Source organism: Varroa jacobsoni, unplaced genomic scaffold (genome assembly GCF_002532875.2).
Source record: "Varroa jacobsoni isolate VJ856 unplaced genomic scaffold, vjacob_1.0 scaffold_1129, whole genome shotgun sequence".
NCBI lineage: Eukaryota > Metazoa > Arthropoda > Arachnida > Mesostigmata > Varroidae > Varroa > Varroa jacobsoni.
The window spans coordinates 1-72,089 of record NW_019214031.1 but is presented as its reverse complement, the minus strand read 5'-3'; the positions used below and the strand labels follow the sequence as shown (position 1 = coordinate 72,089).

At 40.6% G+C, this 72,089-nt stretch overlaps 4 protein-coding genes across 7 annotated transcripts; 1 reads left to right on the top strand and 3 right to left on the bottom strand.

Moving 5' to 3' along the window:
• Nucleotides 1–7,586: 7,586 nt before the first annotated feature.
• Nucleotides 7,587–8,443, bottom strand: mRpL23 (mitochondrial ribosomal protein L23). The gene has a single exon (XM_022844806.2). It carries the CDS (start codon nucleotides 8,256–8,258, stop codon nucleotides 7,800–7,802), a length of 459 nt encoding a protein of 152 aa, XP_022700541.1. The 5' UTR covers nucleotides 8,259–8,443; the 3' UTR covers nucleotides 7,587–7,799.
• A 3,747-nt stretch (nucleotides 8,444–12,190) lies between these two features.
• Nucleotides 12,191–23,562, bottom strand: LOC111266923 (uncharacterized). Of its 2 annotated transcripts, none has more exons than XM_022844776.2 (6): nucleotides 22,961–23,562; nucleotides 17,157–17,357; nucleotides 16,536–16,725; nucleotides 15,240–15,408; nucleotides 14,455–14,786; nucleotides 12,191–14,266 (listed from the first exon to the last, which is right to left on the bottom strand). In XM_022844776.2, the coding sequence occupies exons 1-6, from the start codon at nucleotides 23,208–23,210 to the stop codon at nucleotides 14,053–14,055; spliced, it is 1,356 nt and encodes a 451-aa protein (XP_022700511.1). In that variant the 5' UTR covers nucleotides 23,211–23,562; the 3' UTR covers nucleotides 12,191–14,052. The 2 variants fall into 2 exon arrangements, with proteins under 2 accessions (XP_022700511.1, XP_022700510.1); XM_022844775.2 differs by having other exon boundaries at nucleotides 15,174–15,408; nucleotides 22,961–23,556.
• Nucleotides 23,563–24,172: 610 nt separating this feature from the next.
• Nucleotides 24,173–32,079, bottom strand: LOC111266922 (alpha-aspartyl dipeptidase). Of its 3 annotated transcripts, none has more exons than XM_022844774.1 (7): nucleotides 31,872–32,079; nucleotides 30,398–30,466; nucleotides 30,079–30,211; nucleotides 28,991–29,156; nucleotides 28,513–28,600; nucleotides 24,706–24,826; nucleotides 24,173–24,421 (listed from the first exon to the last, which is right to left on the bottom strand). In XM_022844774.1, exons 2-7 carry the CDS (start codon nucleotides 30,464–30,466, stop codon nucleotides 24,276–24,278), a joined length of 723 nt encoding a protein of 240 aa, XP_022700509.1. In that variant the 5' UTR covers nucleotides 31,872–32,079; the 3' UTR covers nucleotides 24,173–24,275. The 3 variants fall into 3 exon arrangements, with proteins under 3 accessions (XP_022700509.1, XP_022700508.1, XP_022700507.1); XM_022844773.2 differs by lacking the exon at nucleotides 31,872–32,079 and adding an exon at nucleotides 31,739–31,762; XM_022844772.2 differs by lacking the exon at nucleotides 31,872–32,079 and adding an exon at nucleotides 30,946–31,089.
• A 7,445-nt stretch (nucleotides 32,080–39,524) lies between these two features.
• LOC111266921 (uncharacterized) lies at nucleotides 39,525–72,081 on the top strand. The gene is made up of 5 exons (XM_022844768.2): nucleotides 39,525–41,202; nucleotides 50,726–50,813; nucleotides 51,218–51,293; nucleotides 51,558–51,736; nucleotides 70,727–72,081. The coding sequence occupies exons 1-5, from the start codon at nucleotides 40,460–40,462 to the stop codon at nucleotides 70,781–70,783; spliced, it is 1,143 nt and encodes a 380-aa protein (XP_022700503.1). The 5' UTR covers nucleotides 39,525–40,459; the 3' UTR covers nucleotides 70,784–72,081.
• The last annotated feature ends 8 nt before the right edge of the window (nucleotides 72,082–72,089 follow it).

Here is a 72,089-nt window from a genome sequence, read left to right as displayed (position 1 = left end):
CATCTTAAAGTACTCCGTGTCGTGAACAAAGCTCCAATGGCATTCGTTGTCGTCTTATATCCAGGACGTGGCCGAATGATCGCTGATCTGTGCGCCTAATAAAATTTCTCCAACGATATATATCCAGTAAGCACTGCTCAATCAAGCATCCGTAACTAAGAGAATCGACACTGTGCTCAGCATAATGAATATCCGTAACCCTTATTCACCACTAATGGTATACGCTCGACTACACGTTTGTATATGTGATTAGATACGGTTGACACTAAAGGTTAAACAGATCTTCTTTTTGCAAAGGACAATTGTGCCGTTCCCCGGTGACGACCTAAACATTTTCGCTAATAGTTTGTTTGCGGCTATATCTATGAAAAAGACTTTGTTAACGAAGATTGGGATCTGCCCAGTCACTCGGAAGGGAGCAGCAGCATAGATCCGCGACATTGTTTTGGTTCATGAACACTGTAGTCTTCTGAATAAACAAAGAGTGTCCGCTGTCGTTAGTCATGACTGCATACATGAAGAAGAAAAACGTCTCCTTCGACGAGGATTAACCCAAAATTAGATGATAACGCTAATGAAGTGATGATATTTGACGACTCCACGAGGAAAGGAGAACTGCAATCTGGAGTTTTAAAAAAATATTCAATAAAATGTAATAGTCAAGAAAAGATGAGGCAAATCATATTTAATTACTAAACGAGTTTTTAAATGGGGCCACGAAAAGAAGTGTAATTAAATTATGTCGGACCCAAAAACAGAAGTTACCGAGGTCCGAGTGTCACTTGAAGACTAAGTTGACGACAGCTGAACAGCTGATGCAAAGTCTAAAGTGCAAAAGAAGCTAAAAGTGTACTTTGCGACTAAGCATAAATCTGAGCTAAATTTAAGAAGGTTAGGAAAAGCCGAGTACTAGATGTAGGTCTAAGCTTACCGTTCGACGCGTACATTGTTACCACTCAAGATCAACAGGGAAGACAATATTACGCGACATCGAATTCGATTATCTATAGACTGTTCTAGATATTACAGAGTGCTCTGTCGAATTTCGAACAAACTTTGATAGAACATCAATCTGCTTAAAAGAAGCCAGTTGTCTGTATAACAAAGCTACAAACACATAATGGCGAAAAAGTATGCGTCGTTGTTTGCCCCTTAAGCGAAGATGAGCTATTATTCAATCTTTTCGCGTTGGATGAAGCACCAACAAAATAATACCTCTTAGGTAGGCCCAAATCTATAAACTAGCGCATTGCAAACGCATATGTTTTTGTAAAATATAGCAGAGTTAATCGCGAAATCCATATCAGAGAGAAAGCACTGCAGACTCCAGTGTTAATTGTTGCCCTTTACATATATATGCATTCCTGACGATCGTGCCGTTTCTATTAGGTCAATTATGCGGTGAAAGCAATTTTTCGGTCAATGCTTGTGTTTTGAGTGTAATGTTCAATGAAGAAAACCTCGTACTAACATAGTTCTTCCAGAAAAGTAAACGCGTCGACACGAAGTTTATCTGCGTGGTTTGCAAACTATTATGCAACTATGGATAGGTGATGTGCCTAAAAAAAGGCTTTGTCATAGCTTGTACATTAGTTTTTACCCCCCACTTAGCAGAGAAGTCTGAAAATTTAACAAGTTAAATGAAACACGTTTGCTTTCAGTCAAGAATTCATTAACCTTTGACAATTCAAATAATCAGAACATTGCCATTGAAAAACATTTGGAAGATATTTTATCCCTTTTATAAAAAGAAAAAAAAAACTTGTTACTATCGATTTTGTATAATCGGCCATTTGCTAGATTTTTTTTAAATTACTCATTAATCTAGCTGCACAAGAAGTCTCCTTGGTATCTGTATCAATAGTATAAGAATAAGTACCAAGTTCTTTTGCAAACAAGAAACTAAGCATGTGACCTGAGCACATCAAACCTCCCATAGCCCTGGTTTAACATAGGTTTTCCCTTTTTTAATACTCGTTCATCGAGGACAGTTATTTTTGCGTCTAAAACGACATTTTCTAAAAGAAATCGCTTTCTAGATGCGCCAACCTTTAAAATCTTTTTCCTCCATACCCAATGGGGCGTTCCTTTTAGGTCCCAAAGCCTGCTGGCCAACTTGGCTTCACAAACAAATGAAGACTCGACAGGGATTCTACAAGTGTCTCCTCCCTTTAGGATCCAGCTTAATAAAATCTGCTGTACAAGCACCCGGGTGAATGTAATGCTAAAGCTAAAGAGCTTAACTCACTATTTTTAGCATCGTCCTAGTATCACTGCAGCATTCCTCTCTTGTGTAACCGTTACTAAGTTGAGTAAAATGTTTATTCGACTGTGAGAAAGAAACCTGCCAAAGGAACCTCAATATGGTACAAAATGCTGTCAGTTTTTCAAGTGACAAATAAAATCTTCAGCTTCGTTCCCATATACGATAATGGCAGAAACGACAGCGCAACTTTAATATTCGCTCTTTTTGTTAAGAAGATAAGTCTCGTGCAAAAATTGTATGTGATGATCTTAATGGTGGGCACGTGGCGATACAAAATATCAAAACGAACAGAATCAGAAAGCCGTCCGAATAGAATGGCGGATCACTTAGACAAGAAAAAACTCGGTTTTTCCGGTACATAAAAGCAAGATATGAGGGTTCTCTTCGGCCAAGCCCTAGCAACTAATTTTTACTACACACGTTTCGAAACAATAGCTTTTATCCATTTGCGCAAAGGAAACAACTTCCAGTATGAGTAGCTTTTTATATATCTTTTATGTCTTACAAAACATGTAAGAAAATCTTCACGGCTATTCTGCTTTACAAAAACTAATCCGAATGTGTCTAGAGGCAAAAGTGTTTACTTCTTTTGTCATATCGATTTGCTGATAAAGGGTATCCTAGCCATTTTTGGCAAATGAGCCACAAACACCACCGATAAATATTTTTGACAGAAAGGTAAGTACAGTCGTCGCTAAGACAATTTTAAGGTTCCTAAAATTTTAGGGCAGTGATATGGAATGAGCTGAGATGAGCAACAACTTTGCGCTACTCTCAAAGGGAAAGCCTTCAGGGATAGTTGAATTGTTCATGCCCTAAGTATATAATTTAGATTTTAGCATGGGTATATGTGAGTAGGATTAACAGACAAATGAGAAAGTAGTAGAAAGCTATTGAAGCTAAAAAGATCAAGAAAACGACGTAAAGTTGGCCTAAATGATACTATTTGTTATGTTAAAGCAAAATGAGCGTTTTTTTACATTACTACATAGACTTTACCCACGTTCATAGCGAAGCTCTGAACAACCAAATTAGCCGATGAATCCCAAGTTAAGTATAACACGCATGTTATCGTCCCAACTGGTATAACTTACAATTGGTCCTTGCACAATAGCTTCTCGGCAAGATAGGAACAGTGTGTGATTAGAAAAATTTGTAGAAATTTTTAATACTGAAAATGCAAAAGTGTTACAAGGAATGCGATTATGCAGATTGGTGTACGAACGTCAAGCATTGTTTACCGTGTTTAAATAGAAATTGGGACAACCTTTACTGCCTACAATAAAACGGCTAGTTACTGGCTGCTTCTGTAGTCGGTAAAATGGGTCAAACGTCAAAAGCGGCTTTTGCAAATTTGTTTTCACAAACTTTAAATCCTACATAGACAATTCATCTTGCCCGAACAAGTAACGCCCACTACGCCATTAGCTGCCTGAGCCGCATGTAGATAATACAGTGCCAAACCTTACAAAAAGAGTACTGCGCAACACGAGACGTAAACGCATTTACTGCGAACTTATATAAAAAAGAAGTGGACTTCTTTCTGTAGAGCTAACTCTCAGCAAATCGCTCCACCAACAACTGTCTAGTACAATATAATAACTTTATCATTGCCCTCTATTGTAAGACGAAGTAAAGGATAAATTAAACATTAGGACACGTTTGTGTCTCAAAGTTTTCACTGCTTTTGCACTAAGCCTTTAATACAGAATACCTGAATATATAATCAAGGATCAAACATTTGGACAGAACATTCTCCGTTTTGCCGGCGGTTCTAAGCAATTCAATTTTAAAACGTTTAATAGGCTTTCGTCATCTTACACGCAGGTGCAGGTACGTGTCGCATGGCGGAATTCGACAGGTCCTGGGTTTTCTACAAGCCGTTTAGCCGCCCGCAAATGCTAAATTGTTTAATGTATGGAATGACACTAGACCCATTCAAATTGGATCTTTGAGGAAAACCAATCTTTCAGAGGAGATTCTAGTGGACATTACGTAATAACCTCATTTAAAGCGAGTTTCTTAGCTCTCTCCAGGTCTGAACTGTGTATGTTAAGTTGTGTTTTTTTAGTTGCCTTGTAGTTTTTAAAATGTGTTTCTTAATAGAATTTTGCGGTTTCCCAGATATTTTTTTGAAGGTGTTCGGTCGGGCCGATGGTACATCCGTCATACATAAAAGAGTCAATAACACTTGCTTTACCTGTTGGTTGGTACTATATGAGATGTAAGTGCTATGCACTACTCGATTTCTGCATAAAATCTAACCTAGCTAAAATATCATGAAACCGACATCGCATTATGTTGCTGCAGTAGTCGTTATCGAGAAACCGGCTGTTGGAAAAGGCATGAAGTTTGAACAACATCCAGATCCATTGTACTCGGGGAAGACTTACGGTTCATGCTGAACTTATTTAATTTATATTATAGTTATATATAAGAATCTATATAGTCACTTTCGTTATCGAATACAAAAAGTATTTTTTCAGATGAAAGGATTACAGAGCGGATAAATAGTATTACGCTAAATAAAGTTAACAAAGCACATAATATTAGTTTTTTCGGAGCTATTTAGCGTCTCGAAAAATTTTAATAACTTTAAAACTACACGCTCATAGCAGACAAAACTTTGTAAACATTCACATGAAGCGTTTGGGTACCGACAACTGGAAGCTTATTTAGTGGTACCAGAATGGTGATTCTACAAGCTGATTTACTGTTTAGCGCTGAAAATCAACACCGACTAACGACGACTATGTTTTTGACAGGCGTGGACGCTCGTGGTCTCCATTGAATACTAGTGAAAACAGTGAGCAAGGAAACCTATAGCAGGATGACAGTATCTTACTAGTGCAAACATCTTAAGAACGAAAATTGAAAAGTTGTATCTATCTAGTGTCCTGGACTTCATTGCACATCTTTTGTTGACGATTGATCCCATCAATAATGCATTACTGATTAACGTTAAAAAGGACTCTGATTATAAAGCCTTATTGCTTAATATATTACTGAACTACTCCAACTAAGGGTTCAAAAAAATAACTAAAGGACTATAGGTTTAAACTAAATTTTAAAAAAATGATCGCAACGTATTGCGTTCGATGTACCTGCAACTGACAGAAGTGCATTTTTCGACACATACGAAAATGAATCAGATAAGCAAAACGTTGGTTGACTGTTGTCTGTGTTTTATAAACCAGTTTACGCCAGGCTAGATAACCTTACTTCCTCTTTTCAATTTCCTAGCTTGACTATTCGGTTTCTTGTTTGTTTCTCTGATATGTCAGCTCTCGATTAGCATGAAGCACCTTCATTTCTATAATCTGTATAACTAAGCTAATATGTGAGCCATTTATTTTGCCCCGTTGAATTTTCAGCCGATTATCTCAGCACATTCGGTTGACATCAATAACAACAAGCATCATTTTAGGATACACTGATTGACCTTTCTGAACCCTATATATTTCTGTTTCAATTTAAAGCAAAAGCTAATTTCACAGCCGACAATTCTCCTTTATATCACAACATCACTGCCACCCTTCTTAGTGAAATTCTGAGTCTTCTCTTCCCCAAATTATATTATATAATAAACGTCTAAATTGACTTCTTTCGCTGAAATAACGTCACACTCCTATTCAGATTAAATTGTAGGATATATATAGAAGACCACTACTCCGTTCCCTAATGTTCAGTTGGTTACAGCTAGCGGAAATTTTAGCGCGCCACATTTCATGTTTTCTTCCCAATAATTAACTATTTGATTCACCCTAGCACGTCTTCATCGTTGTTTTAAATTCTTCAGGATTAAGTCATATATATATATATATATATATATATAAAGAGAAGTAAACGATTTCACTTCAAGTAGTTTCAATGAAAAAATGTTTTCAACAGCGTAGATCGCGGAACCCTACTTCAGAAATTGCGTGGTCTAAATATGCACCTTTCTACTCCATGATGGTTTGCGGGTTACCTAGCAATAAGGTCGTAGCGCTTCAAGGTTAATGATGTTCTTGCTGTTTGGCTCTCACTAGCGGCTTTCTGGAATCTCGTAAGGAAGCTGCATTGCCCGTACATTGTATGCAACTTTTGTACTAAGCATAAATACACCTTACTAAAAGTCAAATATCACGATTCGAAGATCTAGCGCCCTCAGGATATTATATGTCCACGCGACGCCTTTTAAAATGCAGTTGACAGTGCAGTACATTGGTGCAAAAAATACAGTAAAAAACAATCTCGATTTTCATCTGAAAATACGAAAACGGCATAACAATAAATCGAAAAAGACGCAAGTAATAATGTACCGTGATATTTATAGACCTCAGAAAACTCGTGATAAATTAGCTTAATCATTATTTTAAATTTTTCTTTTTTTTTTATTAATAAAATAATGTCTAGCTGGGGTTACGTACGCCTTGTGGTCAACACTGGTCCATCCGACCGACAGTGCGAATATCGCATTGATTCATAAATAAAAACTGAAATTTTATTTTCACATCAATACATGATACTGCACGTAATTATAAATTGAATAATTTTTGCAGAACACGACTGTAGTTTTATCATAGTCTCAAAGACATCAATGCTATCTACGTCGAAACCACAGATATAATATAAACAGATTTTTACATTTTAATCCTACTACCACAAAATCTTTGGTACGCATTTTTTAAACATTTAAATTTACGGGGATGTCAAAAAAATTTAATTACAGTCAAGTAAAACTTGGTACGATATACGTTTGCTCTCGTTTGAGGTCCAAGAGAATTTAGAAGAGGAAATCTGTTAAAAAGGACCCACGCTTACGAATGTCAACAGTTTGCGTACGAGTTTGCTTTCTATAAAGCGAATTATAAAAAAAAAAACTATCATAGAAGGTTAAATGCCAGTTTGACAGATAAATTCGCGTGAAAACATATGGCATTTCATGTGTGCCCGAAAGTTTGCTTACACATTAGCGCGAAATTATTTTTAAAATTTATATTAAATAAATAGATAGGACCTTTCATACGATAGAATGATATTCTTGGCAAGACGTGCCCATTGATATTATATGCCAGAAGTGGTCAACGTGATAACATACATAATTTTTTGTCCTTCTGTAAGGTGACCATTAAAAAATAAGCCCTACACATCTATAAATGCACAAAGACACCTCATAAAAGACGAACGCGTTGTTCGGAGGTTGACAATAGGCTAATGCTTTCATACCCTAATAGCATCAGGACTAATAACTGTTTATTGCTAACATCCTTGACCATCACAGTATCTATGAATAAAAATACGCACTTACCTCAATATAAGCAATACTACCCGTCAATTTACTTACTGTATGGTCACAGCACCATTTCTTTATTCAGCGCCTTTATCTATAAATATTGAACCTTTCTTTCCCACAGAATTTTTTTTACTTCATGATTATAGTTCAAGCTACTGATTATTACATGACCCCTCTCCAATATAAAATAGATTAACTGAATATACACGAATCGATCGTAGAAGTTACTAACAGAGGTTGAAGAATCGGTGCATCCTATAGCGCGAACCAACTTGGCACATGTTGTCTGTTTGGATCTTCCCGCTGATAAGTGCGTTCATGTTCGTCGACTTGCTGTTGATGTTTCCTCATATCCTCGGTCGCTTTCCTAATCTTATCTGGGGGGAACAGCGTAGGAAATTTGAAGGTACAGCCCTCAGGTAGGGTAACGGTGGCCAGTCGATAATCATCGTCCTTGATCATATATCTTTTAGTTTTCTCTGCTTTGAAGTCACCGAGAACTATCTTGGTTTCCACTTGAGCTACTGGAACCCTGTAGATCTTCTCGAGATAATTTTTAACGTCAAACTGTGTCATTTGTACCGGGACGACAAAGTGCACAATATTTGGAGGATGATCGACTTTGCTGCGAACCAGCTTCATAAAGAAATTCGGCAAAAATACGCGCAGCTGCGGATTACCTCGACGGTAGATTGGGTAGTAACGACTCGACATATTGTCAATGGCGAAAGTGTCTCCGTACTTGTTTTTCGATTTTAACCTTTTTCTAGGGTATAAGTTTATGTAAGATTAATAGATAACAACTAGTAAATATGTTAAAATATCTCGTTTTAAAGAACTCGCATACGCTCGAACACAGGCGTTCGATACGCTGATGTGTTGTGAAAAAGTAAACACAGATCCGAGCGTTAAACAGCTACAACCAGGATACAACACTATCTGTTTAGACTATGTCTGGTTTACGTAAAATTCTAGAGTCTCTGCCTTTTAGTGTTTCACGTTTGGTATTTAAACCGTTAGACATTACCTCACACAGCTGGATGTTTCCAACTCGAAACGAAGTGTGGCTACGCCCGGATTCGAACCTAGACCACCACATGTCCCTGACCTTAGCAGGAATACATGTTACCTAGTTCGTTATTATGGGAATTCCACAGAGCACCAAAGACTGCTAAAGCCGAGTAGACGCGGAAAGATTTACCATATTTTATTAAAAACGTAATAGACCCCTGTAGATTTTGAAATAGTTCAAGTTAGGCAGGAGAACCAGAATAAAACGAAGAATACATAGCCGAAGTGGCACCGATTCTAAAAAATGTGTTGGGATATGTAGCTTATTTTCTTTAAAATTGGTGGAAAAATTTAAATACTCACATTTTGTATGTAATTGCAGTGAGTCTTATAATTTAGTCCCTAAAAATGTCTATATGGTATGAAAAATCTGATGAACGCTATCTTCGAAGGCGTTAAAATTTCACCAGTTTTTTTCTTGGGTTATGTTGTTTAACTTGTTAAGTATCCTATCGATTCCATATGAATTCTATTTTTATTTCTAGTACATTGAATACTAAATTACGTTGCAAGATTTTTTTTTCTTTGACCAACCTTCAGCCAGGAGCGCCTCACAACTTCCGGCTCTCTAGGCTCTAAAAACAAATTCACTTCTCATAACTACATGTTCAGCAGCTTCAGGGCGGCGGGTATAGGTCTTATTTAAGAAATGTTTTAAAAATTATAACTGATCTTTCCCGAAAAAGGTGTAGCTGTATACGTGATCTTATCATTTACACTGATTTAATGTAGGATGCCAAGTTACACGTCAGAGAAGCTAGCTTGTCAAATTCAGTCTGCTTATTCTAACGAAGACTCCTGTGCATAACAAATATTTTCCAGATAAGACAACGCTACATTTGTTTGTATGGGTACGAATAATTCATGTATAGCAAGCACGGAACTTGATACTCAACTTTTTAGAAGGTCCAGAGATACAGTAGCCATCCAGTTAAGGCCATTTACCAATCTTCGAATATGAACAGGCTGTCATACGCTGTTACTGATGTCATACGGTGGGTAGAAGTAATCAAGCTGACATTATCGTTCTAAACGTTTTCTTAAACGTCGAATGAAAATAACGTTTTAATACACAAAATAGAGTAGAGCATCAAAACGATAGACATATTTTCCTATGTTAGACGCCCAGTTCACATCTGAGGCTGAAAATCCGTCCCAACTATGTGTAAAATAACTTTAGCATATTATTAAGTCAACAACGATGATAATAAAAAAGAACACAAAAGATGTTCAAATTTAACCAAAATTGCCCGTGACTTAGCTTTTTACATAGTTTTCAAGCATACAACGAACCGTTTATTAGATATGTGTCGGCATATCCCATACTTTAGTCGATGAATCCGGTGGTCATAAATTGCTAAGTTCCTATCATTGGCGGTTACTAGCCCGCCAATGGGGCTAGTAAAAAAATAGACTATACTTTTCCGACTATAGTTTAGTCGCGCACTGTCAGTGAGATCCTCTTTAAATGATACCCATATGTTGCTACTGTAGGAAGCGTGGGTACGAGAGTCTACTTGTCGTTATTTACTCCCGTAGGTGGTCTTTTACTAGATTCAATTTCGAATTCGAAATTCTCTCATCGATTTTTTGAACCAACGACTCATGGTTTCCCTCGTGATATAGCCTTTACCGAATACAGGGTTTATGCGACGAGCTGTAAAATGGAACTTACATCGTAAACAAACTACTCGAATTTTTTCATTATCCATACCTCAATGCAGCTCGCCTGCTAAAAGCCCGAGAGGTTCTATCTGAGTGAACCGTCTCAGACTTCAAAAGTACAAGTGCGTCTCGAACAAAAGGAAAAAGTATTGCAAAATATCCATAGTGAAGTAACCTCATGTCGAGAGGTGAGAAGAGTTTGTCGCGACGGCCTGACCGTATGCCTTACATTATAAAAGATAATGACAGAGGCAATTCAGTAGTAGATGCTTGCAGCACTCGGTTGGCCGCAATCACCGCGATGCACTGAACGTCTACAGGCAATTTACTAACACTGATGTCAAATTGAGGAAAGCTCGACTCCTGTCTTTTCTGTCGTTGAAGCCACGATTAGGAGCACACTATGCATTCTGTAGGCGAGTTCAACCAGATAGCCGTCCCCAATAACTTACGGCCATATTGCCTTAGCCCAAAATGTTGATTTCTATGCGAAGGTGGAGAGACAAACGAATTTACAAAGCCCTCGACGATTGTCTAACCTAGCAAAGCTTTCTGAGCAATATTATAATGAATTGGGCTTCCATAGCGTGATAACTATTTCATCGTAATTAGACCATAGAGTGTTAAAATCAGATAAAGCCGAAGTATCGTACGAGCATTGAAGTCACAATTTGAAAAATACATAAGCGGTATGTTTACATTAGGTCTCAGACATCCTATTGGATTTGGCAAATATGTCATGGAACTTCTCCCCAGTGCGAGCAACTCTTTTTGTTTCTATATTATGAAAGACTACTTGACCTTTCGTAGCTGAGTGATAAAGGTGTGTATGGTGTTTCGCCCAGCGGGCGCAGTTATTAATCTTTCTATACTACATAATACGCCGTAGTGGCATTAGTTAAGATCGGGAAATGCACCAGTTTTGCCCTGTTGATAAAATCGCTCGATGAATTAACACAGGTTACTTGATTGGCTAAAAAGACCAGCTCATTATAACCGAGCAACCGATTTAGCTATATCGTACACCAAACTAGTCAGTGAAGCGAGAAGAGTGGCTTTAAAATATCGTATAAGGTCTCAAAAAGCATCATTTTTACTGGTCGATTAGAGGTGAAGGTAGACAATAAAGACTCAGTGGGAACGATTTAACTATGTATTTTCTGACGATATTGACGTAGTTCTACGACTGTATAGCTGTAACATGGCAATTACGGATTTTGCGATCCACTGCGAGTGTTGAGGGGTTACTGCTTCGAAGCTACGATGCTAATGTGGTCGCCGATATTTCTTGCAAACTATCGACTTTAGACCGCTGAACCGAATATATATCTACCTGCCAAGGTATCCCAGGTACGGAACCCTGACTTCATTGCAGTGCAAACGCTGTTCGAGCTTATTACTGCTGCCCACAGAAACTGGGCTACTTTGAGACGTTAGATACAGATAGACAATTTAACTAAATCACCCGGAATGTTTATGATGAGGAAACGCCTATGGATAGAGATATTGTATTGCAATTTTGATCGCTTAAAATACAATTTTTTACGTATGCGTTCAATCGTTTGCCGACAATAGATTCATTTACGTAAAAAGGCAAATCGTTTCCTATGGAACAATATAAAGTATATTGGACTAGTGTTCGACGATAGCTGTTGGAGATCACTAAATACGCACTGCCCTAGTTTGCCAAATGACGGCGTATGGTGCTATTTTACCTTGAAGTATATTATTAAATTATTATTTAATTAATCAATTAATAAATTAGCAAAGGTGTTGTTTATAATATGCAATAGATCTTCCCCGGGCCAATTTACTGTTTCCTTTTAGTGGACATTTCATTTGAAAATCATACAGATTTGAGGTGTTGTCAGTAACTGGTTCAGCTGCTAAACGAAAGCACAGTTCACACGATCTGTTTGACAAGAGGCTTTATTGGCAGTATATTAACAAAATGAAAAAATATAAAGCAGCACGACTGGCTTATGACAGTGAAAAATCTATTAAAAATCTGAATTATTAATATATCACTGAATCATGCACAACATGCATGGCAGATATTAGTCTAATAAGGGGCTTCGACCTGTAGCAGTTTGTTTCAAGTTACCTCATACTTTAACCCAATAACGATCGATTCATTTTCATAACGCACTGTCTCATTGAGAGACGTATGAACTAGCTGGTGCCTTTTGTCAAACTAAAACCCTGATTAGCTATGAATTCAACACGTAGTGATTGCTCCTTTGCCGTAACACCACCGGAGCTGACGCTGTTCAGACGAAAAATGTTGAAATCGAGCCCATTAACATACATACAAGTACTTTAGCTATAGATTGTACGACATCATGTTGACAGGTAGTGTGGGATCCTCGATCATAGCGTAACACTCCAGACACTTGATGTAAATAGAGAAAAATACTCGGAAATATATAGTATACAACTGTGTAATGCTACAGTATTTGAACTACATTTGTATTTTTGCTATAGTCTTCTCGTAACTGAAGGGACTGCCTAAGAGGGAAGAGTAGCTCGTAACTTTTAAACTATCTCATTTACGATTCTCTATCGCGAACAGCCTCGTCAAACGTTTCGTTAGAGTTACTGCTTAGAAGTTCGGTCAGATTAGTTTTTATAAATAGAATATTTACGGTTAAGTTGTATCAGACAAACAGTATTCAATTTACTGGAATAACTAACTAATCTATGAACTTGTAGACGTTTCACATCTGAAGAACTCATGATGAAAAAAGCATGGATGCAAGTATAATAATAATAATAAATAGGCAAATTTATCCGGTCAAACTAAACATATTTAATAAACACATAATACCCGCTGGTGCGTCGAGTGTAAACTTATCCTAAGTGTATATGAAAGTCTTAAGTAGCAATAATGATAAATAAAAAAGCAATAAAAGCAATAAAGCAATCATCTAAACAATAGTAATATCGAATCACTTATTACGAACGGGCGTTCATTCTCGACCCAGGTTTTTACGCTGGACGTCGCATACTTTGTACTGAAGGTGATTGTACAATATCTGTATACTGTATCTTATATCGGTTTGTATATAATCGGACCCATTATGTTCAGTTGTATGTAGGTGTGTGACGATACCATTTTCATTTAATTAATGGGTCGACATTCTTTTCTGTTACCTCTTAAGTAATATCTGTTTTCGTATTATAGAATTTTAATATGTTCATTATCACTCGCCACGGGATAGACTTTTTGACAAATGGGGAAGCTCTCTATGGCGAAAATATGATTCCGATTAAATGATTATTAAAATAAAGAGCGCAGCTTTGAGCCGCGGCTCGAGCTTAAGCCGATCTGTATAGTGCCCTATGATTCCATACAGGGCACGTAAGGCTGCTATCATATATTCATTATATCCCTTATGTTCCTGGAGAAATCTATTCGGGCTCTCTGATAGATCGCTGCTTAAAGCAATACGAAACAACAAACTCTTTAAAAGCATATACCTTCAGTTCCTGCCTAGCCTGAAGATTCAATGAACACCAACATATATTTCGTAAAAAGGGTTTCTCACACCCGAATATATTAACGCTATATTGTAGAAAAAATTTAATTCTGTATATGGCGAGCCACAGGTCGGGCCACATATATAAGTGAGAATTCCCGGAGAGCACGCGGCCCTTGTTGGTCCTGTAGAGATCGTCCCATTGCAAACACCATGGGCCCATTGTCCATCAGGTGGTTTCTAAGGGCATCTTGTGTTTTTTTTTAACTGCAGATTGGCCTTGATAAGCAGAGCTATTTGTCGTCCATCTCAAGTAGAAACTGGTCTTCCTTTACGTGTAGAGCATGTCCACGTTCCTTGGACTGAGCAATCACCGATGTTCTTAAGGTTAGGCCCTCCCTGAGATCACCACAGATAGAATCGGTCTCTTCTGACTCGTCCGGATCCGATGAATCTGATAGCGATCTGGTGCGCTGAGTTCGTCGTTTTATTGATATTCCTTCAGGTCTTAAAGAACACAAAATGCTATCGGTAAGACAAGGCTCAGGTTTCCGAATCCTATCGCACGGCACACACGTTTTCGATAGCGTGTTGCATTGATTTTTCTATAATAATCCGAAGTCGAAATTAGTATTGTAGTATAATTGGTTCACTAACACTCATTTTAAAATGCTGAACGTACACCTTTTACTAACCTATACTTGGTCTCTAGAACCTTGTTATTGAATGTGACTCTTTTAACGTCATCGATGTGCATTGTCGAGGTCGACGAACTTCGTAGACTTTCAGAAATATCCCATGAGCTGAATTCTAGTGACCTTGAACATTCGCTTAGCGTTCGCGAGCATAATCGACGGTTTTTGAGAATTCCCCTACCCAAGACTCGATCTGGAGATGGAGGACATAGGGATAGAGGTTCACAGGGTGCGCTAAATCGCCTTTCTAACGTAGGCCTCGCTATTTCCGAATCGCCACTGCTTCCTTCACTCATACTTCGAGCAGGGTGTGTTGTGCATGTATCACAAATCTGCCATTAAGACGCAAAATCGAACGGTAAGTGTACGACTAAAACCATTAAGTCATGTAATAAAATTCCAAATTAGCGATAATATTCGGCGGCACAACGCTATCGATACAGCCTAAATTCACTTTATTTTGAAAAATCTTAAACCAGATATATCTAACAAACAAAACCTCTATTCCTCAACAAACAACTACATCAACAAAAACACTTCTTTCAGAAAGTTTCTTCTTTTTAGTTAGAAGATAATCTTTTGAAAGTGAGTATATTTACTAATTTAATTGAGACCTTGAGAGAAATAGATGGGAGTTCTACAGTTAAGCAAAAAAAAAAACATGAAATAGAGCAAAATAACGTATCGAGGAGCTAAGAATGATCGAGAGCGCAATTAACCTTATCATCAACGTTATCATCGACAAGAGAGTAGTGGTTAAGGGTCGATGTGCCGCCAGCCCCTACCAGCATTTCCGTCCACAGCACATGCTCGCCTTCAGCCTTGTCTATATACAGAATGAACGCAGAATCACGGTGCACCTCAGCCCGGACGCTCTGCGGAAACATGAGTGCGTTTTCAAGCGACGGATGGCCGAGAACAACACGGTATGTCGTGTGGAACTCACTGTCTAAGCTGAAGTAGACAAACAGAAATGTTATACTGGTCTGAATCAGTTGGCTTCCCTTTATAGCAAGGTTTATTTTATCGCCAATTTGCAAATATTTCACAGAGAGCATAATTCAGCGTTTGCGCTAATTAAATCTAGATCGTCCCCAGATAGAGGAAAACATGTATAATAATGAAGCTGTTGCAAGCGCGCTCGGCGGAATCTGAAAGTCAGTAACTTTTGAACTATGTGTCACTAGCAGACAAACATTTTCTGGTACATGCTCCAGTACGAAAATGGTACAAACGTGCGAGACGAGCGACGATGTGACTAAATGTCAGGACCCGAAGATAAGAACAGAGCAGTGTTTGGACTCTGAGAGCTCTATCGGCTAAAACTGGCCTTTCAATTCTGATGTTATACAGAAATATAGTCAACCGATCAACAAACTTTACCCACATTCGAAAAGGGGCCAAGTGAAAGAATGGCATCAAATTTGCTAGCCCTATCAAAGAAGTTTGGACATAAGGTGATGGCAAGACGTCGATGAAATCAGAGGCGTAAGATGCTCATCTAAACAATGTATGCAGCCTGTTGTCTCGAATTCCTCAAAGAAACTCATAGATCGCTGGCATTACAATCTGGTCACTTGATGATAATGCCAGAACTTATCGCCACGCCTCAATTATTTACTGGATTTGTGCCCAGAGTTAACTTGAACCCGCTTATTTACCAGATCTACAATTACAAGGTTTTACATACTCTAGAAAGGACAACTAAAAAGGCAAGCATATTTCAGTGTCGATTGATTTCGGAAAACTGTAGATACACTTTTTATGAAAGCGCAAATGGTAGATGTATGGCTGGCCGGGCGCCGTATAAAAAATAAAGGATAGTACCACCTACACACAATAAAAAATTACCATTCTAGTCCAGCTGGTTGAAAAGTTTCTCAATTCCAAAGTCCGCCGAAGTGTTTTGCGTCAGCCTAATAAATCTAATAATAAACGAATTAACAAGTAAGACATAAGCAATAGAGAATACTTGACAGGGCGCTTATTTACTAGGTAACTTATCGCACAAACGCTAATGGAGTATGTAGTGCAGATAGCTGCGTTCATATTCAGCCATGGATTTGTATCAAAGTACTTACCAAAACTCGATACGTAACAACGAGTTGCAATTGCAAAATGTAACGGCTAGAGAGTTTCTATCAAAGTTCTGAACATAGAAAACCAACGTGAGGGTCGCCATCGTCTGATGGACCGCGAAACGTGGAAGGCGGCATTTTTTCAGTGGAACGGCTTCTTGGAGCGACAGCGCCCCGTTATGATCACTATGATCTGAAACAAAATAGCAGAACACGGTGTACGTTATATTGCACCTCCTCAAACGAATATAGGGTAACTATGCACTTTTTGTGTTGTGTTTTCATTAACTGTCTGTCTCGGAAAGCAGCCATTGTGTAGTATAGTTTCATATATATTCTGAAGAAGTGCTTATCTTGGTAGACAACCGCGAATTTCGCCAATAACCTTGTGTTTCTTTGATAAAACATATTGAAAGTTAACTGTGACTATATTACATATTACAATAGTAGTTCCGATATAAAAATTTTTCGATAAACATTCTTCCGGTAGCACATAGGTTATAAATCAATGTTTAATTTGACATGAGCCAAATGCGAAGTACAGGTCATAAGATGAAGCGACATTGTGGTCAGCCTGTCAATTGCCATCGGGCTTAGTTATAACAGCTTCATCCATTTGCTAACCTCCATCGGTGCTCAGATCTGCTACAAGGCAAGGTCTACCATCTTCAGGTAGAAGTATGGCGTGCCTCCCGCTAATTAGCCAGGGAACAGCATGCAAAGCTTCACGCGGCGTCGGCGGGTTTCGTTCGCTGGCGTCCGATGTCGCATCTTGGACACCAAATAGCAGATGCAGCAATGAAGACGAAACCGACTCGACCAGCTCTGTAACAACAAAGTGTAATGATGGTACGAATAAGAAACCAAACGAGTCAAATTGGCAATGGACCCACAAATGGATAAACTGAAAACAGTTTTAGAAATACACAATCTATTAAGCGCTGTAGACTAATTATGATTCACCTAAAACTAGGTTATCATAAGCCTGTCCTGCAATGAGCCAAACTCGCAGCCGGAAAGGTCACGTACTGATAGGGATCGTCCTGATCAATAGCTTTGATATTCATATGGGCAAATGTCAAATCTTAAATCAGTATTATAATCTACAGGGTTCCACTTTAAACAGTAGATTGTATATCCATTCTTTGCTACATGCTATCACGAGACTCTTTTTAGTCTCATGTTGCGAGCAATAACTGTACTATTGTGTATAAGCACTATAGAAAACTTTGAACTGCGAGCTCATTATGCATTTGTCTTTACGTTACGTATACGGGAGCGTCCTTAGTAATTGGACCCTGCGGTTAGTGCCACTGTCAGTTCAACACGGCAGCTTCAAGACTGGACTAATACACTGGGGCAATGGAAGTGAACTGAGATGCAATGTCTCCTAGTAAGCCATACTACAGGGTTGACTGCCCCAGAAATGCCGAAATGAATTACGTTGTGCCCATTCTCTGTTACGGCTTACGGTACGGTTACAGCTGAATATCACTTGCGTTGTTTGGCGATTACCATTGTATAGCACATAATAGGTTCTATTAGGATATTTTTTTGTAATTCAGAGCGTTCGCTCAGCCTTTAATCCAATCCATTCAGCACACTCGTTTTGTGTCACCTGTCAATAGATAGCATATTTAATTACCAATGTACTCAACGAAACGTTCCATAGGACAGGATTTGAGTAGGTGACCGTTAACTACTATAATTTGAAAATAAATTGCAAATAACAAAAGGTAGATATTCTGTAAATCGAGTTCTCAAATTAAAATTAGAATCTACAATACTCTCTAAACGATATACATCGACTGGTACGAGGTGCGACTCGCAGCTGGGTTTTTCGTCAACGTTAGTCTTTTCGGCTATATTTAACTCGTTTTTTCTCGTCTGATCATTCACACAACAGGCGAATCCGGCTACCTATGTATCGTAAATGAAATTAATGTGGCCAACGCCATAATTTGTCGTCAGTCGGTCATCCGAGATCATCTTTTTATTATTTAGCTAATATTCCAGTTTAGAATACGATCAGCAAACAAAAGCGCGCTGTATAGCTATGTCTCAGTAGACGGACCTGCGGGGTTCGCCTCGCGCATATATTTTGCCATTAATCTAAATAATTTGACCTTGTATTACACCCAACCTAACATACCCTAAAAAGTAAATCAACAATTATCTCGTTACAATTACCCTGTCTGATCCAATGCGTTACTATTTTGGAATTATTCAAAGGTCTGTTCTAATATGTTCGCCAGAAAACCCAGCCAACCCCAGGTCTATTTGGTTCTTGGTATGATGGTTTTTGGTGTTTTCAGATTTAACTTTTGTTTCTACTAACTGATCATGTGTCCAGGAGGCACATAATAGCACAGTCAATGATGTCCGGTCTGCATAATGCATTTGCCGTTAACCTCCAAAAAAAAAAAGGATATGTGTGAATCAAGTCGCCCGTCTGCAGACTTCCAACAGACGTTTACGATTACCAACATGTCGATTCCATTTTAAGTTTTGTTTAATATTTATTTGAATCTTTTTGATTATCTTTACCAGAGTTCTTTACACATACCATATAGATAAACATCGGAATCTTTTTTATAATGTTAAGATAAGGAATATATCTAAATCCATATATTTTGATTGGAGTTTTATACTTATCTTTTTACAATAACTGGTATCTATTATACAAAATGAACAAAAAAGAAAAAATATAGTATACATATATATAATGTTTCGTCCTGTGTATATAATGACTTTGTCTCAAAGGCATCTCAAAAGCTAATCTGTAACAATTTTTTGTTAACAAATATTTCTTCGATATTTTGGCAGTTTTTCCCGGAAAATAAACTGCTTCAATTCTTCAGTTGACATTTCTTAGAAATCAAAACACATTCTTATCCAATAGGGTTTCTTTTTTTTTCACTGTTTTTACTGAAAAATATATTTTCGATATTTTGGTATTTTTCAGGAACTTTTTTAAAAGATACTTCTGCAAAAATATCAATAGCTAAAATATTCGCCGCGTCAACCGCTAGAATTGACACTTCAACTCAAAACGTTCTCTTATCCTACTGTCACGTGAGCGAGACGATCCCTTCTATAGGTTTTTGACAATTTCTACAATGGAATATTTATTTTACGTGTACCAATATGTACTACTTTTTTACTCAGCTTGCCGATATCTATTGATTAATATCAATAATTCCCTCCCCGCATAGAGCACCAAGTTTTCGCCCGTTTGAGGGCCCTTCAAAAATCCTTGATTCAACTTTGTCAGAGCTTTTGACTAATATTTAAAATGGCTCCTCTGTATACAGATCTCCATGTAAACGTTTAGCTATCCATTTATTAGAAGAAACCATATTTTGACGGAAGTTTCTCCAAAATATAGCCTATCGCAGCCCCTGGATAACCTAGATATGTATAAAAGATTCCGACAAAAAATTGTCCTAAAAAAGCAAAAATCAAAAACACTGACGGACATTTTCTAACCGACAGACAGACACCACTGGCTGTAACAAATATATTGGGAGGATCACATTAGCATTTGCCTCCTATAAGACAAAGAAATAATCGGGAAAAAATATTCCTAGACTCAAATAATATCTACCGTGGCAATTCATGTTGCATTCACTATGAACTATCCAGGTAAGCGTAAAATTGAAAAGTAAAAAGTTAACTAAAAATCAGCCCCTAAAGCCCACACTGCTTGAAGGAACAAATAAATCTTCGATACAAATATGTCGCGAATACTTAATAGTTGTACAGCAAATCGCAGGAGAGCTTAAGCTATATAAATTAACATTACGTTTTATAGAACAAAAAAAAACCCTCCTTTATATATAATAATAGTGTAATAAGACGAGCTCATATGGAACATAAATTGCCTTAGATTTTTCACAAACGAACCGAGGCATTAAATAAACCCCATGATGGGAAAGGGAAGCTGCCCCAGGAAAAAAGCATTCGCACACTTGACAACAATGAACTTATATAGTTAATATTTTATCAGTTATGAATTATTTATATGAACATCAACTTAGCACTACATAACGGCAAAAAGTCCACAGTTTGTACAATGTTTTTAGTGTTGCGCCGGTTTTATAGAGTTTAAAAAGGAAACAACATTCCAATATACAATTTTTGGAAGTTCTAAACAATTGTTGAGCAATTCGCCAAAAATAGTCAACTAGCCCAAATCAACATTACTACCAATGAGGAAAAGAAAGTAGGCCCGGAAAAGTATTCGTCCGGCCAACTTTCCACCTTATACGCTGCTCTTTCTAGGGCTCCTTTCTCGCGACCCAAATGAGATCAGCGTAAATCGGCACTTTAAACGGGCCAATCCGGTTGTTGTATATAGATAGATTTATACATCAGTATTACATCTGGAATAATCGTTTAGTGCAGTGGTATTTCCAAATCCGATAAGCCAGAACCATCTGCCTGCGCGCACTAACGGTTCTCGTCGCTGTTTCTGACGAGAAACCCGTTAAATCGAAACACGCCAAATGCCTGCCACAAGTTGAGCATATTAATGACTAATCACCTGTAAGTTTTGATAGTAAGTTGACGAAAGACATCCCAATTTGTAGAGTCCTAACTCTACTTTTAAAGCAATCTATAGTTGGCAGCTTACAGGCTAAAAGATTCTCGAATAATAGCTGGGTGAACTTAAACAGTTTTAACTCTGTTGACTGTTGCGGTATAAAGTTATGCTTATTCCGATTTTTAATACTTTGGTTTTTTTTTTTATTATATTTTAATTGGTGATCATATCCTCAAGGTGAGTTGTTACCGACGCGGAATTAAGAAGCTTAGTATGTTCCGATGTACTATTAAAACCGTACTCATATTGTATTCACCAGTGAGACGTCTACTGGATTCAGATTCAATAGGCATGTGGCTGCTAGAGCAGTAGAGTCAACAGCCAGTTAGTAAGAAGTTTTCTGTGACAATCGACCATTACTACTTTACTAGATCGCTGTACCGAGGTAAACCAGTGATTTCGAAGGCTTATTTTCTGCTCCAGAAACACAGAGAGTTCATTCAGCTTGAGTACTTTGCCCTTTTACTAGCTAAGTTACTATGTCCGGCCCAAAAGTAACTCGACGATCGATACCCTCTGCTTGAATAAGCTAGGCATAGCCATCACGGCCGATATCAGATCCTAGCCTCCTATTAGCTCTGCTATCTACCCGTATTTATCTGTCAACAGATTCGAATCAAGCTCGTTTAGTTACTATTTTGTTCTTAGACCTGCATGTCACACCACAGCTACGCCGATAGGACTGATCTGGACCAAAAGACTATTGTCACCTATACGATGCCGCACTTCGCTTGTTTGGCCTATTCAAAACCTTTTTACCTACAATGACTACAAGTATTATCAGCGTCGTGATGTTCATGGGCCGAGATCGGTATGGTAATTAGCTACCGTCTTACGCTGGCATGTTAGTTGCGTGACACACACTATTGTATGTATCTGTTTTTTACTGTGTTCCATATCGACAACAATGAAGTAAAGCAACATTTAGAAACACTACCGATGTCCTTTCACTCTCACTCTGCCTTTATCGGTGCGTGTACTTTGCGATCCTCTGGCTCTGACTGCGCACAGGGCAATGTTACAGAAGGGCAACAGCGGCGGCAGCAGGAGCAGCAGTAACTGTATCAGCTGCCGAAGTACTGCGATTCCGCTCAAGCTTGAACGACGCTGTTTGTTTTATGATAGACGTCGACCGAACCACGAAATTCCCGGCCATTGCTAAGGGCTAAATGGACGCACTCTCTATTAGCTGCCGCGTACGTAATCATTGAAGTTTTGTTAAATAAAACCCATTATACATTTTACTCGACGGAAAAGCATCAACTCTTATAGCATCATCTCCTTTATAGACTTTCACCTATGCAAGCAGCAGTGTATCAATCCATTAAAATTTTTAGGACACAAAGCACTATTGAGCAACTGCCCGAAACAGTTTGTGCCTGCCATCAGAAAGACAACATCGACAGCTAGTTTTTTTGGCGAGTTTACAGTCACAACCCATTGTCACAATAAAGCAGAAGAGGCATTTACAGATACAGAACAATAATAATGGGCCTACCGCCAAACGCTTCAAAGACCTTAGCTGGTTACAATATTTAGAAACGAAAAATACGTCTTCAAAGCAGTAACTTCGTCGCACATTAATGGTAATTATAACACGAAACATACTGAAACCTACCATTAAAATGTAGCGGCCATTTAACCGGCGTCCGAGGAGGAGGGTAACTAACGACTGATCTTATTTTGAGCCTGTTATTGCACGGCAGGCTCTAGCCGCCGGTGCAATCAGTGGTTACTAATAGACTTTTGGCTGTCCGCTAGCTATCTTTTATTGGATTTGCAATCGATTTTCCTGCTTTTTTTCTCATCGCAGATAACCTACCATTGTCCCAGAGTTCTCTGGGTAGGCAAATCCGTGAAGAGGTTGCATCGAAAATTAGGTCACAGAGGGTGAAATCTGGATGGTCCGGGCTTTCACCGCATAACCGAGTCGCTTGTAACTTTTCCGACGATCGAATTTCTATTGATTGTCCACTGCTCAATGCAAACCTCAATAGTTGCTCGTCACCTTTTGGATTACATGGTGAAGTTTTACGTTTGCTATTTTTACGGGCGTTACGATTTTTCGTCATTTGTTTATGCTGAATGAAAGCAGTGCTACCTGGTGTCTGCGGTCGCTAGCCACTATCAGCACTAGGAAAGTCCATAGCAGAGAAGCAGCAGAACTCAATGCGCGATACCGACCCGCAGACGGTGGGTAAGCACCAAGCAAAACAAGCTTGAACGCATCCTATGGGAACTGAGCGGAGGGTGGCGGAAGGACGAGCGGTCGGGCGTCCGCCTATGCCGCTAGACCAGCATGCAAACAAATATGGATTTCCTTCCAAGGATGAAGTGAGAGCGTCTTACAAAGACTTACAGCGTTCAGGTACCGTGATATATTCGGGCCAAGTCAACATTTACATTTGAGCAGGAATTGATTGGTGGTCGGCCTGTAAGGCGACGAATCAGCGAATGAAAGAACTAAAGGAAGCGATGTTAGTACTCTAATCTCAAAACTAGCGGGTCTCTTTTAAACTTCTGTAAATTTAAATAGAGCTACATCTATTCTATTCGAAAGATACGATCGAAAAATATGGATATGATGATGAGCGTGCTGAACATCTATTTAGTCGATTTCTATAGCATTCACTGTACGCCAATCCACGTATCATCACTTTATTTTTTGACTTTACCACTGTAGCCTCTTGAACATAATCCACTTATTCTTAGCAAGGTGACGCAACGTCGAGGCGTGGCATTAATTTTCGCAAAGTTACTCTATAAAAAGGTCGCTTATTAAAATATGCGCTGATTTTTTAGATCCATGACAAATATTCAACTAAATTGTGGTAACTTAGAGGGGCAACCCTCAGGTTGATATTCAGCTATGATAGAAGGATAAGAATTTCTACTTTAGATGTCGCTAACTAATGTTTGCATGCAAGCTTGTCTGCCTGTGTGCCTAAATCGTCGTGCGAAACGCTACGAAATTTTACCTATCGGTCTTCATAAAATTTTCGCTTAACAGATGTCAGAATGAATAGTACATGTCTTAGGAAACAGTTATTTTTATTTCCGCGGCGAAACTTAGTAATAGTAGTAATTAACAGTCAAGCCCGATGCGTCTATGGGCACATTGATTGCCATTAGAATCGTTAATTCTTGAGCAAAAAGCTGATATCCGAATTTCCTTGGATAGCATCGGGTTCCGCTTTACACTTAACAAAAAGTTTTCCACCTCGCTCGCCTCTGAGGGTCGCTCGATCACCCTCCACTTCTATAAGGACACCCTCATAGATGCCTGTAAAAAAACAATTCAAGTCAAAATATTGTTTGAACATATCTACTAAGTTAAAACTCATCAACTGCGTAGCGTAACATGACAGAAATATGAATAGATCGTATTGTACGTGAATGCAAGTGTTCCATATTCAGTTTTTTTTAATTTTAACTTGGTGCTTTGTTATTGAGAGCTATTTATGAGTAATCGACTTTTGGCTGAAAACATCTTTAAGCATATGTTACAAATATGCTATATACAGTGTAAAAGGTAACTGACCTAAATTCCTTCACTAACAAACTAACCTAACACTTTTCTTCCGGAACCTTGTTCAAGATACTCCTGGATGCGTTTTTCCCGAGATTCGCTCATATGCTTGCTTGACGGATCAGCATCAACGTAATGAGGATTGATGTTGAATGGAATCTAAAAGAACATCGTTTATAAACACACTGGTATGATTCATTCATGTTCGGTTTCAAATAAACGACCAATCATTGCGGCTCTTGCAAGTTCCGGATCTCCAGATTTATCCTCTATTTGTAATTTTTCGATTTATATGATGGTGAATCGACGATGGGATATGTTTGCCGGCACCGGTTCTACTACTATTCAGTTCAGCTGCGCCACTGGCATTGCTCTATTTCCTTCACCCAGTCAGCGTCCTTCAGTAATTCCGTTAGTAGCTATACGTTACGATCCTGTCAAAATAATTGATCATATCCGACAACTCGCAGTTTCATGTCTATAATTATCCCATGAAAATAATCCCATGCCTCTATGGAAATGTGTCCCGTCTTTTTTTTATTGATCTTCAGTTTTCAACAATTTTGGCAAATCTACAATTACACTAGAAAGTGGAAAAATTACATTTTTTTTTTTCAGTAAAATTTTGTGCTTACGCTGTAGCGCTTGACCTGTTTTGACTACAGGAAAAACTATGGTTACCTGTCACAAGCCCGATGGAGATAACTCTAAAGACAATGACTGAAACATGTGGAGTGAACACAAAGCCGAATTGTGGAAGGCAACCTTGTTGTACCATTAAAACGTTCTTGTAATCTTTATCCTGTGAAATGTCGGTACTTTTTTTGCTCTTTTTTTTACGCCTATTGCCCCGTTGTCCAATTTCCACTGCAATGTAAAAGAGCATTCCTCAAAAATTTCAGTATAGAACCCATTTAAGGCTTTCATCGTGAAAAAGGTACACACCTTTCCCCAAATTTCGATGCTAATTTATCATCTAAAGCTTTTTAATGTAACCATTTCAGACATTATCAGCAATTACCGAACGAAGCGTCCCTTCTCAGTCTAGAATTACGCTGAATGAGAGAACGAAACTACGTTCCCGACAAAAGCGTCCAGTAAATCGACTCAAATTCACTCATATCCCATCTCAAGACGAACGTTTAGCCGCATGCAAAAAAAATCAACTCAAAGTGACCATTACACAGGGGGGAGGGTTTGCACCCGGCAGACAGACGCTCAGTTTCAATTAGTATTATAGATATTTTCTGAATTCACTTAATTCACCTTGGGTAGTCACACAACGTCTCTCGAAGATTTGGCTAAAAGGACGTTGGCAGGTTTAGAGCTCCCCCTAAAGACTCTAAATCCTATGCTATATATATAAATCAATATCTGGTCTAAAAATGCTGTTGAGGTCTACTAGTAATTTCACCACAAGGAAGACTAATTAACTGTAGAATTTATGCTATAACTGAAGAAATAATTGGACCTAGGCTTTGTTTCTTATATTTTATTTCTATCCTTACATTTGTTTACACGTCATCTGCTATCTAACTAAAGTTATATTCCTTCGCGTAAAACGTGTCCAATACAGAAGTCTATAACAGCACCCGCGTCAGATGAAGCATATACTTATACTCGAGATTACGTGTAACACAAATAAGATATTAAAACAGACTGAATAAATAACTGCAAAATCGCAGGATTTTTTGCAACGTTCTAACAGGATGCATGGGTAAATGCAGCTCGTAGAATCACTGAACGAGGGAATCAAAATCACTGCAACAGAATAAGAGAGTTGGCGTTGCAGAGTACTTTACAAGAATCGCAACTAAATTATTGTAAATATATACAATCGCATTTGAACGATGATTTAGGCCAGGTTAGGTATAATGCAAATCCAATCTGTCTGTATCTGAACAAGCCGATGAAATAACTGCCAAAACGCAGCTTTCTATAAACTGATAGTTAGGTAAGATAAACGGTCCGCGTGGTAGCTTAGTGAGTAACTTAGTAAAAAGTATTTGGCCGCTAATTGTAGGGACACGCTGTGCTCTAGGTTCGAGCCCGGGCAGTGTACGTTTTGTGCCGGGAGCCAGCCGTCTGTCTGATGGAATGGCCAACAGCGGCAGCGGACGTTAAACTTGAAACACCAAGGCAGGCCAGAACAATCAATGACTGTTGCTGTATACACTAATTTAGATTAGTCTAGGTAGAAGGCTATTTAATTAAATTATTTTGTCCTGTCACAGGACCAGCGTCAGCGGACAAACCACATCTACCAGTTTGCCTGCTCGTGCGTATTTATCCGCATCGCAAAGCGGCAATATTAAGCTAATTTTATAGAGATGCTAGTCTTATTCTGGGATAAAGAAGGAAAAAAAAGCAATGCGTAAAACGCAGTCAAGCCAATTAGGTGAGGAGACTTTTGCGACTTTCTTGACAACTATTAAGAGCTCGTGAAAGGTTATGCTGCGAAATTGTTTAGAGTGATAATCCGTTAACCTATATTAAACAGTTGTTCCTCTTTTTCAGCTTTACAAATAGATACATGCTATTTGCCGATATAGGTGGACATTAATGAAATATAAATTTTGTTACCGTCATATGAATCATATTCTTTGGTTAAATGCACAATTCTTCTGACGAGCGTTTTTTTGCCATATAAAAAAGTGTAATGTTTATTATTATTATTATTTTATTCGCAAAGTGCTTGTGAAACGTCTCGACATCTTATTTGTCTTTTTGCAAGGGTAGAAAGACTTGAAAGGAAGAAGCGGCTTAAAATGTGACAGGCTGTCAATGTTACAATAGGGGAACGGGTATAACTGTAGAGGCGTATGGGGTGTAAGCTGCGTGACGCCTTCGAGTGGGGCCACGAGGTAAACTTTTCATGTATAAGTGAAGTAAATTCGTTATGCAATTTCGAAGTCGAGCTCAATTGTTTCTTCAGGTTGCGGGATTAATTGTAACAAAGAAAAAAGGTTACTGGGATATTTTAAAATAAAGGCGGAGTTAACTAATCATACCCTAATCACCAACCTATTAATAGGACGACTACACCAAGGTTAGGGGGAAGGGAATCACAGGCTGAGCATTAGAAAATCACTAAGCGAAAAACCTGATTCAGTGAGCTTCTATGGTAGCTATAATCAAATAATTGCAACAAAATAACAGTAATAATAATAATAATAATTAGTTAATTAGGTGAATCGAAAGCAACGACTATAGCGTGTCAATCTTCAATCGAGCGATACTTTCTTCGGTCGGATATAGTTCAAATTACGCCCCTGGAGCAGGCTAATCGTGACAGCGGACCAACGGCAATAGGAGGCCGACAAACTCTACACATGAAAAATGAAGGAATCACTAGAATAGTTCAATAGAGTCATAAGATTATTGCCAGAGTGTAACTGTGATGCAGGCGAAGGTTATGCTGACTGTGACCGATCATGCAGACAAGGTAATAGAATGACTGCATCAATGCAACAGAGTCGCTGAAGCAAGATTGTTTGAATCATGTCTTTGCTATTTAATTACTTCATATCAGAACGGGATGAAGAAAGCAGTGAAAAGATAACGCTTTAGGCAGGACAGGCTAATTGTAGCAGGATGCCTGTCGCCATGTGCTATATTTTACGTAACTGGGTCTAATACTAACGAATCTGGTTATTTAAATCAATCAACAATAGCTTAGACGCAATACTAAGTTCGCAGATCTCAATAGTGTTACAGGGAGACACGGATTTAATCCCTAGCCTGTTTTATGACTAATTCATTTAATTGATATATATATATATATATATAACATATAATTTTACTCGCAATAAATTATGGGATATAGTATCCATCGAAGTACATACCAGATTCAAGGCTTCAAAGGTTGGTGGGTAGACGATTGGCATGTCGTTTGTGGTGTTAATAGACGGCGTAGATACATTTGTACCGGCGCTAAAAAGATTGGAAAGAATACTGATTATAATTATGATTGATATTTGTAGATGCGGTATGAGGATGCTCTCCAAATGACCCTATAATATTCATAGTGTTGAGGTACTTAAAATATCTTTTAATAGAATTGTTTAAAATTTATTACGGGAAGGGTAGGTGGTCCATGTGGGTAAAGTCGTTTGAACCACGCATCAGTGGCGGTAGTAATGCTAGCATTGAGTCTCAATTTATAATAAATAACACATCCTTATCAAAGCTGATCATTCACAAGCCACTGTCAACTTTTTTCCGTTGACATATAAATTGCAAGGGTAGTAAAAATAAAGGAGAATATGCGATTCAATAAAACAATCAGGAAGTCCTGTGATTATTTTGCAGTGTACTGCTTACCTTGATCCTATATAAACAAGATTTCCTTCTAATACTCGTTTGCGAATAGGTTCAACTAACTGATTCTCATACAAGGTTTTTAGAAGAAGGAAAGTATTTCCTCCGCCGATAAAGATGCACTGGGCCTTATTTACAGCTTCGACCGGTGAAGGGAACGTATGAATACCTTCAGCGATAGATTAGGCATCATAAAAAATAAATTAGACAAAGACATCATTAATTAAAAAATATATATACGAAAAATGTCTGTAACAAAAACTTCCGATTCAAGAATGATGTAACAATTACCCAATGTGTAATCCGTTGAATAAAGCCAAAACAATCCGTTTTTTAATATAAAACTATAATACTTTATTAAAAATTAAGATTTTCATCACTGCTATAATATCGTAGCCTCTTATTGTAAACTTTATTTCATCTAAAATTCCATATCAAAATTCGATTGTGGAACTATTCGCAGGTGAACGTCAATTACGCATTATAGAAATGTAATAAAACAGAACTTTAGAGAAAGGTTACACAGAAGCGTTGATTATGGTTCAAATAGTTTTTTTTTAGATTTATTTTATTTACGTTTGCTGCAACATATGCATGCAGTAAATGTGAGCAAATCTTGACATCTTGACTGACTATTGAGTTCAAAATGACCAATGTAACCTTGGTATAGCATCATGAATCATAGCCAGGGAAGCATGTTTACAATCAGCGCGTCGATTGAGCTACCGATCTTTTCGCTCGCTATGATCATCTAGTTCAATAGCGAACCGTCCAGCTTAGAGTCTTCTACCTACATACAATAATAATTCGAAGTGTAAAGACTAGCAACTTTCACGCTGTTACACCCAAAAAAATGTGAGAAACGGCTTCTTCATTCAATCCCTCAGCGTGGCCTTTTTCGGTGGACATTCCTTCGCCCCGAGATGCCGAACACTTATACCAAAAATGTGATTATACTCACCTAGTTTCAAATAGAAGTACAAAGAAAAACCGGAGACAGAAACTTGAAATACATCGCTATTATGTAAAATAACGAAAAGTTGGCAATTTACAAAGTTAAAAAGAAAAGTTATTTATCTATGTGCATGTACCTTTAACCGAGAATCCCATCGGCTCAACCGCTTCCCGAACCGTTGTTGTATAATCCTCATAGTCACATCGGGCATATGGAACAAAAAGTATCTCTGATACTTCATGCTTCCCTAAGAATGCCTTTATCATATCCTGCATTAGGTAGTTGAAATCGTCAGTTTTAGATCAAAGACATGAATGTAAGGTCCGAAAAATAAAAGTAAATAACTATGAAGTGGTCAGTGATGAATCATTAAAAGATCTCTTTAAAGTTAATGTATCTTTATGTAAAGTTGTTTGTTCAGAACTATTGTTTGATTATAAAATCATAATACCAGCCTTAGCATAACTGAGGTATGATGTCCCATATGTTGTCGAGTTCGAGAGAAGAAGAAGTTTACGGTTCATCTGGAAAAATTTAATTGGTTATGAGCTAAATAGAAATTTGAATAAAAAGTTTCAAAAACATTTTTAAGACGACCGTGGCGGACGTTAGGGCGCGGTAAAAACTGTCGAATAATCCCAGTGCAACTCCGGAATGAACAATAAACGCAGGCTTTTGTGGTTGTGTTTATCCGTACGTTAGTAGCCAGCCCAGAGTGTTTAATCTATAAAATTTCCACATAAGTTTTCCACAAAGACACATAACTCAGTGTTAATTCAACAAATCATTTCACAGCAGGTATTGTGTTTCAGGTTGCAGACTGTTGTCGGAGTTGTTTTTAGGGCCTTGTGTTTTACATAGGTCCGTAGGAAAAAGATCAAGAAGGAGTCAAACGTCAAAACCTGGCCGGCCACTCAAATGCACTGCCGCGCGTCGGGATCAGTTGGCACATGAATCAAGCAAAATGATTGTTTACTTTGTGTTCCGCTTTGTGGAGACGTACCCCCACTTCGTTGAAACCAAAAATTATTTTCATCCAGTATCTTCACTTTAAACCACAAAAAGTATGCAGCGTATCACAGTAGAGTTCATAATTGATTATTGCTGCCGTCTCATAAACGTTTTCCAAGTACAAAATGTTTCGTACAATCGTCTGCTCAGAAATTCGTACCACACAGTAATTTCTGAAATTGTAAATTGGTTGTTCACTCGTAAATGTCTTGCGAATATTTTATTTATTTATAGCCGCATCTAGCTAAAAATAAGCTTTATTAAAAAATATGATGTAATCAAAGAAACCGCTGGCACATGCATTACTCTTCAACACGTGATCAGCGAATAAATATTATGACGATGGACTTTTGATGGTTTGTTTGAAACCGTTTAGACGCTTAATGGCCAAATAGGTTGTACTATGTAGGGTCAAAGGTGTAATTCTAGATTAAAATTAACCGCAGAGTCCTTGTTGGAAATAGCCTGTACGCCTTTTGAATTAATTTCGGTTCTAACTCAATCGAAGATCATAATTTAGATTATGTACCAATTATGAAATTATCACACTGAGGTATACTCTTATTAATTGAAATCTGTTCTTCAGCAAAAAAAGCGAAAATATGATCAATAGCGATAACTGGTAATCAATTAGGTAACGTATATCTAAACTATGTTAACAACGAACGTATGACCCGACAAATCTGCGAGCACAATACAAACGTGATAGCCTTTCGAAATTCCCACTGTTATTTATCAACTTCGGCATTCCGTTAAATAAAGTGACAGGTTATTATTATTATTACCATTATCAAAGGATGAGTTAAATATCGAAGGACCTAAGCTGCCAGAAACGAAAGGGACGTTAATTACAACAATGAAAAAAAAATCCGCAGCCCTGAAGGTAGTCAGTTAAAATAATATATTTCTCACTGGTACCTTTTCGATAGGCCACAAATGTATAACCTTATAAGCAAAACTTATAAAAAGCACGCGCACTACGCTTAAAAATGATATTTATGGAGGACGAACTGCGAGTTTTGTTGACACGTGTATCGCTTTTCGAAGGCGTTCGCTTGGACGCCCGAAATTAAGTCTATCTGGGACAGATAATAATCGAAGCGAAATGCCGGGATGTCAGCTAAACGGATGATGATAATGATCTATCCACAACAACGGTCGAAGCAGCCAGGAGGAATCACGCGGTCTCTTTGTCGCGGGCGGCTGGACCTATGTGGAAAGGGTTACCCTCTCCCAATAAGCAGCGCACACGAATACAGCTAGAGCCCAACTATTCTCAATCACAAAGCAGCGCCCAATGGCACAGCTGCAATTATCATTGAGAGTATTACGATTTCAAATCACGCCAGTGACTTATGTTTCAAGGTCTTTCACAATAAGCTGAAATGTGCAAGGATGGTCTAAGCCTCGTCACCACGACGCAAACTATGTTTCAGGTGTGACGAAATAAAACAAGGACTTTTTCTTTTCTCTCTTCTTCGAGGACTATTTGAATTCATTCGGGGTTGCATCATTATTGCCCTCTTGCTCTTTAGACGGCGATTGTTATTGAAACAAATCTAAACTGAGCCGTTACTGTGTCCGTGCGACGCACGAAAGGTTACTAGACTGGCAAGTATAAAGGTCTTCCGCTCATCATGTATCTGTTATAATAGGATTGGATTACTTTTGGTAGCAACACTTATAGTGCATTGTAGAAAACTGAGTGTCTGGATGTCAACAGTCACCCGAGCATTATGAAGAACGAAGACGTGCGGTACGAACGGGTGTCACACGTATATATATTCATAGCTATTTGTTGCACTTCGATAATATTCTATGACGGTATTCATTCGTACGTGCGGGCAGCCCAAATTTAGCCATAGATTTGTTAGAACAATAGTTTACGATGATGGGACACCTTATTGATTAAAGCTGTGATTAAGCTTTCTATGTATGGACGTGGATCAACATCGGCATAGGGTCAAAAACGTCATTGTCGTTAAAGTACGCCGTACCTGGCAGATGGCCCCCAACAGCGCTGCTCGTAACAAAATAGTTTTACATGGAAGCCGATTAATTGACAATTTTTTTTACATGAACGAACATCTACGCGCCGCATCTTGCTCAGTTCCTTAGAGGAATGGCGCGTTAAGCTGCTTAGAAGAAACCCTTCTAAAGGTCAGTTGTAGTAGTTAACGCTGGAACTGAGGCATTGTACAGACTGGTTCGATTTTCTTTATCCTTTTAAAGACAAATTAGAAAAAAAGAATATCCACCACCGCGTGCGGCGTAAGGGACACGTCTTGATAATATATAACATTGACATTTATTTTTCACGTTCATTTCTATTTAGATTTGTAGAACAAGACTATGAATAGAATAGACGCTGTATAGATCAGCTTGGTATCGAATCCCTTAAAACATATGTCATAGTTAATTGCTATATATTAAACGCCTATATTGTGCAACATACTAGCACTAAAGGTGATTGCAATATATTCTATGGCGTTAATTCTCCGTTTCACTAAAACCAATATAACTGACCTTGATATGTTTGGTGCGCAATCGTCTAGTTTACACAGGTGATTTTCGACGAGAACTAATGGGGAAATAAGCCACAATTGAAACGTTTAGTACTGTGTGGTAGTTTAACAAACAGAACGTAGCTGTTGGCGGACGAATGGGTCTTTTCATTTTTTCTTTATGTAATAGGTAGGAAGCTAGGTTCTGCGAATTTTTATCGTTGCTGACAATGTTTCACGTGCAGCCTAATGGAGTAATCGTTCAAAGACGCAGCGATATTATCAAAAATGCAGTGTCACAGATAGATCAATGTTTGCGCAGTATTTAGAAACTGCTGGACGTCATTAGAGGATTAGTTGAGAATTTGGGGAAAGTTGGTAGATGGTGTGCTTCGGCCCATTTTTCAGTGAGTTATCATAGGCAATAATAATAATAGATGATACATTATTAGAAGGCTTAACAATATGATTAGCTGAAAAGCAGCTAGGGTAGGATTCAAATGGGTTCATTAAAAATGTTTTCTTCTTGGTCATGCATATGCCACGCTAGCATCTTCTTCGTGTGTCACATGATGAACGTGTAGCGCGAGCAACTTAATTGCGTACGTGTTCAAAGCATACCCCGTAGATCGCAACCTTATCACGCGCAGGGTTAAGGTTAGAGAGGATCGAGACAAAGTTATTTATGGACAATTATACACATAAATGAGTCTTTATTGTATGTACAGCATAGCTCAGCCTGTCCCGATCATTCAGCCAAGCACGCGGAGCACGGTAGTCATAATGAAGTCGTTGCTTGAAAGCTCATTAATTCTGCGCACTAACAATAATAGCAAAGTATTACCAAACATGCTTTATCTTACCATGCGCGATGTCACACAACGGCAGTTCTAAATCAACTAATTATACGAATTATTATTATTATTTGAACGGTTCGTCAAGTGCCAAACTAATTTTATTAAAAAAAACGGTTGTACTATGGGGGTCGCTCAAAAAGCCAATTGGTACGTGGCTATCTGATCACTTAACGCACCGCATTATGGATTAGTTACATTTTTGCTTTCAAAAATACAATGTAACTCTCAGTATTGGTAGGCTATCGTATGGACCATCGTTAAGGACTTAGCGGAGATAGGCAGATTTCATTGCTTCACCGATTACTTCCATGGGTCATATCATCTCCAAGTGTAATAGGATCTAGGTTACAGGTTATACAGTCTTCAAGGGCGCGCCCGCCTAGTAAGTAATATAGAGCCACCTGAGCCGGTTATTCCAACCCCTAGGAATATTTACTGTCATTGGGGTCATCAAATCGTGATGGTCCATGTGCACTTAATGGGCTGTGTCGTCTTGGCAGCAAGCAGTCCTATAGCAAGCCACTTACTCACTGGACCAAATCCTGTATAGTAGTGAGGCATCGTAGTGAAAGCGGCTTAGAGATCAGAGCTCACAGCTACGCGTACTGCGTCCTGACTTCGCAGCAAGAAACCGATCTCAGTCGCCGGTACCTGTATCGACGGTAATTCTCGCATGCTGCTATCAGAAATTGCTGACAAAAGCACCAGCGTGAAGAAACAGCGTGGACACGTGTCCGCCATAGCAAGAGTTTGTACGGAACCAAATAATGACGCATCATGTTGTTCCAAGTAAACAAAATGCTTTCAGGATGCCTTGAAGTTATATTCACTCGTTTTCGCAATGGAACGGTTCTTCGGGAAGATGTTTTCGCAACAAATCTTGAGCCTATTCGGTGTGCTCTTAACGCTGAAGCTCAGTGGGCTTTGACGATCCACGTCTTGTTGTCGCTCGTGGACTTGTTATCCTGTACGCTCTGCGTAGTTGTCCCCGCGAAATCCGTTAATATGTTTACGATCAGTATTGTTTTGGTCCGCCATCTGTTCTATGACGTCAAATCGAAATTCATTTAGCTGGTAATCGATGCGGGATAGAACGAACGAATATCGGGGTAATACATTTACGATGTACCAGTCTTGTAATGACGATTGTACGAGAGATGGAAAATGGGAAGAGCGTGAGCGGTTCTATCATCGGCAAGCAATAAATCTGCAGAAGAAATGAAGTCAAAGAATAGGTTAGTGGCTGAAACAGTAGCTGTTTAAGGTATAAGCCTATTTTTCTTTAATTGTAGACCTCTATCTGATTTTGTTGTAAACCGCTTTCCCTGCCCATACTGAAAATCAATCATATCATTGTCTCAAGTGTAGTAATAAAGCGAGTAACGTTTTCGATACTCTCCATTGACATACTACCGCGTATGCCCAAAGGCGGACTGCACAGGTGTGCTTTCTGAAAGGCACACGCTTATATGCCAGTCATCAGAGACTTTCCGATTTTTCTCTTAATGCAATTAAGAATTATGTGTTATAGAATCAAATGCGACTTGGACGGCAGAGCTGTTTGTATTTTAATAGTTAATCCTTACAGGTTACGTCTCGTTATTAATACGATTACGTTTTTAGTACGATTCACGTCTTTTCAAGCGATTCTAACAGACACCTGAAGTACATATTGAAAGATTTGTTCTCACTGATCTCAGGGCTAAAAATCTAAACAGATACAGACGCTGTACTAGCCTAAATACAGTACGTTAAATGCACAGTACCTTTGACTTTAATCTAAGCTTCAGAGTTCGCTTGCTTTGGAAACGATTTTCGGACAGAACCTGTTCCCTAACTGTTAGCGCTACATAGGGCGGTTGAAGCGTTGAAAGTGACATATCAAGTGATATACTGGTTTGTTTTTAAGCGTCTGTTAAGGGATTTGACCTTTTACGTAGCTAATTTCACAAATTGTAATTTTTGCTGAATATGCTCTGTTATTCTTCGATAATAATTTAAACAATAACAAACTTTGTTCAAGCACTGGGTACAAGAAATTATTCATTCTATCAAATTGACGATTTTATCGAGATTTTCTAATACGATTTCCGGTAACGTGACTTCTACTACGGTTACAAAGGTTACTTTCAGCTGCACTGCTATCTCTCTTGGGTGCTATCACTACGAATTGTTCGGGGCACTGGGAATGGAAGCCGGTGGGATGGATATTGTCTACCATAATCTGATTCTTCAGTAGACGGAGTAAACTAAATCGAAAGTCTCCTAAAAACGCCTGTGCCTCCCTTGTTGGAAATTGCGCCCCTCTTCTCGCTCCTCTATTTCGTTAAGAATGCTCTTTAGGTCGCGGCTGCAGACACAGTTCCCGTTGTTGTTGTTGCTACTGCTGCGGCTGCTGATAGAAGCAGCGTACTCCGACATGCGTCCCTTGCCTGCCGGTGTGCTGCCGGTAATAGTGGCTATACGGTGGCGATAGAAGGAGCGATCATCGTATTTTTAAGCCAGCAGCTGCTCCAGGAGATGCAGAGACAGTGGCAGTAGCAGCAGGAGTTAGAAGAAAAGTAGTGGCTAGTGACTCCGGCTAGGAAAAGACGAACAAGGAAAAGGGGGCTAAACCTTGTGGGGTGTCGTCTTGGACGCGGTTGGACGGCACGCAGCAGTGCGGGGTGCAAGATGCTTAATAGGAGCGGGACGGAAGGGCGGGGCCGAACGAGAGAAGATAAGAAGCGAACATGTTCAAACGAACAACAACAATGGCGACGACAAAGTGGAAAACAGTAGGCAGACAGCAAGCTACACCGCCAGTAGTCGTGGCAGTAAAAGCAGCGGCAGCAACGGGCCGGAAAACAGCCTGGCAGGTAGGTTTATGCCGCAGCAAACGAGCCCAGGGCTCGCTACGATTCGACGACCGACTTCAGGAACCCTAACACCAATATTATGGTCTCGTTTGCTAGTTCGGATGTTGCTGGTGTCCCCTTCTACTGATACTATCTTTTTGGCTCTCCCTATTGCCTGCAATCGCTGATCGTGGTCGCGGTCTGTGCCCGCTGACTTGTCCTTGGTGTTCGGCTGTCTCCGCTACCGGTAGAAGTTCTGACGTTTCCTGCCGACGAGAACAGAGCTGCCGTATGAAGAGGACCGATGGGCTGGGTGACAGACCGATCGCCTGACGGCCACTAGCGTCCCCTAGTGACCGTCCACGGCTGGGCGTGCTGCAGCTACAGGCAGCGGAGGGATGACCCCTAGCAGATAGTTGGGGAAGAGAAAACGGGGGACAGGACACCGCAACGAAACTGAGCGAGGGAGTGACGGAAGGACAACGACCGGAGGCAAGAACACGATAGAGACGGCGAAGAGCAAACCTGCACTGCTAACAGCAGCAACGCCTGGGGCGCTGGCACGCAACCACTGCACAGAACAGCGTAGAAAGACCCAGGGGCAGCAGTAGGCGACAGCAACAACAGCCGCAGCAGGAGGCTAGCTCTATCTTAGTTATCCGCCGCGGAAATAATATAGATACTGATAGCATACACAGCGGTGCACGCAGCAGAAACTCAGCACTCACACACGGACGAAGAGGCGAGGGAAGAATGGATACACACAAACAGGCACTAACGCTACAACGAACTTACAGACACGAAGAGGTGAGCACATATCACATGTGCTTATAAGCAGCACACTCTCCATACTTGGATTTCTAAATCTGCACACAAATATAGAAACACATCATACAGTCAAATATAGAAACACATCTCAACAGAGTACGTGTCATAGGCGGTGTTAGCGGTGTTGGCGATGGTCGATTGCCGGTCGACTGGCTCTCGTTCAAGCCTCTCCACAGCGGTAGTCACAACGACACACACAAACCGTTCCTGTTTGTTTGGCTGTGTGAGTCTATATATATATATATATATATATATATATATATATATGTATATATATATATATATATATATATAGTTTCGTGGTTACGAGGACACATACATAGGTGTTTCGCTTGGGATCGGAGGATGGGACGGTAACGACTGGGAAAAAGGAGGAGGAAGAGGAGGCCGTTGCAGTGGCAGCGAAGCTGCTGCCAGTAGCGGCAATGCCGCCTGGCGGCGAAACTGCGCATAGCGATGCCACTGACGCAAAGGGTGCCCACATACATACACATATATATATATATACAAGTCGAACACACATGCATCCAAAGAGACACTCATGGATATATACATATATATATGTGTGTGTGTGTCTGTGTGGTTATGCCTGTATGTATATACTTGGCTGGCTTGCTAGTTCGCTGACTGGTTCTATCTTTCGAGCCTAAGGGTTTTCACGGCCACACACAGACACAGACGCAAGTGAGATATTCATGCAGATACTCTTCTACACTCTGGCAGCGGGTAGACAGACAAAGCGCCGTAGCAAACAACAAGCGAATGAGAAAGTACAGACCAGCCAGGCAGCCATGCTTCAGTGGTTGGTTCAGTTCCCTGGCGCCCGTTCCCTGCCCTCCCCTCCCCAGGCTACAGCAAAGTGGGGCCGCTCCGCCCTTATGGGCGGCGCCTGTCGTGGCCTATGGCTCCTCCCAGAGCGACTGTCTAACAGCTCGCAAATCTCCCTGTTGAGATATCTTCTTACTTTCTCCTATATAGGAATATATCTATTTTATTGATATCAAGACGACAGCAGGATGCTGCAGGAGTGATTCTCGCTGAAATGTGTCATGCCTCTACCGTGTATGCCGTGCCTGGATCCCAACGAGCGCCTGCCGCTGGCGGCTTGTTCGTTTCGATCGCTGTGCGGGATCCTTCGTCTTCGTCTCCCTCTTAACCGCTGCTAGCATCACTGCTATTACTACCACCACGAACTAAGCAACTGCAACGGCAGCTGCCACTGCGCCATCGGCACTAGTCAGCTGGCCCCAAGTTCTAGTCATTACTAACCTTCACTAATTGGTCATTACAAGCGTCACTACGACACGCGTTCTACCAGTGTTACTGTTAATGCTGGCGCTACCGCTAAGTATCACAGTTAGAACCTATAACCTAATATTTGTCTAGCGCCTAATCTAGTGTGAAAGATCTAAGTCAAAGAGACGGCCTGCTTGCTAGCTCCCTCTAGTGAGAGTAACAAGTATCAGCCCACCCAGTGGACGTGTTTAAGCTGAAAATATTATAGATACGAGAGTAACAACGACAATTCTAGTACGTTACCCTAAATCAACGAAGATAACGACTACCGCCGTCGCCGTCGCCGTCGCCGCTACTGGTATTCCATAAGTGGTATCGCTGTGATTACGATTGAGGTTATCCAGTGCGGTTCGCGTCACTGACACACGTAACCATATTAACTGCCTGCCTGCTTTCGCGCGCGTTTCTCGTGCTGCTGCTGTTCAGCTTGAAGAACAGGTGCGATATGAACAGTTGCTGTATGTGCATTTGGCCTCCTCGACTCGAAGACCATTGTTGATCATTGGCTTTCGTAAGGCCACACTTCGAAACCGGCTCCATAAGATTTACGTCATTATCATCGTCGTCGTCGTCGTCGTCATCGTCATCATCATCATCATCATCATCATCATCACCGTGGCCGTAGATCTGCGATAATAGCAGAAGTCGCTTATTATCGTCAGCGTTTTTTCGGCTGCTACCGAGCGTATGTTATAGAAGCAGCAGTAAGCTTGCCGTCAACTTACCTTCGTCCCTAGCTGTAATAACTGTATATCTGCATGTGTATGTGTGTGTGTGTGTTTAAGTGTAAGTGGAAGATCAACGCAAGAGTGGTCTATTGAAGCTAAAGACAGCTTCGATCTTGAGCTTGTCGAATAGATAGTCGACGCATTTCCCTCCGGCGAAAAAGAGGGGCGCCGCTGCCGACGAAGGAAATACCTTAACGCTAACAACAATAATAAATACATTAAATTCACAAGTATTGAATTAGTGAAATGTGTAAGGGTAAAATATAAAGCGAGCTGAAGGGGAAAACCATCGATTATCTCGGCATCGACGCTACCGTCAGAATCGCTGCTAGGACAGCCCCGAGCTGCAACTACAAACAACCGCTACAGTCTGAGCCCCTCAGTAGACGCCGCCGCCACCATCGTACAACAACAAAGCGGTGACGGTAACGGTATCAACACGGCGGCAGTGACATCATGAGCAATATGTCATCGTATTACGATTACTATCAAACAGCGGCGACCCAACAGCCCCGCCGATTCGACCCAAACCCTAAGGATGTCAACTATCGTTGTTACATGAACTACCAAAAGTTTGACACCCAGCCGGTTGCAGTAGGTGTGAACGCATATGGCCCAACATCTGCTGGTGGCCCCGGCGACTATATGGGTCACAGTGGCACGTCCGCCAATGTGATGGGTCTGGGTGGGCCATCATCGTGCGAACCTGGCGGCGTGGTGTCATCTATTCCCTACCCGGGGCATAGTCACAGTCCTGTCATGCCAACTCCCTCATGTGGTGGGGGTGGTCAGCTGACTGGCAGCGGAAGCGGTGGGGGCATTCCGCCGCAACAGCAGCAGCAGCAGCAGCAGCAGCAACAGGCGGTATGCAATCCCGCCGCGATCGTCGGCGGCACCGAGGACGCCTTGTCAAACTCGAGCGAAGACCTATGTTGTGGTGGTGGAAATGGCGGTGGTGGTAGCAGTGATCTGTCAGCGTCCTCTCAGCATACGCCCCCACTGTCGCAGACGTCCGCGGCGTCGGCCGGATACGGGCCGCTTTCGACGGCGTCGATTTGCACAATGACGCCGAGCGTTGTTCCACCAGCAAACGTCAATGCAAGCATCTCGTCGGTCGCAACACACGAGGATCGAACCTGCAGCTCGCTAAGCCCGGGCAGCCCGTACTATCCGACCGCGGCCCCCAATGAGTGGGAAAGGTAGGCAGTCAATGCAACAGCAAGAACCAACCAGAGCAAGATAATATTGAAGTGTCATTTTACTAGTTTTTATTATTACTCCTATTATTATGAATATTATGGTGATGATTATCGTAAGAATACGAAGGAGTTATGGGCCGATTGGCGTATAGGTGTAGCCACGTGGGCTTCACGTCAATAATGCCAGCGGTACATCCAACATTCTCCGGTTAAGAGGTAGACGGGCGATTTATTCTTGCGTCAAGGAGTTCCGTCTTCGTGCACATGGTCGAGACGAAGAGTGTTTGCTATAGTTTTGTATAGTGGTCCGTTAATTAAGGAGACGAACTAGGAAAGTAACGAGTGTGGAGGAGCAGATGATTTTCATTTTGTTTCGTGAATTGTTTACCGGTTCAATAAAGGCTATGGCAATATTTTTTCCCTCACAGCACAGATTATCAAATGTAGTCGCTTAAAAAAGTCCGTGAAAAAAACAAAAGATTAATTATGCGTCTAGACACCCCCTGCCACTATCGGTGACAACAATGTTAACCGAAAAATGTGTAGTTGAGCGGTTTCGAACCCCCCTAAACATCTCGATGATGACCATGGAGGTACTTTCGGCTCTTCTAGCTTGCAGCCACATCATAAAGGCTCGAAAGCTGACAGTTTAAGTAGCTACTTTGAGTGATTTATACGAGTACTGACTGGACTGAATAAGAGGAGTCAAGTGTTTAAAAAAGGTTATTACAAAATATGCCTGTTCACTTTAGGCGGTTTTTCCAGCCTTCTGTTTATTATGGGGTAAGGATTTAGCGAGTCGATATTGTCGTGTTAACAGAGTAGACCTGCAAGGCCATCAAGAAGCGGAAAAGAAGGATTTCGCACTAGAATGTTTGAACCTGTACCCGGAATGGGCATTCACGATAGGTTTTGGTAGTGGGTGACACCTTTGTTGTCTTGAAGTGCACCTGTCTCTCGTTTAATGACCGATCGGAAGGTAGACATTTTACTTGGCAGGCAGATTCAAACTAGCGGTTTGAAGCCGGCTAGTAAAGACGCGTCTGTGTTTATTAATCAGTGTCAAATCGTATTTAGATATAGTTTAGTAGTTGAGTAATTACAGTAATGATATGTTAATGGCTGTCACCAGATTTCCTTCACCAATAAAAATCATTGCTATCATTTCTCATAAGCTTAAATCTCGACCATACGATGCGTAAATAAATGTATCTCGTCAAAATACGTTCATTTGTAATTGTCCTTTGTCTACTATAACTTTACGCTTACCTAATGTCGTGCATCTACTATCACAGTATCGTTTTGAGATGCCAATTCTGTTTATTTTTATTGCTCTCTATGCTAGTCCAATCTGTGACCAAAATAAAAGGGTAATAATAAACCCTTTATATATATATATATATATATATTTTATAAATAGATTTCGGACTAAGATGTTAGGGGATCAAGTATGTTATGCGGTTTGCAATAACGCTGCCAGACGTCTTACGTACCACACGTAAATGCATCCTAACTACTGATGTTTATAGTGTGGCACAATAGTATCACACAAGATGTCTATGGAGAATGCTTGACATCTGATGTTGTGACTATGTGAATAGAGATGACAAACTGCCTTCGTTATTCCATTTTGGCAAAATCTTACGCAATATGGTTGCAGACATGCGTCGGCTGCTATGGGATACGCGCAGTTAGTTCCCTCGGGCGAGGAATGAGTTCTGTTATGAGATGGGAGGCTGGGGAGTCGGGGGTCGTTATCCTTAACAAACGACACTGCACTCTGGGGAGCCCTGGCTACTGACTGTCGAGACGACGTTCGTGCAGGGGAAGCTGCACTTTTTGTGTCTCTTACTACCAATCGACAGACAGGACGGAACGATGCAAGCGTCTTGGAATGGGGCAATTGTCTCCTGAGGTGCTCATCTAATGAGCCCTTTTACACGCCAAATATTTTGACCATGCCCTAAAAACAGAAGCATGACCGATTCGTATTCCGGCGTCTACAAGAATTATCGAACAAACTTCATTTACATGATAGAGTAACAAATAGTACTCTTAGCCCACCAATGTGTTCGTTCATCTGTGTGCCTATGGAGACTCGTATACCCGTATTCTCGTTACGGTTATTGAAATACACAGTCAATTGTTAGTGTCACAGACCGTTATAAGTTTTTATTTAAGTTTCGGCCATTTAGTTTATTTTTCTACAAAGTTAACTGTAGTTAATACTCTATTTAGGATTTACACAGGAAATCGTTTTGTTTAGGCGAGTAGAGCGCTTATTGCTGACACATTTAAATTTTCCAGTTAAGATACAGATGTTACAGAAGTTTGTAGGGCAGACGGTTTGCGGCTTTTTATGTCACCCATATTTCGCTCCGGATAATATGCACCGTTTTGGAGAAAAGGGAAAAACTATAAAGGGGTTTCCGCCCTTTTGAAGGACCTCCTAGCCGATGTGCGTTTTCTTTCCTGCATAACTATACACGTAAACCATATATCCCTCATAATTTGGAGTGAATGGAAAACAAGTCTAACAAAGCCACGTTCAATCATTTCTGGCTGTGCAAAATCTAAAAAAAAATAGCACGTTCATAATGAAATATTTAACATTATTATGCTATTTCGTCAAAGAAGCTTCTCACTGCAGCTAGCGGCGGCGATGAATACACGTAAACGATCAACGAAAAACAGTAGTATCGGTATGATCTTGACACATAGGGTACCTTGAATCGTATAAAATGTGGGCGCGTTCTCCGTTTTTCCAAACATGTCCATACATGTACCAATAAATATAGGGGTTAATTAAAAGGTAATCACGAATTTATGTATGTAGTTCACTTGGAGACAATGGATAAGGCATTTTACTCATCGAAGAAGTATAGTAAATTGACGAGCTTGCCCGGCAGCTGTGGCACGACCGTACACCCCAGATACGCTTCCATACTTCCGCGTATACATCGACCTTTGCCAAATGGTTACGTTTGGTAAATGTGGGCTCTTGAATGAAATACAGTATTTTTTTCTTGCGTCGAGACTCTCTTCTTAAAATTGCCTATTTCTCGCTAAAAATAGGCAGTAGGAATCTCTACAGGCCGAGCTCCTACTAAGACAAAAACGAACACCGCTACGTATGAAATTGTTGATAAATTAATATATGATATTAATGAGTTATCCCTTGATTCGGCATTGAAGTCAACGGTGTAGCAGGAAAATGAAATTGAATAATAATAATTGATAAATAAAATTATGGAATGGGGTACGTGATATCGAAGTCAAAGCAAATTGGGTTTTCCCCATTTTACGCTGTGTATCCGTCACGTATATCTCACTGCGAACGTCTATCTGCGACCGTGAACAAATCGGTCTTGAGGATACTTTTGCCACGTCTGCTCAGGAGATTGGAGGCCAAGGTCAATCCAGCCGGCAGACAAATACGGTATCGATCGAATGCAGTTACAAGGATAATATAAGTACGGGTGCATAATTTCGTAGTAAACTACAGACGCTAAAAAACCCATTTCCAGCAGGGTAGGGAGTGTGTGTGGAAAGCACAATGGTAAAGCATTTAAAGCGCCTGATTAGCGGGTAGCAGTACAGACTGTGCAAATACAGATAAGAGACGGGGCATCATCGAATATTAGCACTAAGACAACTTGTAAGCTTCTTATGTTGAATTACGCTCTCTCTCTCCTAATGTTGTCCCTATTTTCTGATATCTTTTTTAAATTTCGCTTTTATTATCTTTATAGGACTAGTATCGTATATAGATAGTTCTACGTACAATGAAATTACTATGGAGCATGTATGTGTTCAACTACTGTGTGTTATTTGTAGTCTGTTACAATATATAATTAAACTAGATTTATCATATATTGCACCAAACAAGGTAATTCAGTCATATTTAAAAAAAAATCTGTGCGGCCTGAACGCAACTTCACACCTATACTGACCTTGGTATATGATATTTGTATTGCATAGTTTTTTCGGAAAAAACAATGAGCAATCATCAGTTGAAAAACGATTGAAGGACGCATGATAAAAACGATCAATTGGCGTTGGAACTTTAAACTGATGATAACTGAAGACTTACTATGTTCAGTTCCTGAGTGGAATTCGACCACTGGGCATCATAATCATTTAAAGTACTACTTCTGGGCCAAAAAATCCCGAGTTTTGCTCTGTGCCAACTAGATATTCGTGTATCGTACGAATGATAGTTCTCGTCTTTGCCGTGATCCTCACTGGACTCAAGACCCATATGACACTATTTTTCTAGTGGTGAGAACAGTTTTTTTCAACTCAATTCTAACAATAGACCCTCACACTATCCTTGTTTTTGCTCTCGAATCTTCTTGACCGCCTCAAAGCTTGTCTTTTAGGCATTTCCTAATGGTTACGTAAGTTAGACCTAGTGAATAGAGGCTAGAATCAAGATATCCATATATATATATATAGGTAACCATCTAAATCTCCTACAAATGTGGCGATATATGACGCAGTACATTTTTTGTAGTCAAAAACCTACGACCTGCCCTCCCAGACACTGACCCATAACCTAGTTCTTGAAACGAACCTTCTGCAGCATCAGCTGTGTATATTTAATCTCGTTGTTAACATAGAATATAATAATGCTCTTTGAAACTTCTTTTAATTTTCTAAGAAAAAAGGAAATGCGCTCAAAAATCGTTCGCTTCAAAGCATCTAAAATACAGAGCACAGCTTGAAGTGCTCTCCGAAATTTGGTTGGTGGGTAGAGACACAGACGGGCTAATGTAGGTTTAAGGGCCCGGTCACGCACTGAACTGTAGCCGGCAAAGTTCGACCCTTTTATCAGTACTTCCTGAATCAGTAGTATAATATCTGTCTATCGAAAAATGTATTTAACGAATATTGCATTCGACCAAAGGAAACTAAACCAATAATAAGTTAATTAGGCCCTTTAATATATGCGAACATTATTGTTTGTATAATTAGATATTAATTTTTTTCACATGTATGCCCATGTACTCGCACCTAATTATTGAAATGCTTGTTGTAAATGACTCCAATTATTCTGTTGCGTTCGTAAAGGCACTATTATATCGACCAGCGAAATAGTGCACCTCTCCTCTACTATCAGTAACCACGGCCGACGTTGCTTGTCCCAAGGATCGAAAGCATTCCGTAATCCAGCATAGTTGTATGCCCATTCAAAGGACGTTTCAAAGGACGATGGGTCTACCCCAGCCTGCTCGCACGCATTTCGCTTATTCTGAGACGCCGTTGGAAATCAGGGAATATAAGATGTAGGCTCGAGGACCTGCTTCGTTCCAGATATTGATCGTAGGTAGTAGGAATAAAAATGCTCGTCATTCACAAACATAAGAGATGAATAAGATGATGAATAGTACACTCGACTCGATAATGGGCTACGTCATCGCAGTGTATAAATTCTAATTTATTTTAAAAAACAAACGACACATTTTAGCATAAGGGAACGTATCTCCGTGTACGTAATACCCAAGACTCATGCCGCTTAAAGCCCTATAGCACCTCATACACAAACAGGTACGCCCAAAAATAGCGCTGGCAGTGTCTTCAATAACAAACGAGACAAGCTTGCATCGGCCCGATGCGACCAAGCGCTATCGAGACCTCGTCTCTTTCTTTGCTCTTATTCGGAATTTTTCAGGCTTGTCGCGGAACAGCTCTGCAGCTATTCCGGCCTGCTAGCGGCTTGGGTTTACGACACCCTATCGAGATGACCCCACGTGTTAGATCACACCGTTTTTGGATAGATGACGCCATTGTATAATAGATCACTGAGTCCGCTAAACAACCCTATACACCGTTACAGAAATTTTGAAAGCGTAGATTCCAATTATTTAACTAGCCGAGTTTTAATAATTGAAAAGCTTAGTTTTTTTTTCTCTTTATGCTGACGGTACGTCACCTTTTAGAAGGTAAACTACAAGTTGGATTTTCTACCACAATTACCATGGGCCAGTCAAAATGACTTCTTTAATGGGTCGTTTTTAAAAACACAAAAATTACAAAGAACAATTTGATAAGGTTTTTAGTTGTTTGTCACACGAACGGTTAGTATTCAGGCAATCTATGTGAATTTTTAAGGCAACTTTAATAACCTTTTATAGCTGTTATAGGATAGGTTATAAGAAGCCGATTATATTAAAAGAAAAAAAGACGTTTCTGAGCCTATTTAGAAAATATATAGAAATAATAATAATTTATTAGCAGTTACAATGTTGATACACTTTAAGTCGCTGCGAAAAAAAGTATCCCGATATCGTATTATACTGATAGGAGCAAATGTGGCGTAGAAATAGACTAACGTTTATAGGTGGCCCAATTGAGACCCGAAGTGGTCGGTACGCTGTTATTCAGAGGTCTACTGCATGGCTCAAAATGTCAGCGTATTAAATCCTATCTTCAAATAGGGAACAGTATTTTTTTTATAACGCTACTGCATTCTAGTTATGCATGCATTACTTTCAAAAAATAGAGAAAAACAAGTATTATACCATTACAAATTTCAGGTTCTGCACAAAAGCGACGGAAAAAGGCCCGAACTCTTCTTCGAATAGGTTCGGATTCTGAAACGCTTATTGGCCGAAATTAGTTTTGTGATAGTTAACAGGGAATACTTGCAAAGTGAGTTCCCTGACGCCCTGATTAGTTCTATATATATATATATATATATATATATATATATATATAGATGTATATATATATATATATGCGTTAAGAAGAAAAATTTGTTGTTTTATATAACTGTGTCTACGTGAATATGTATCGAACCGACGTTTGTGAGAAGAGAAATGTTTTTGTACAATTGAAACATGAACATAGAAGGAAATAAGAGAGACAAATCGGACATAAATTCACGGTTAGATGACCCAATCAATTCCAGCTTCGACTGTTTGCGTATCGTCGTTGATGGTATTAGGGAAAAATCATACGCGCACTTTTTTCGCGCTGTACAGTATATTTTTTTTAACTCTTATAGATGATAATCTTATTTATATTCTATAAAATCTACCCAACTGCAAACGTCTGTCGCTTTCACTTCATTCAACGTTATATTACCGCTATTTCCGTTGACTTGGCTAAACTATAGAAAAGATTTCTTCTGTCTACAATATAAAAATAACTAAATTAAAGGAAAATAATAAAAAAAAAATAGCGCAACATTATAGTTCACATACACGGTCTATTTGTTCATGATTAGTACTAGAAATAATTAAAAACTAGAAATAATAAGAACTTTTCTGTGCAATGGCTAGATCCAAAAAAGTTTGCAAAAACGTCAAAGCTGAAGTTTTCGTTCGGACGGATGAAACTGATTCCGGGGGATGTGCAGTTATGATAACTAACACAGTTACATCGTAATAGCTTTCAACAACCACGTAAGGGTATAACAAACAACAATGAACGATTATTGGTGATATGGCACTTCCCGCTCGTTTTTCATTCGTTGTATCTTTTAGTAACCAGCTATAAGGCGTTATTGATTTGACAAAAACGCTTGTTAATATTGACGCCAGTTCGCCATATTTGATATATATATATCGCGTACGTTGCTCTCTCTCTACAAGCCTTCCAGTTATAAAAGAGCAAGATATGTTTCGTATTCATTATCGGGATATGGTATTTCCACAGCCTGACCAAAACAGTCGGATCGTGTCAAATACAGGATTTTCTATATGAGGTTCCGATGGGGACAGTTCCTATATTCAGAGAGTCTTTCAATTCAGAGTCTTCTTCGTTCACGTTTTTAGATCACACCTATAACTCAAAACGATGATTAGCTAGCCTCACTGTTTATTTAATATTAGGCCACGTCGCAAAATGCTTCCTATTGCTTTTCCTATCTGGCCTAGTTCCTTCTGCGCATACTTGTGATATCTATTCAGAATATCTTTCGCTGTGTTTTACTAATCTACACATATAAAATGAGGGTAAGCGTCGAGGGCCAAGCACGAAGCAGGACAAACATCTATCGACTGTAAGGCTTCCACTACACATGAGGATTGATAGTTTCAACTTAGCCGGACAAATGCTATTCGGCCAGGGCCTATATTGATCTGAAGCCTATCGTAGTTGTACTCGTCCGACATGGTCGCTTTTGCTAAAATATCAGTCGAATCCTCAGTGGAAAAAGCCAGCACGCAACATTCACTGCTCGCACAGTTCGTTGCGGTAATACGGTCAGGGTCCCTTTGGTCGTTGGAGTAACAGTGCCGTAGCGAACCATTCAGCATAGAGCAAGCGGTCAGCTGTGAGGAACAATCGACTTCGTCATAACCCAATGCCCAGAAATGTTATATTCTTACTTTAAACAAAATTGGACATGATATTTTAATCTATTGAGCGAAACTTATGAAGTAAACGAATTCAGTGTAAATATCGATATTATTATGTATTTCGATAATTTATCTGTGCTGGGAAGCGATCTCAAGCCCATACAAACATTCTGCCCCCCTAATTATAGTTAACTTAAGAAGGCTAACAGATGTTACTGTACTTGGTTTTCAGATACCTAGACATAACTTTAACGGCAACGTATTAGAACAATGTATGTGTGTGCAGGCCGCAAGTTCAACTTACCGGAATATAATTTTCGCCCAAACAGGGTACTCTGTTCCTTAAAACGTTTCGTCTGGATATTGCAGCGTATAATTATAGCAAGTCACATTTTCCAATGGAATTCTGGAGCTGGAAGTTTTAAACCTGTAGACAAAACACTATATATATATTTTTTTACATGCCTCAATATTGATTTCTAAATATATATCTTTTCTATTTTCTTTTTTTGTTTCTAAATATGTAAACTGACGTGGTAACTGTGTGAACCATTAGACGAACCTGCCTTACGAGCGACTGATTGATGTAAGACGTTCCACTTTACGGAAACCCAGAAATATCCTTAGAAAATCCAGAAAAGCCTTACGCTAACCGTTAGCGGGATGCGAGCTTTTATTACGAAAAGCTCTAAAGTTAATAAATAAGCTATAATGTAATTGTTGCCGTAGTCCTAGTGATGAAAAAAGCTGCGAGTTCAGCTGGCAGCGTGACATATTGATTCATGTAAAGGTCAGCATTATGTGATATCGTATGTAACTATAATAGACCTGTAGATCCTGCCCTGAACTGCTACTTAGTCTAACTGTCCGGACAAATTTTGCAAATAGTTATTACATGAACTATTTTATACGAGAATGTTTCTGTTCGTCCGTGTAACGACCTTCCAATTATTTTATCATTTATCTTAAATATAGGAATGATACAGTAGAAAGCTACGAATATCTGCGCAAAAAGTGGCCATAGTACCCTCAGATATCCATATACTTACTGAAAATGCAATAATCTAAGGTTGTAGTACGACTAAGCTAGGCGTAATTTATACATAAATCCAGTGATGGATACAAAAGTTAAAATATTGAGCATCTGTATGAAATGACACAGCCTTGAAAACTGACAAGACCCTTACATCTTTGGTACAATGGGTTTGTTTTTCCAGGCATTCGACAGGAACACCTGAGAGTATGGTTCCTCAGTGTTATCCTCCGCCTCAACCACCGCCTGGCGGAGATTTCACACCACAACCGGTAAAAATGAACTTGTTTTATTAAAAAATAGCGTTGCCAGCAAACATGCTCAAATGGACGTAGTAGATTAACAAAACCCGCAGGAAATATTCACGGATCGATTTTTGCGGAAAGTTTTTACCCTTAAAACCAGGCTGAAAAAAACTTATAAACGGTTTAAAAAATGTAGTTATTTCGGTATAAAATTTGACTGCCTTTGTGACCTAACAGGCAACATCCGTTCGCAATTTCAAAAATACAATTTTTACGCCATATATGGCGTATGCCCTAATGAGTTATGGCTTTTTTTTTGCTTACGCCATTCATTGTTGACCATTTTGATAGCGTTAAACATTTTTCTCATAAAAAAAAAAGCAGAAGAAAATAGAAAAAGTATTAATGTGTGGAGACGATTAACGTTTCAGCCGGAAGACTGCAGTAGCGACCAGGGTTCATCGAAAGACTGTAGTATACTGTATCCTTGGATGAGAAGTCAGTTTGGTAAGTGGATAGATAAATAGCGACCGTTAGTGTCCAGCTAGCAAGTTGTCTTGCCACATGATGCCGCTTGCCTTACCCAGACAGGTTTTATTAATAAGGCCAGCAAACCTTGCAGAATGTACAGCATGTTTAAAGCTAAGCCTAAAGAGACCTGGTAGCCGAAGTATGCTTGTCACAGAGGTTCACAGTAATGCTACTAACATTCGATCACAATGGCTTTCTGACAAATCGTCTGCTTTTCGACTATGGCTGTCGATGGTGCAGCAGAGCGCAAGAGAGGCCGCCAGACCTACACGCGCTTTCAGACGCTGGAGCTTGAAAAGGAGTTCCGTTTTAACCGTTACCTCACGCGCCGAAGGCGAATCGAAATCGCACATGCCCTCTGCCTCACGGAACGCCAGATTAAAATTTGGTTCCAAAACAGACGCATGAAATGGAAGAAGGTACGTGTATTATGTACTCTCAACGTATAACGTATCGTTGTAGTAGTGAACGTTATAAAATATGGATAATATTTTGAAAAAATCAAGTACAGATAACGTATCTGTAACTTACTGCGTTAATGTATAGATAAATGTGCCTTGTAGGTGAACGTGAATGTGTTGGCAAAATTAGATAAATATGGAACACTTGATGGAGCATCTTTTTGTGCCGTTTCAGCTAACATAGAGAATTACCATACTGGGACTGCTTATAGTACAGTTACTGATTTACAGGGTTTCTGATTTGAATTGGGCGAGTGGCTGAAAAAAACTTATTATAGATTACTATTATAATTGATGCTTAAAAAATATTGCTTCCTTTGTTTGCATATATTTAAGGAAAAATTTTTTTGTAGCTTGAACAGTAACCGAAATCTCACAATTAAAAAATCTGCAAACATATACAATCAATTATTTACGAAAACAAACGTGGCTGTTCAGTTAACATGATATAGTAGTTCAATTTTCCTGTAGTAGCTTTAATAGAAATCACTGAGAAGAAGTTCGTAGCTACCTTTTAGCTTATATGGAGACCTGCTTTCTAGAGAGAAAAACCGATGTTTTATTTTAGGTGTATGCGCTTGGAAGCTAGCGCGAAGAACACCCCCCTGTTGTTTGATTAAGGATTTTCAGGTCTAACGAAGGGTATGCCTTTGTCGATGTATACACGTCATGCATGTATGCATGCATCTGTACGTGTGCTTTATGTTCTTCCGTGTCACACCTGTTTGCCCCTTGGCGCCTATCTTGCAGTAGTTTACCGTTAGCCACAACCACCATCACCAGGAACAGCCGTGTCTCTGCATTCAAATACCACCTTTACCTTGAGGCCTCGATCGGGCGCTGAGCCATCGCCATACTTATTCCTGCTAGCCTATTCTGCGCGTGTTTATAGGCCACTTGATGTGGGCCATTTCACCTCATAACAGTTTCTCTCACTGACGCACATAGCCCCTTCACATGGAACACACCAATGAAAGGTACCTTCATTCAGCGAACTCTGCGGCCACAAGCGCTGCGCTAGATTGAAGTATTCGTGGGCTTCGCTTACGAGTGGATCCTCCTTTGATCTTGTAGAAAACCCAAAGCCTCGTCAGTGCTTGCTTCTGCATATATCGTCATGCAATTGCTAGAGAAAACGCCTCCGTGAAAGTGCTGAGGACGTTTGTTTACTTCAGCTGTAAGCGACCGTGCTACATAAGTGGAAGTCAAGGAGCCATTACACGGCGGCAAATCGTAACGGTGACAGCACGAAGTACTTGGTAGCGTCTGTGCCTGTCGCCCCGGGTTCGGCGCCACAAACCTAACTTTATGGAGCACATCTATTTACAAGACTAAGCCGATGTCGCAGCCAGTGCAGTGGGCTGACTAGCGGCCGGCCATTGCCTCTCTCCCGCCCGCTCTGTTTGTCAGTCTGTCTGTCTGTCTATCTTACCACCCCGTGTCGCAACGCCGCTTAAGGACACTCGCAGTTTAAACAGCATATAGCGGAGAAAGCCAACGAACTTAGAGCGATCCTCTTCTTCTCCCGTTCACCGGTGGTCGAGGCGCAGGTAAGCGTCTGTCCTTGCTGCTGCTGCTGTTGTCAAAAGGCGGTACCCGCCTGTCTCCTCTGTTATGTACCTATAGTACATCTACTATGTTAAAGCCGCTCGGCGACTGGCTGGTGACGGCTGGCTCTCGCCTCTTGAGTGAATGCTAACTTATGAGATGGCTGCGGTAGCTCAAGTGATCGTCAAAACCCGCGGATCCCCCTTAGCATCGCATTGCTTCCCCGCTGAACGAATTCCCACCGCAGGACGGGGACGGGGGGGGGGGGGGAATACCCGCAGCTTTTGCGTCGCTTCTCCTCCTTTTTCTTGGCCAGCAGCTATCTCGAACGACCGACCGCCTGCTCAGTTGCCAGGCCACAACAGCGACAGAAACGACCGCCATAATCAGCAGTCGGAGCAGCGGGCGCTGCAAAGTGACAATAATGAGAAGCAAAATGAAGAAGAAAAAAGAAAAGTGGCAACAACAGCATCGATGGCGGTAGGTTTGCAGTACCGGCAGCAGAGGCGAGTCGTTGCCCCGCACCCTCCAACTAGCTTTGTGCGCTCGACGTAGCTTGCTGCAGACTGAAGAAATAGGTAGATTGCCTCTATCAGACGTCCGTTGCCCTGATGGGGCCGAAAGGTAGTGTGAAAAAGCGACGTTTACATTGGCTCTTACTTTGATAAAAGCGGGGTGGTAGTGGAGCTTGAAGTTGCGAAGGGGGGTAACTAACTGAGCGAAGGTTTTAGAAAAGCGCGCTCGCAAACGGCGGCTTGAGTGTCACGCGTTCGTAGTGAAGAATACTGGGATGGGCCCGCTGAGAACGATACCGTTAGTTGCCGCTACCGTCGCTAAACGGGCCCCATCCACCGCAAACTCTCTTTAAACAGCACCCTTTGCTATGCAAGCACTGTAGCAGGCTTTCGCCCCCTCAATATGGATAGACACCCCCGTGCGCTATGCATCCAGGTGCCCCCACCAATGTGACATCACTCACCTATCGCAGACGGAGGAGTAGGGGGGCTTCTGCTTCTCTGTGACGGTTTCTGGCGCGAACAACTTCAACCGCTGTCATCGCTGTCGCGTCTGCACAAGCAGACAGCATCGTCGCCATCGCTACAATCACTGGCAGTATCACGGCCGTTTCGAGCAGGCAGCGTGTGTCCCGGTTCATTTATATCCCTGTCTCTCTTATCGTAGCCATTGCCAGGAGCAGTTGCTTGACAACCAAAATTGGAACGGTGTTGTGCGTGGGAACCTTGTTCACGTCCGAAACATACGGGCCACGAACGAGTTGTCAAGTGATGCTGCTCATACAAATAGTGAACGTGCATCTGAGGGGCGATACATTTCAGCAATAGTAACGGAGAGTGCGTGACCGAGCATAAAGCAGTAAAAGGACAAAGCGAATTGTGAAGCCTGAATGGCGTGACGTTGAATTCAAGGAGAACGATGTCAGGTATCGCCTAGTGCCGGGCAACGTTGGCTCAAACGCGTAAGACAATGACAGCGGAAATTTCAAAATATAAGTTTACTAACTATACAGTAATAGTGCAAATGGCACAACGATGTTTTTTTTCTTAAAGTTATTTGTTTTCTTGCTTTTATAATCTAATCTTTGACAGTTTTACATCGGACTTGAAGGTTTCATGTTCGTAAAGTCAACTGAATTAGCAAACAGAAAACGCAGTCATTTTTAGACTAAATCTTAGAAATACTTTGGACTAGCTTTGCTGCTACGGTTTTACGATAATTAAGGGTAAGTCAACTTACCGGTGTGTCCTCGTTAGAAACTTCGCTGAATGTGTAAGAAGCCTGATTCAAGCAACTGGAAATACATTGCTAGGCCGTGGAGTCTTTGTACGTAGAATACCTAAGTGCAAGATCGCAAAAGCCAACAGTTTCGAATTCAACGTGTATACGCGTCGTTAGGATCGCGTGATCCTCTCCGCCATCTGGCCAAAAATCTCGATGAAGTCTGCCTCCTGAGCACTTAAAGAGTTGACTTAAATATCTGACGTAACGTACTTGGTGATGACTTCAAGGTCTTTACGCCATAATCACGCACATAATTTATGTTTCGGCTAGTCCATCCTTATTTTGAATTTGCTCAATCTATTTGCCAATTCCATAGCTCTAGCAGAAATCGGAGGAAAAAATCCTCGCGGTTCTTTTGTGATTACCTCTAGAGCTTATTTGATTTAGTGCAAAATAATTATGTAAGTTAATAATAATAACCATGCAAGTAAAGGTAATGATATTCTGTTCGAAAATTAAATTTAATTCCGCTAATCATTTTTATAAAATTACCATTATTTATAATATTGTTGTCAAGGGTTTATCTGGGTAATAAGCAGGTGGGTTTTCAACAACTATGATCTCGAGCGATCACCTCGTTTGATCGTCAGAGGGAGATCCCGTTATCTTCTCGCTTTCATTTTCACTACCGTCGCCCTGAGTAGCCTCCCTCTGAGGTTTTCCTAAGTGAAATACCCTCTACTCTGGTTAGCCATGTCGCAGTGAGCAGGAGGAACCGTTATCCTCATTATCTTCTAAGTAGTAACAAGTACATTATCGAGCTTCAGAATACAACACCGATACCATGCACACATCATAAAGCATCGTATTTTCTAGTTCAATTTCAATAGGAAATATATCGCTTTCGAAATATCATCGGCTGCCATTAGCGACCTAGATGCGTGGCTCTTTCCGAACCCATTGCGTCCTCAGCCTTTGATAAAGTTCTTGCGATTATGCAATGGTAGGCTGTTTGCCTACAAGGCGTACGTACACGTGAGGTGATCTAAGTTCAAGAGTTTAACGAAAAACACACGTAATGCCACGTACAATCCCTAAATACCAGAATAAATAACAGAACTCTATAGATCGAGCTCCGTTAGCTGACCCCGTAAGTGCGCTCGGCCGTATATCATTATCGACCAAAAAGACTATTCACTATTTCTATTCCACTAGATTCAGTATGAATAGTCAGCGTATTCTTTTCCTCCGCCAAATAGAATTGGTTCGCAGACATACTTTATCCGCCTGGCTGCTTGATAGAGGATTTGCTAGAAGCTCACACCAGCAGGCTTACACCCGCAGGTGAAGCCTTTATTTCGCTATCACAAAACGTGGAATGGAGTGGGAGAATCTGGTTAAGGGGGAGTGTTGGCAAAGAGCTTCCGGTGCGGGCGTCCACTAGGAGGCGCGTTACCTTCATACCCAATCGTTCGTACCACTTGCCTTCGTTCATTAGCAAACGGTAGACTGGTCGGGTGGCTGGCGATGCACCTGGGCTGACACTTGCATGTTAGGACGAAGCTCGGATAAAACTGTGCCTAACCGTGGCAGCTTCGGTTGCTGCTGTTACTACTACGTTTTCAGGAGATGGGATTTAGGCTGCTGCTACTGTCGCTGCTGCCTCAAGAAGAGCTCGCTTCGTTTTCATTTTTTTCGTCGCCGTGACTGCCGTCGAAGTAGTCGGTCAGACGGTCGCTGGGCTAGTTATGGCTGCGATGGTGGTCGCTCTTGCCTGGGGCTGCTGTAGTGCAGCAGAGCCTCTCTTCGTATTTCTATGAGACCCTCGTAGAAATTTCCCAATTCGTTTTCTATTTCCTTCGTTGCTCATCGTCTCCTTATTTTTCCTTTGCGGGATCTATGGTTTGTATCTGAAGACTGTTCTGCCGTCACTATTGCGATAGGGTCGTAGCAGATCGGAGCAAAGCAGAACGAGTACGAGTTGTTGGAGAAACCCAGGTCCAAAGCCGTTCGGAGTCGTAGTCGCTCTATCTACCGTAAGCGTTATAGTATTTGGATAGAATTGCTTGCTAGTACTACTAGCACAACTGGACGACTGTCAGTGACGATGAAGATGGCTTTGAGATGGGGCAGAGTAGAATACATGGTAGTGGTAGCCAGCGTAAATGCCCAGCGACTGGCAGCGCAGCAGGCCGACAGACGTACGCTGGTCGCACGCAGGGTTCTGGTCGCAGGCTAAGGTAGTATATTTGGGACGAGGGATGTGGGAGAAAGGGCTGTGGGCGGCTGATTGCATTCGGGCTGTATTCGACTAGCGTACAGTGAGGCAAACAGACTCACAGGCCCGTCGCCTGAAGAACATACAGTTCTTCGCTATTGCTTTCTCTCTTTTCGCTTTGACTGGGGAACTGGTGTCTGAGCAAACCATGTCTCGTTTATTTGCAGGCTTGGTGAGTCGCAGAGCCGGATAGCCAAGGCAGACTGGACCAGGCTGGTTTTAGCCTGGCTGTACCAGCAGCCGAAAGCAGGAGCCGTCGCGGCTGCAGCCGCGTCCGAATCCGCATAATGTTGCCATTGCGGGCCATATAACCCCCAAATATAACTATCCTGCCGGCCCCGGCCGTCTGTCCCCCAGCCTTCATCCCTCACAAACCCCCTCACCTCGCCGCTCCGCACTACTCCGTCCCATTCCCATACAGCGGTCGTAAATCTCCCGGTCGACGGATGGAGAAGCGACTAGGAAAGGCACGAAACGGCTATGGCACGGGCCTAGATCTAGGCAGACACGCTGCGACGAGGAGTTGCCGCAGCAGGCTCTACTGGCGCACCACCGCCCCATGTGAGCTGAGGCAGCCTCAAGCAGGCGGTTGAGACTCAGCTCCTGGTAGCTAACAGAGCACACATCCCACGAACACCAATACAACCACTACGGCTGCAGGAGCACATCGGCGTCCGTTGCTTTTGCAGCAGCAGCAGCAGCAGTAGTTCGCCTGGAGCCCAGCGCGCCACCTTGGAAACCCTGGTTGTAAATTACTGAGACAGCGTCAGGCGGACGGGCAGGCAGGCAGGCAACGACGCTGCAGCCAGTTTCCTCTCTTCGTTGGCTTTTCTTCTGCAGTCGGTCGCTAGGTCGGGCGGTCCCAGTCATTCGGTCCTGCTGTCTGCGAAGGACTCTTCGGTCCCGGCTGAACTGGCGCATGGGCACCGCTACCGTACGCGGCTACAGCATGCCGCCAGACCACGCGGGTCTGCCGCATGCTGCTGGTAGACTGGTGCTATTTCTGTCTAAGCCTAGTTGACTGCGTATTAGTATGCGTGTCGGTCTGCGGGTGCCTAGCTACGAGACTGCAAGCCTGATCCTTACGCAAAGGCCGTGCCGCACGCCGATCGGAAAGAAAAATTCGCGAAGATGGTGGCGGCTGCAGGAGTCGCATAGCAGTATAAGACGGTGAAGATACGAAGTCGAGGAGAGTCGTCTGTAGAGCCGGCGAAGCTAGAGCTCGCGCTGCTTCAAGACGAGGGATCAGATATTGAAATCGAGGATCGTCAAAAACGAAGGTGTGACGCATGGTTGCTCGACGGAAATAGCAAAGAGTACACCTGTGCCTGTCTGTAGGACCTTAATATTTACTGATACATTACAAGGGCCGTTGGGTAAACAACTCTCTAACGAGTTACCAGTTCAATGGTGCTTTGCGATGGAAATCGACCCAACTCGAGCATAGATAGGAAAACTGACAGTAATGAGAGATTCAACTAAAATATTAATAACAAATAAATAAAATGTAAAAACACGTACAACTCTATTTTACTTCAGTTATCAAATAAGAAGATAAATTTGACAACTGAATTTATTGATCCACGGATAGTCATTAGCAGCAGCTGCTTGTCTTTAGACGTTTATACGCTTCGAAGGAGCTAATGAAAAGAGCATTAAACCATGTGTTAAACAACTCAATCAAAACGGAGGGTAGCGTAGCAAGAAAATTGTGCAGATATTACGCTTGTCTGTTAGATTCAATATCCTCACAATAGGCCCACATATAATTATTTTATAACGGGCTATGCAATGGTAACTGATACAGTCGTATGTATTGCGATTGTCGATAATTAGACGGGTTATTATCTCAATATCATCAATGACTATAGGAACTTGCTAGCGTCGGAATGTTTGCTGGCCATAATAAGCCTAGGGCTAGAATTTTTTTGGAAGCACAACACCAACTTCACTGCTACTTACAATATCAATACGTACTACATAAAGCTACCTTACAATATGGGACTCTCTACACCTATCGAGATCTCGTTTATACTGCCTTTAATATGCATTTCTGTCTACCATTTGTTAGATATTTCCAAGTGCCTCTTGTAGTTCTACCGTCGTACTTAAAGGCAATTACATTATTATATATTAAAAACAAGTTTTATTTATATATTTTCAACACAACTCAGCTGTTTGTTTGAAAAAGATCTCATGTCTGTTGATCGCTACGGCGAGTTAGGGAACTTTTTTAAAGCGTCAGTGGTAAGTTCAGTACATTTTAAAACTGAGAAGTCATTAATATCAGAATAATGAGTAAATATAATGTGAACCACTTTGATAACAGCAGTCGCTACTATTTTGAAGAAATTTAAACAAGGCAGCCATATATATATATATATATATATATAACGTGAAGCCGAGTTATCCTAGAGCAGGAAAAGCCGCTATTATCCAATTTTTATGGGCTTATATGCCCATGAAAAGAGTTTTGATGGAAGAGTGGTCCGAAATGCAGGGTCTGGAGCAAGAAACATTTAATGTTATTTTAAGTCTCTGAATAGCCGTACACCAGACTCTTTTACTTTATGCTAACAAATACATTGTTCAGACGTTGCCCCGACGCATAGCCACCGATACTTGAGGAACATTTTATTAAAGAAATGATTCTGTACCACATAAATGTATATATCGGATGCTTTCGGCTTATCAAATCATGCAGTTGCAATGACAATTTGCTCATGAAAGAATAGCTTAACTTCGGGAAAGTGACAAGTCAAGTTAATTTCTCCAATGTCGAGGGAATGAAAAAAGAAAAACAAAGTTCCATTTTTTGTGTATGTGTTTCTTCTGTCGAATAAGCGGACATACTCTATGCTTGTCAAAGTATAATCCTTGGCTACGACAGATCACACATCAGCGGTTGTTATTCACATAGACTATCCGGCTTTCTGAGTTCCTAAACGACACTAATTGCTGTTCGACAGTTAACGTTAAGTCTAATATTTGCTTGATGCGTCACAGTCCTGATGCGCCTGCTAACTATCTACTTTACATGAGGACGGGTTACCTAGGCAAGCTTTAGGTTCTTTTAAAAGAATGGGTCACGTTACGGGCAAAGCAACGCACGTACGCGATTTTAGATTTGCTAAATGGTCTTTTTCCAATTGTCGCGTTCCAATAAGCTATCAAATACCTGTTGAATTAGTTTCTTGAGCCTCAACTACAGATGGTAGACTCCAATGGATTTATGACATGACTTTGAAATCTAGATCGGTATTCATCTAACTTAAATATGGCCTTAATTGTTACGAAATGCTGAAAACGTTCTGCACAATAGAGGAACAAGGAAAATTAACTAGAGAAGATTTGAAAAAGACCCTGACCTTGTAGTCAAATGAGCGATTAGTCAGTATACCTCAAAAAAGTAATAGCTATAATAATTTAGCATATATTAATTATGTTATAATTAGTAAAACCTTTGATCGTAGTTAGCATATGTAACTCCTCATACCTGAAAGAGTCGGGAAACTTAGCATTTAAAACGTACATATATGGTACGTTTAAGCTTTTTCATTTAGCCCTAATCGGGGCATTTAAACGCAGTGTTCAAGGTACTGCTGCGTCTGTACCCACATACTCACCTAATTGACACTGTAGCATACATTAAAAAATAAGGACAAAACACAACAACGGCAGACAGTGTGCGATAGCCAAACTTTCGGTTACGGATCGATACGATACGATACGATATCTGTTACATGTTAGAACAGTAGCGTTGTCGTAATTTCTACACTATACGTAGCATGTACCACTGCTTTATAGAGCCGCTATCAAACACCTTTTGCCACGGAGAGGCATCTGACCACGCGTAACGTAAGTTCAGCTGTTACTGTGCTCAGCGTTAGGACACGTAGTTAACTTGAAAAATTCGGATTTCGCAATCGCCTATCGCAAATCGCAAAGGAAAGGCCTTTTTCCCTTAATAGATAAGTGTGAAATTACTAAAAATGTACAATGTTGAAGAACAGCGTAAGACACCGAACGTATTAACAGCGGAAGATAGATTACAATCACGCCCTGATCATTATCGGAGCTGGTAGTATTCGTGTGTTGCAAGAGGGCTAAAATTACTCTCTTGTACGACACGGCAACGAGGAAGTGCAACTGTTTCGTCGAATCGCGTACGCATCGGCGAAAGACGGACATGATAAAGGAAATCGAAGATCGCCTCCAGCCGATCGAAAATCTCAGCGATCGGCAAGATCAAAACAGAGATCAATAAAATCGTTTACTATAGTCGGTGGTTAGATTCAATTGTAGGGGCAGACTCGTACACGTACTCGTCAACAGCACGAGCCAATTAAATACGACTATGATAAATTGCAATTTTTAGCGGCAACAGCATCGGCGGTCATAAAATTTCTGCAACCAAAACGTGGTGATATTTCCGCTCTTGCGTCATTGTTGATGCTGTTTTTTCAACCATAAGGACCAAAACATCCCATTTTGTCCGTCATTTGCTGACCGCAGCCATCAGGAAGTTGCGGTGAACTCTGCTGGACTCTGCATTCGAGAAGGGCGGTCCTCCTGCGTCCGCGTCCGACACGAATCCGCCGAAACTCGCCATTTAGATGGGCAGACGCTTCTACTAGCGAGACCATTACAGGCCACTGGCCTACTCAAAAAATAACATGGCACGGATGCAAAAAGGTGCAATAGCAGGGTAGCTTTGGGATGACGATTTGCGCTCATGAGAATTTTTCAGTAGTAAATTTTGCATCTTATCGACTCAACTAGACAAGCAGTCCGGTGAACTGGATAAATCACACAGCTAGATAAGACAAATAGAATCTGCCTTGCAATTTTTTTAATTCTATGCTAATACAGATATTGGGTGCCACAAGAAATACGTATACTGGCAAAGCTCGCCGTGATGTACTAGACTACGAAATGAAGTAAGGAACATATCGTCGTATCATTGGCTCTAAATTGTTATCATTTTTTTTTTCTAGCTAAGTTTAGATTATTGCAGTTGGGTCATGGTAAGCTTATTTGTAGAGTTAGCAACATCAACTGCTAGATTTATGCCACCCCTATTCACCGTCTGTGGAGCAAATGGGTCAATACCGCTTGATCTGATTGGCTCTTTTAGAGCATCTTAAACATTGTTCGAAAATAAGCTAGTCTTGGTTAGGGGTTGACGTTTCGAGACGAACCTCTAGACTTTCAATCGAGATATACTTTTAAGTACTTTTTTTTAATTCCTATATGAGATTATGTTACATTTTGTATATCCGACGTAAGGCGGAACTCCAAGTAGCGGCTTCAGGTGTTGACAAACGCAAACAAACTCAATGCTAATTTAGATAAGATGTTGTTTTGTCGTGCGTCTCTATTCTCTGCTAGTCATGATTGTCATTAGCGAGTAATCGGTAAGGCAGGATATGCTCATATAATTAGAAATATAAGTAGATCGAATACGTATCGCCACAATATATGAAGAGCACGAGTTTTAGTGATCTTGGCCTGGTTGAACAACACAAGTTTTATTATAGAAAGCTCTTATACGACCAAAAAAATGCCAGTTAACGAAAAGGTGACTTCGGATAATTTCGAACTAAATAATAGGCGCATGTGACCTTGCTATTTTCGAAAATTCTTTTAACTACAGTTAACACGAACTAGATCGTGTAACGAGTACAGTGCACTTATTAATACTGCCAAACGTATTTTAGACATTGTAGATGAAGCACATTGATTCCCTGAAAAAACGTAGATCTGATGGGTGTAGGGCGCCCGAAATTTTCAGGTATATATTGTTCCGAATGATCTATAAAGGAAATGCTTGAGCAATTTGTCCTATTTTATAAGTAAACTTACACATGAATAGGTGTGATTTCGTGCAGCCAGTAATTATCCAACTGCGCAACAAAAAGGGGGACAGGTAATTCAGTTAAACTTACTGAATAATGCAAGTAATATTTAGATAATATTAGAACGAACAAATAAACATCACTTCAAGTGAGCTATAATGCTTTACGACACTGTATTGTCTCAGGGTGATACATTACACTTGACGCAGAAAAAACGCGCTTCATGCCTGCTCCACAATGTACTAGGCTGTTACCACTGAAACCTTAAACTTGAGTAACTTTTCAGCTACGAGTTACTGACAGCAATTTTCGCTGGTATATGCCTTAGCTCTCTAGAAACCTGTGAGTGAAAACCAGTTGAGTTTACATAAGAAGAAATAAGTTTAACAGTAACATTGTTTAGTCTCGAAGGTTAACACTCAATGGTCAAGTCTTTGTCCTTTGAAGGCCACAGCCCTGCGAAAATTTATCGAGGACTGGTGCAAATATTGAGTAGACATTAAGCCAAAGTATAATATTTAAATGGTGTAAATGTTTCTAGAACGGGGATTGCAGTATTGAACACTAGCGCGAAGATAACCAAATCCCAAGGCACAAACACCACTAGTGCATTATCGCGATCGAGGAAGGTTTTCACGAATGCAAAGCTTAGAGAGTGAGGGCTCCCTCGGCTAAAGCTGGCACTTTACATGAAGCGTGGCACGGAACTATAACGAAAACACTGAAAATACGGTACCTGAGTTAAAAATGGGTCCTCTTGAATTGACTCTAAGCTAGATGGCGATGCGTGCGATGTGTTTCACGTATAATTTGCGGAACTTCAATCATGCAATCACTCTCGATGCAAGCTTGTGCAATTATGGGGCCTATAAGGGCACCTAGTAGGCAAGCATATCCCTTCCTCGATTTACTTCAAGAGGCCATAGATAGAGAAATTACATTTGGAAAAGCAAAGGGGAGTGACGTGGCTTTCCAGAAGCTGCTGAGCACTGGGACGAGTGCGTAAAAAATAACGGAGAATGCCTCTAGTTTATGTTAAGAGCCATTGTCCAAGTCCGTCTAGTTTAAAAGTTATTCAGTTTCATAGTTTGCCGGATTCGCTTATAATAGTATAATATAAAATTTATAAAACACGCAAAAATTATGCTTTTCACTATTTGAGCTTATATGTGTATACATAGTAGAAGGCAATCGTATTAGAATGTAGGCACATTTTGTTATGTTTTGGGAAGTAGTCGAATTTCGAGCGAATGCCAAGCATCACTTTAGAGCTAATGTTATGCTTGGCTAAGAAGCCTTTTCGCCTTTGTCAACAAGCTGATAAGAAATGCATTTGCGTCAAAAAAGAAATAATATGAGAAAGAGCCGACCTCATGCCCCACGTACGAAGGTCGTACCCTTTTTCTCGTATAGTAGTGGGCTAGCCATCCGGACTGAGGGGGTTCGGTGTATTTTCTCTACAAGGGCTTTTGTAGGACTTGATCGTACACTGAACTGCCTCGGGCTGTTCATTTTTGTTAGCCATCACTGCCAACCCAGGTCGACAGGCGGTCAGTCCGACTGACACCGAACACGCTACTATTGCACTCAACAACGACCCAAGCGGGCTACCTTTAGTATAGGCAGGGTGTCGTAATCAGCACTATTTCGAAAAGGCCAAGTTGACCACAGACCAAGCAGCAGTGACGTGATGAACGATACGACACCCTTCTCCCCTCGCCTCCTTCCCCGTGCGCCCTCAAAGTAAGACCTCGTCAGTTGAAGGGAGTTGCCGAGTCACTTTGTTGGATCTGCCAAGCCTGACGTTCAAACTTGCCGACGGCCTTGGTTTGGGCTTGACCCAGGCTCCTCGCTTTTCGCAGATGGGTTACGGCGTCGGTAGTAGTATTGCAGTGCGCTTGGTAGTTGACGCGTTTTTTCCAGCTCTCGTTTAACATCTTCAGCTTGGTTCAAAACTCATCTAAGTTTCTGTTATGCTTTCCCTTTTTCGCCAGTCTCTTTCCGTTCGTCTACCTCTCTCGCTCCATCCTATTCAGGTTCGGTCGATTCTTCTGTTAAGAACAGAGTTTGCTTTCCTTAACGTAAGTCGTTCGTTGTTCGGTAGACGGTATGCCTCTGTAGTCTATCTGTCCGCCTGTCCTGTCGGCACTACTCGTCCAGCCCGTTGGAGGCGGAGTTCCGGAGCTTGGAACTCTACTGAGCGAGAGGCTCCACCTCCGATGGCAGACGGGGGTTGCTCGGGCCAAGAAGAACCGAGGACGCGGTCGACTCGTGTAGCTTGGAAGCAAGCAAGCAAGCGACCGACCGACAACGGCTGACCCGAACGAAAGAAGGGAAACTTCTATCCGCCAGGCTTTCACTGCTCGTACGCGACGGGCGGCTGGTCATCGCTGGTTCGGTTCGTTCATAGCTCGTCGTTGGTAGTTATTCGAAAAAAAAGGCCGAAACTGCCGAAATCCCTACCCGGCTACCAGCTCAGCAAGCCTCAACACATTCTTACTTAGTCAAAGGCACCCACAACTGAACACCCCGTTACTCAAAATAATAATTCTCGGCAGCAGTAAAAACGGTTTGAATAATGATAAACATACGTCTGCTATGTCAACTTTGCGTGCGATAGGTGACTGTTTCTGAATCCACACACGTAAGCTCTTTTCAATTGACGCTGTAAGCAGTACCTTATCAGTGTCGCATAGCACCGGAACTCGAAGGGCGAAAGGGCGAGTCTGTGGTTGGGCAAGCACTATCTATCTTTGGCAGTAACTTTGCAGACGAGTTTCAATAGAACTGCGCTCAATTCTTACGGAGAAAAGCGTATACAGGGCTAGGCCATTTTCCTGGCTCCGTCACATTGCAAGGGTAACGTATTTAGTTATTGAGCTTAAGGGCATGTGATGGTTTAGGTTAGAAACCGGGCACCGAGAAACAGTTCATGTTGTCAAACATCTGTCTATAGCAGTGCATAACGGCAGTACATGATGTAAGATTCGTACCATTTACCTTAGACAGAAAAGGAAAACAAGTGTGACTATGATGAATATATTATTTTTCTAATAAAATATATTCTTCCGTGAATTAAAGCTATGGATAGAATAGTAATGCGTGCTTACATAGTCGTATAAGTTGTGTCGAGAAGTAGATCTATACGCTTGGGCTACTTCCTAGCTTTCATAAACAAGAAGTTAGGGAAAAAAAAATAAGCTAGGCCCTAAAAACCCGCTGTAAAATTAAGAAAAAAACGATAAAGGGATCTAAATATATCCTAACTATAAGTATACCTGTTTCGACTTGAACTCCATTGCACGAAGCTGACAATGAGAATATATTTTTCGAGGAGCAGTAATTTTGCTAAAAAAAATTTTTCTGTGCGTCATGTATTTTTGTTCTTAGGAAAAATGTTGCGTTCTAAAATGTTTGCAAAAATCTCTATTTATTTTTTATTTGGTAAGTCTGGTTGGCATTGCCGATCCAGATTCTAATCGTTACTTTATCAAGTAACGATTAGAATTTTTAACAGCCTTCTTAAACAGGAAACTTATAAAAAAAATTATTCCGCTAGATAACATTGAACGGACCTATAATAACCCGTATCAAGTTTGTGAAATCATATATTGATATTCATTCTATAATAAAACTATCAATAGTATTATTTTGAAGTAGCAAATCTTCAAAATGACAAAAAAAAAGGAATAGATATACTGCACATGCTCTATTCCATCATGAATGTTGTTTTTCTCAAGTAGAAGTAAAGCAATGTTATTTGTTGCACGCCTATTAAATGACAGGAAGTTTATCCAAGCGCTTATTATACATTTATATTTAGCGCGTTATATTTACAAGTCACCATAAAAAAGGGTCTGACAGAAAAAATGAAATTTCACTTGATTGATTCTAACGGGTTAAACAGAACTAAGTGCTTCCCTATGATTAGGCTTTGATCTCATATATAAATTTAGGTATGAAGACTAAAAAGACTATATATTTCGCTATAGAGGAATATTTTTCGTAAAATCCCTGGGTGTCCTAAAATAATTTAGTTTACAGATAACTTGGAACTATTGCTAAACGGAAAACACCGTGGAGAGGTTACTTGGTTCATTTCTTTAAGTTATTTGCATTTTTTGTTATGGCCTGAGTATAATCAAAACATGAGCCTTTGATCGCAGGGTAAGCATGACCAACGGGTGTGATCCATTGTACAAGCGATGGTTTACAACCCGATCTATTATTTCGAATGATGGGTTGAGTCATAAATAAATTGGTTTATTATTTGGAACTTGATGGCAATAGCCACTGGTCTGAAATAATGCCAAATAACGGTGGTACTAAAGTACAGATGAGTTTACAATCTCTACGAACGTATCACGCTTTTCCCCTGGTTCTAACAAGGCTTCTTTTGAATTGCTGCGATGTCACGTGTAACGAATTTATTTGACGAGATAAACATGAAATAAAAACAATTTTTATTCATATTTATACTATTTATCGTATATTTTTTCAGCGTGGCCGGCACGCCGGAAACAACATCGGACACAGATAAAATGTATACGTTACCATCTATTTGGTTCAACGGTTTTAGCTCCGTGAGATACGGTCAATCTATTAAACATCGCATCATTTTGTTATTTTTATATTTAATCGAAAATTTTTCCTTTATTTTGTCGTATCGAGACACAGTTGGGAGCGTAGAATGCGTATGATGATGAAAGACAATCGCAAAAGAAGTAAGGGCGCTGATAAGTTATGAAGGGTTGATTTTTATCATTTTAGCGTAGGACACGTGTGCCTTCTGCGTACTACTGCGTAGGACATGTAGACGTTATACTATAAAGGCAGTTTCATTGCCGGCGTTTCGAACTTTCATCTGGCACACGCTGCTTGGCGCTGGCTAATATTACCTCCATTTTACTGGTAAGCAAATATTGGTGGGGGTAGTTTTTATTATTAAATAAATGGCGATGCTGTTATCCATCGCTGAGCCTCAATGCTATTCCAGCTGATGTCTACTGGAAGTGAGAGAGCGCATACTCTGGCCATCAGTCAATCAGCTAAAGGTAAATAATGCCAAATAACTATGAACAGGAAAATAGGTAGTTAAGATTGTAAAATGATGACTCCATATGCTTATAATGTAAAGTAAATTATGGGTGCTTTTAATTGCAAGCAGACGGTTAAGCGTTATTACCATTACGGTAAAATGGACAAGCAGCCGATGTCGTAGTTCAAATAATCGTTAAAACGCTTTTTCATGCAGAGCAAATGCACAAAATCAATGAAGAGTAATTTAGCCGAACGGTATTTTACACATTGCTAAATTACTTGTTGGTATGATATTAAAATGGTGTATTTGCTAATTATTTGCCTCGTGTTGAAATCCGTTTGCACCGTTACGATACCGTTGGGAGGCAAATTAAGTAAATATTAGTTAGGCCGATACTATCGCAGTGAGCACATATCTGCGCTGTTCGTATCTGTCAAAAACGTACATACACGCCTTAGGGGTCGATTAGAGATACGCTAGCTAGGGAGCTCAGCCAATTACGAGTTACATAAATAACATGTTGGCAGACGCCTATCGCAGAGAAACAAACGTCACCATAATCATCATTGATGAACTTATCCGGGCCACTGTCTCAAGCTGCTGGTAACGTGGTGTTGGAAGCTATTCATGCCTTCGGCATTTTCGTATACATCGCAATGATACAACAACTGAACAGATTGTGCCCAATGTACAACTCCGTCATAGAAATGATAGCAATAACCATTTCGGGATGTTAGAGCAATACCGGTTCGGGGAGAACATGCAAACGACATTTAAATTGCCCTCGCTTTGTACCTAATCCGCCAAAACACTTTATGCTAATATTCTTGTTGAATGCTTGAAAATAAAAGTCATCCCTTCTACACATATTCCGTACGATATCATTAATAGCATATAGATAATTACTAGATTTTCATGTTATTACGTACATAACAATCTTAGTCGTGTCTGTATAATATGCTCTTTAGCCCTTTTATTAGTATTTATCAATGCAGAGAACAGGGTTGGATTTTACCGAAAACTGATCTGAACCTAGCTAACTACAATGTCAATAGTTAGTAGTCAATAGTCGGAGTTCGAGTAATAACTTTCAAAAAATAGCATATATAGAATGACATGCGACTAACGTACGACTGTCCGATCATACAGTCGATATAAGCAGACGCTGCATCAAACAGTTATATACCACCCTTCCTTTTACCGCGATGCAAAGCGGGATTTATTTTGACGCTTACCATTTTATATCCTGTATTGTTCTATGACTAGATATACGGAGGAATTGTCGTTCAAGCGCTAAAAGTTAATTAAGTAAATATTTTAGAACACGCACTTAATTGAAATAAGCCTATTTGCATCCGCACTATCGATCGAAATATGTGAGTGTTTTATGCAGCATGAATCTATAAGCATTGATCGAGAGGTTCGAAACTATAGGTAACCGATGCTGATGCTTCTAGGTTGTCGTTTTTTAAATCATTGGAGATACTGATGAAGTGCTAAGCTGTAGATACCGAATTAGTCGTTAAGCAGAAATTTGGCATAAATTTTACTTCTTTTTTTTTTTTACCGTAAAATGTTGATGTTCCACTCAATACGTTCGAATTTTTTTGAGGGCAAATACACCACCATCCAAACGTCTTGGGCCACTGGCACTTAGGGAGGTTAGCAAAAACAGATATTATCGATCCGCGTTATTTGTCATATTTGACGTACTTATCCAGAGTGTCAAGTAAGCTTGTTACCGAACTAGTATTTACCGGGTATTAATCTCGTCAGTTTTATTTTCAATGTTCTAAATAGAACGAATACGCACTCCCTCGATGACCCACACTTGGCAATTCTACTGTATGTATTAGGTTTCGCTTGGTATACTGAGCATGGAACATAATATTATAGATATGGTATCTTTTTAGCAATAGGTTTGGTGAAAAAATCCGTTCTGACTACCGTGGAGTCTCATAATCCATTTTCATTTTTTGGAAAAGCGGCATTAAATGCACGGGCAATATATATATTAGATAGGCTTGGCAGAGCTACAAACGTTTTAAGAATAATAAAAAAAAAAACCCACTGTTTATAGCTTTCGTCTTAATGAAATAAAGCCAACTGGCTATCTCAATGAGGTGCTATGTTGTGTAGACATTAATCAGCGTTTTCACGACACAACAGTGATAGAGGGGAAGCCGTACATCGCGACAGTTATCTACTTTGAAAAGAACTTCCAAAAAAGTCAGTCTTATTTTAGCTGACGAGGCCTTTCCGATGATGCGACTCAACTAATGGGTTTCAATAGATAGTGCTTGCAGATCTGTTTTGGCATGCCGTATAACAAATATCCAAAGGAGAATGTAGTTTTATTCGACCAAGAGATTTGATTAACCTGTTCTTTCAGTAATAGTTTAGGCTTGTTCATCCACAGCCACTTGGTCCGACATTTTCAACGAAGTAATCTCGACTACGTTTCTTTACGGCAAATATTTCAGGAGAGCAAGACGAAGGCCCATGAGGAGGTGTTCGAACCGGAATATTCCGAAGCGTGAGAAGATCCGAAAGATGAAAAATAGGTCAAGGTTCGACACGCGAGCACACGACACCACCTTGGGCCCTCATGCAGCGATGTCCTTCGTAATAAAAATAAAAACCGAATATGTAACGCAAAGATCACCTAATTCATCAGCTCATCACCAATTACCTCATTCCTTCATCACACGGCCGAGGATAACACGAAAAAAATTGCAGGACTCCAATTATCTTTACTGATCTCTTCTTCTTCTCCGACTGGACATAACCGATCCGCGCAGTATCAACAACAATACCGGCATCACGTTTCACGTGGTTATTACGTACCTACGTGTCATGTTGTCATGCGTATGACATGTTCTGCGCCGTATACTGCTGTTACTGCTACTAGCGTACAGGAAATAATTGATCACGTATGGCGCAGTTGTGCACGCATGCATATACACACCCATAATACGAAATAGTGCATTGCGCAGGCGCACACGAGCGTCCACCATTTGTGTATGTACTAGAAGCAGAAAGAGTCCAGACTAAGCAGAAAAAGATGTGAACAACGTCGATTAGAAGAGTCAGCGTCGGCGCGAGAGGTCCGACGCAGCTTTTGCCCCGAAGGAACTGACTTCGACACGGGGGATGCAGCACGAAACGGACACGGAAGTGAAGCGAACAACAGCAACGCTCGCTCTAGCTGCAACATAAACCGAATACACTCCTATAGCATCTATCATAGCAGTCGCAGCAAATAAATATTAAGCGGGGCAACAACAGGATAGAAATGCGCACGCCGTAGGGTCGTGCGGGACCTGTGCACCGCTGTAGATCAAATGAGGGGCGGGTAGCGGGCGGGAGATAGGTGCTGTCTAAGGCATAGGTAGCTTGTCTCGTATGTATATCATTGACATGGAAAGCAACGGGTAAGAACAAAAGAAACATACAGAAGTTGCCCGATAGCTAGAGAGGGTGGAGGATCTCCGTATATAGCAGGTCGATGCAATTATTATTACGATCATTATGATCAGGAAATCAGGGCTGCTCTTCCCCTCTTTTTCCCCAGAAAAACCTAAAGAAGACAACGGGGGGTCATGAGTTATCACGGACCCCTCCATATATGTAAGCAATGCGCAGGGAGAGAGGGAGACAAAAGGCATACGTATATATATGGAAAAGTACAGAAAAAAGAAACAGAGAAATGGGGTAACACACGAGGCACATAGGCACCTAAGCACACACGGATCGCATACACACAGTGACACCAATAAACACACTCATACACATATAAAGAAACGAGGAGACAGACGCTCTCAATCACCCTCTACTAAGTGAATC

Coding starts and splice junctions, on each gene's coding strand:
- mRpL23 (XM_022844806.2), bottom strand. CDS start 8,258: ATGTCGAGTCGTTACTACCCAATCTACCGTCGAGGTAATCCGCAGCTG.
- LOC111266923 (XM_022844775.2), bottom strand. CDS start 23,210: ATGACGAAAAATCGTAACGCCCGTAAAAATAGCAAACGTAAAACTTCA. Junction 16,726..17,156: donor AGATCTGAGCACCGATGGAG/GTTAGCAAATGG, acceptor ATTTTGTTTCAG/ATCATAGTGATCATAACGGG. Junction 15,409..16,535: donor TTGTTACGTATCGAGTTTTG/GTAAGTACTTTG, acceptor TGTCTACTTCAG/CTTAGACAGTGAGTTCCACA.
- LOC111266922 (XM_022844772.2), bottom strand. CDS start 30,978: ATGAAAATAATTTTTGGTTTCAACGAAGTGGGG. Junction 30,467..30,945: donor TTGGTTTCAACGAAGTGGGG/GTACGTCTCCAC, acceptor AAATTTTTCCAG/ATGAACCGTAAACTTCTTCT. Junction 24,422..24,705: donor TTCCGGAAGAAAAGTGTTAG/GTTAGTTTGTTA, acceptor GTTTTTTTACAG/GCATCTATGAGGGTGTCCTT.
- LOC111266921 (XM_022844768.2), top strand. CDS start 40,460: ATGAGCAATATGTCATCGTATTACGATTACTATCAAACAGCGGCGACC. Junction 41,203..50,725: donor GCCCCCAATGAGTGGGAAAG/GTAGGCAGTCAA, acceptor TTGTTTTTCCAG/GCATTCGACAGGAACACCTG. Junction 51,737..70,726: donor GACGCATGAAATGGAAGAAG/GTACGTGTATTA, acceptor CAAATATTTCAG/GAGAGCAAGACGAAGGCCCA.